Below are 72,089 nucleotides of genomic sequence, written 5' to 3'. Positions count from 1 at the left end.
GTCTGCCCCCTATTACAACCTCACTTAGCCAGCAATGGATTTCAGCACGGGGAGCATCATGCATCATCAGAGGGAAAATGAAAAAAAAAATGTGAAAATGTTCCTATATATAATGCACACAATGTATGGCTAGACTAGACTCTCTCTTGAAAGATGTGTCCCTCTTTCTCTGGGAAGGCAGCTGCGACCTGGCTGCATCAGGATTATGCCCACAATAGATAACTGCATTCCCACGCCCCTCTCTCCACACCTGCTATAATGCAGGGGGTTATATGAGGCCCACAAAATTCGATTGGGTTCCCTTTTAAAGGGAAAGGGCGAAAGCCTAGAGTATGTGTTTCTTCTCGCTTTCTCTGGAAGTTAACTCAGCTCTGTAGCCCTTCCCCAAAGAGGGGAGGGGGGATATAATAGATTATTGTGCCCGATTCTAGGAGGGAGCCGGCGTTTGGGTAAGGGAGTGGGGGGGGGGGGGGCGGGAATATAATATAATAGGTGATTGTGCTCCTATACTGCATGTGTTGTGGGATTCAGGGAGGAAGCGGGCGCACTACACTAGGTAATTGCGCTGCTATTGCCCCCCCCTCCCCTCCTATTCTGGGAAGGGGACTGGCGCACTGCAATAGGTAATTGCGCTGCTATTGCACCCCCCCCCTTTTTCGGTAGCAGGGTAGTGCGAGCCACGTAGGGGCACAATTATCTATTATATATAACTATAAATAGATAATTGTGGGCATACGTGGCACAATGGCACAAATCCAAGTCACCTATCCTTACAGTGCTACAAACTGTTACAGTGATGGGGTACAGTGGTATGGTCTCTGCTACATAAAGAAACAAATATAGTGCCCTAACGAGGGACGCTAGGGGTATTCTTTGTGTTGGTTATGTCCCGAGTGAACGCTAGTGGTATGGTGGGCAGGACAATGCTTTGCGGTTCAAGTTCATGTCAGAAAGGACAATTCTACTCACCTGCCATGTGGAACAGTTGAGCATCGTAATACCCTCCGCTTGTGTTTTGGTCACCCTCCCAAAAAACGCTGTACACTTCCGAGTGGTCACAGTCAAATACGTCGCTCGGGCGGAAGTTCTTTACATTCCGCGACGTTGTCACTTTCTTGATGTTGTCATCCAAGAACTTCACGTAAATGTAGTACATTTTGTTTTTTGTTTTTTTAGCGTGACACAACACAGGAGAAAAGAACTGCGGTGAGGCCAGATGCAAGCGAAAAAGCAATCTACAAAAGCTAAAGTCCTAGCTAGGGAAAAAGTATCCTATCGCAGTCCACGCCTGCTTCAATAGCTCGTACTTCAGCTTCCAGGAGTGGCGCTGCATGCTATTTATATATAACAACTAACTGCAACGCTAAGCTACCGTTAAGTTTTCGTTCAGCCGCAGCAACAGCAACCGCTTGCTTATTACAGTGCCACATTTTTTTCCTCCATGCAGTGCCATCTGTTTGAAGTTCGGGTGGTGCAGTCTTTTTTTCGAAAAGTTTGCCGCAAGGGGTAAGTTGAGATAGGGGGAATGGGATGCAGGAGATAGAAAGTTAAAAGAAGGAGTGAAGTCCAGTTGCGCTTATGTATTCGCAGAGGTTGGCAGTGTAGCGATGGTCTATTGTCCACTTCTCATAATCACAATCGCGATTCCACCGCAGGCCCACCGGGTGGTGCAGTTGGGGGGTCATGTACTTGCTTTATTTGATCAGAATCAATTCCATATCTGCGTAGTCTGCAGCCCCGCGGCCACCCAAAAGAAACCGATGTAACAGCTATAGACTACGCGGATTTGGAATTATTTCTGACCGAATCGGGAAGTACATCACACAAACAAATATTTAACGCGATAAATTGTTGTTTGTGTGTTGCACGTGCGTGCGCCATATTTCAGCGCGAATAAGCGAGCAGCTCATTTGATGGCGCGCGCGTTTATAGTTGCAGCAGTTGTTGAAGTGCACTCCAGTCAAAATATTTTCAAACTGCTAATCGCGTCCAACTGTCGCCCACGAATCGGCAATTGATTCGGTCTCATTCTGCATGACAAGTTAAATATGTTAGCTAACGTGACGAAGGTGCATAAGACATATATATGCTGCAATATTAACATTTATCAGTTGATTGCTTGCATAATTCAGGCAAATAATAATGCTATAGATGGCACCACCTATATGAAAAATCTGTGCAGTGGACAAATCTACGTTAATTTGCAAGATAATTAAATTTAAAAATGATAAGGTTTTAACGTGGTTAAGCGACCGCGCGTGTATACTTGCTTCCCACCAGGAATTCCTGGGTTTGAATTCCCTTGCGCATCTGACGGTAACTTTTATGCTTTTATGCGAGTTCAGCATGCATATATATCGTTCAGACAACAAGGCATCGCCAAAAGGAGTATGTATACGCGTGATTCGTATAAACATTTCCGCGCACCTAGCTGTGCACAACTAGTGCTGAGGGCGTCATAGTTTGCAAGTCCCGGCACTCTGCTATATTCAAGCACGTTAGAGGATATATATGCGTTATCTAGTTCACTATAATTTGCGTACACCACACCCGAAACGACAATCGGCATACTTGCCTCTAGCTATGTGGTAATAATGTTACTATAGGTTTGGCTTGGTTTATGGAGTTTATTGTGCGTCCCAAAGCGGTCGACTCAGGCTATGATCGAGAGACACGCCGTATGGAGGGCTCCAGAAATTTCGACCACATGGGGTTTTTTAACGTGCTCTGGCATCGCACAACACACGTGGCGGGTTATGTGCAGGTGTTAAGCGAGAAGTGCGACATACGATGTTGCAACGTCAATGGGCTCTCCTATCAAGAGCTCGAAATTCTGCGCAGGCCGAAGAGGTCACCAGGTCGCCTCGGACCTGAATTCTAGAGTAACCGTTACAGACTTATGACGACCCAGGTGTGAGCATTATTTGGCCGGCAATCTCACCGTTAGGCTACCACCATATAAACTGCAGGCTCGGGAATCGGATACCCGTCTCCAACACGCATCGTTTGTACTCCAACCTACCACTGCAGGATCTGATGACGCATCTGTAGACAACCGAGCCGATAGGCAACAACCCGTACGGTTTCACGAAATTCTTACAGATTATTGCGAGCGTCAGCTTACTCAGCAAAGGGACTAGCTAGTAGGGCGGGCGACGAACTAACCCTAGCTGACGCGCCTACAGATTTCGACCTACACTTTGTTGTGTAGCAATAAGGCTTTTTGACACTCTGGGAAGACTTCCGATGTCTACCACATGTTGTGAGCATGTCAAATAAAACCTACCCTTTCCGCTACTCCTCCCCCTCCCGAGGTGGAGAGGCGGCCAAATTCATTTTCGAACGGGCTCAGATTAAACGGGTCAAGGCCTGGTGGCGGCTTTGTCTGGCAGGGTTCCGGACTAAGATTCCACTCATGCAAATTCCCTTTTGGGCATGCATGCACTTTTTTGTTTTTTTTTATTGCGGTATCAATACGCTGTGTCAGGTTTCGAGCCGTCGCGTGGTCCCGGCGGAGGCCACGATTGACGTTGAACAGCCGAGGAGGAGGAGGAGCAGAAGCAGAAGACGAAGACTGGTAACTTATGCTCTCGCGTCATACTCTTAAAGGATGAGCTTAAATGTCCCCAATATTGTTGCACCTTACATTGATAGGGCGGGATAGGGGAATAATGCAGCAGACAAAAAAAAAGCTCCCACCGTTGCTATCGCAATTAAACTACGTTTGGTTTGGTTTGGTTTGGTTTTGGGTTTAACGTCCCAAAGCGACTCAGGCTATGAGAGACGCCGTAGTGGAGGACTCCGGAAATTTTGACCACCTGAGGTTCTTTAACATGCACTGACATCGCACAGCACACGGACGCCTAGCTTTTCGCTTCGCGTGCGTGCGTGTGATTTGGCATGCGCACGATGAATACTTCGCCATCTACTATATTCACAGCATTTACACGGGATTAAGCATTTGATTACTGTTTATGTCCAGCAGTAATTGCTTAGGTGGGTAGGCTGCGCAATATACCATTTTTGACAATCACTTTCCTTGCCACATACCTTGCGACGTAGAACACTAAGGCATTGTTGCTTTTATTTTCAGAGTACCCAGAGTGATCATTTTCAAGATTGGCCTCAATGATGTCTTCAACATCATAGATTTTCCCTTTATCAAGATATCATATACAGCATCTGAAAGGTGCTGCTTCTGCATGAACTCCGAAGTGTCAGCGGGGCTCAACAAAGCACTTAAGACGTGTGGTGAACAGTTTCCTTCCTTCGGTTATTGTGTTAGATTATAGAATTACAAGTTGACACTCACAAGGAACAGTGACACTGTGGAATGATCATCACTTCCTGAAGATTGCTGTATTATCCCAAACATATTTTCAAGTATATCTTGGCTGAGACGAGATGTCATTAGATATTTGAACCCTCGCAGGTAGCACAAAGTTGGCTATGAAGGGTGGGCTCCGGTGGGTATGATGTAGGCAATGCAGGACAGCCCCGGTGGGCTCAATGTGGGTACTGCAAGAGGGGCCGACGTAGGCCTGTAGGTGGCTGTCAACAAAACCCTGATGGGCCCCACTAGCGACCTATGCAGGCAGCCCTTGCGGGGCAGCCCACATTTCTACGGCATTGCCAAAAGGGCACATCCCGCCAACTCCCCCCGATGGTCCTACTTTGGACAGATTTGGGCAGCCGCTCTGGATGAACGTTTTTTTTTTATTTCTGTTAGCCCATCAAGTAATGACATAGGACCAACGCGGGTTCGATAGCGCAAGCCGCACTTGGGCTTGCCCACATTATTCTCATAGGGGTCCGACGCAGGAAATTGATGGAAAGCCCTAGTCCAGGTTTTCCCAACCAATATTTATGCACATAGTTATGTAATTATTTCATACATGTCTGCACTTTGTAAACAGCCACAATATTAAATTTTACACTAGTTCATAGCGTTCATCTTTCCTAAAAGACTTCATGTACATCTTGTAACGGCTACGGAGATGTGTGTTCTGAACAGTAATATTGTGGACAGTTGCAGGCTGTCCCGGGGCAACAGTTAGCAATCAGTTTGTTTTAGTATGTTTAGCGCAATTTTCATGAGCGCGAGAACTAAAGCCATGTAAATTTCTAACCGACTAAACATGGTAACAACTGTTATACAAATCATCTATAACAGTAATTTAGGGCAACATCTAATACAAATAGAGGTTGAAAACAATGATTACGCAATTGCACGCACGACTTCTAGCCCCATTGCGGCCTATGTGGGACCTACAGCGGTTTTGTGTGAGCAGCGCCAATTGGGCTGGGTGTTGGTTTTGAACCAAAAGCCAATTTGCTGTTGCACGTGCCTTGAAATTCTCCACAAGGAACCGATTTTGGTATCATGCGGGCCCTTCCGCCTTCCAGCCCCATTACGGCCCATGTGGGATATAAAGCAGTTTTACGTGGGCAGCCCCAATTGGGCTGGTAGTTGTTTTTGAAGGCCTAGAGCCCACCTGCTGTTGCACGTGCCTTCAAAGTCCCCACAAGGAACAGATTTTAGTACCATGCGGGCACGCCTGCCTTCCAGCCCCATTACCGCTTATGTGAGACCTAAAGCGGTTTAGCTAAGGCTGTCTCATTTGTGCTTCACGAGGGCAGGCCCAAATTGAGCTCTAATTCATATTTCACCTACCCTCAAGTAACCTACAAGGGGCCGATTGGGGCAGCATGTGGGTATGTCCGTTTTCTTGCCCCACTACGACCCATGTTGGTCCCACAAAGATTTATGGGGGCGGCCTCATTTCGGATCTATGAGGGCTTTTCCATAAAAAGCCCACATTTAGGTTGGATTGCCCTCAAATATTCGACAAGGGATCTTGTGGTCTGGATGCAGGAATGTGCTCTGCATTAGCCCGAGCAATGCCGCTATTAGACCCATGCAGGTGAAACAGGGGAAGGCCAAATGGGGCTTGCCCACTTTTGCCCCATCGGGGACAAATGCAGGTTTTATGATGGTTGACCCAGCCCCACTTGCCTACATCGGACCTACTGGGGCCCACATTCTGTACTATCTGGGCTAGAGTAGAACACAAGCATGAAAGCAAGTCAAGATTGCTCTTTACTGTAACCTCTGTAGAGGGCATCTGCTAAAGCAGATGTTTGCGGGTTTTGTGCGACACCACGGACACCGAGCACCCGCGCCTAGCCATGCGTGGCATCGCCGTGTCTGGGAAAAAGGGAATCCTGGTGGTTGAGCCAACGACGAGTCTTTGGACCTTTTATGCCCCTTGGCGGAGGCAACACACCACTTTGGCCATGCTTCCCATAGACGGCACCTCCGGCCTGACCCGACCGGGATAAATCGGCAGTCGCCTTTTCCTATCCTCCCCTCCATCTTTTGTTTTCTTGTCTTCTTTCTCACAACTGTCCTGTCTCCTCTTTTCTTGGATTTTTCTTTTTCCAGGCGGCAAGGGGTGACCTTGTTTGGCTAACCACCCTGTGTTATGCAATATTTGGTTATAGTCAGGGTGTAAGGCTGGCGTGGACTGGACTTTCTTGGAAGCTCCTGTCCCGTCCCCTTGTTGGGCTCGGTGGTGGGTGGCCGCTACCCTGGCCGAACAACAACACCATTTTTATCGCTTCTTTACTCTCACATGATCGAACCCGAAAATGGGTCGCACCGACAAAACTTCCAAATTCTTCCTGGAAAACCCAAACAGGTCCCCACGATTTCATGTAGTGCACAGTGACAACGCTCAGAAAACGGCTAGACAAATCTCACCTTTAATACTGACCAAGACACTGATAGAAGTAATAGCTCCGGGTTACAACGTGAAGAAACTTCCGAACGGAGACCTTCTATTGGTAATCTTGTATAATCATCACCACGAAAAACTGTCCGCATTGAAGTCTTTTGGCGACATCCCAGTGACCATTAGTCCATACCATGTCTGCGGAGTTATCTTTGACGACGACTTAAGATATTTGACTGAAGAGGAACTGCTTGAGGACCTCAAAGATCAAAGCGTAACAGATGTGTATAGGACAAAAATGAGGCATGATGAAAAAGAGATTTCAACCAAGCACCTAGTCCTGACATTTGCACAAAGCATCCTCCCCAAATCAGTCAAAATAGGCTATGTGAAACTTCAACTCAGGAAATGTATACCAAATCCTCGCCGCTGCTTCAAATGCGGTGTCACGGCGCTTAGACCTCCCGCAGCCAGCAGAGATGTGCAATATGTGCTTCCCGTGAACACAATTGCCAGAAATGTGAGCTTCAGCCACATTTGTGTGCCAACTGTGAGGGTAGTCATCCTGCCTATTCACGCACATGTCCAATGCGGAAACAAGAAAAGGAAATCATTGCCATCAAGGTCAAAGAGATCATAACTTTTTGGGACGCTCGAAATTGTGTTCTGTAAAACAAACTTGCCTATTCTGTTGTGGCGCAACAGGGCAATGAGCCACAACAGATCCTGGCACCTGCCCAGGCTTCACACAGTAAACCGGGAGCAGGGCCATCCATGCCCTTGGTGGCTGCGGCCAGCGCTGCGCCACCACCAGAAAAACAGGCTGCGCAGGTCCCCAGGTCACAAACTTCACACAAACTTACCTGTGCGGTCTGAACGGGCGTCCAGCATGTCAGAAGACGCCATGAACACAAACCAAGGCAGTCCTGTGCCGTCGAAGTCGGACGGCCGGCGTAGCTCCTTGGACCGACAAAATAGAGATCAGCCCCGAATCAGAGGGCCCGAAAACAAAACTTAGCCTTCTCTATTCATTTAAGACAAAATGGCGTTTATACAATGGAACAGCAGAGGATTTTTAACTAATATGAATGACATAAAATACTTGTTGGCCACTCACTCACCACTAGCCTTGTGTTTGCAAGAACCAAATTTAGGTCCCAAACATAAGAACATACTCAAAAACTATACAGTCTTGCGTCGCGACCGAGAGGAGGCTCTCAGGCTGTCAAGTGGCATTGCCATCATAGTAAACAATGGAGTAGCAGTTAGAGAACACAAACTTAAAACTAAGTTTGAAGCTTATGCGGTGACCTTACGGGCTTTTAAAACAATAACTGTGAGCTGCATAAACTTAGAGCCACACCTTAACTTTAGTATTCAAGAATTAGAAGATCTTTTAAAGCAGCTTCCAGAGCCATTTTGAATAGTAGGAGATTTTATTCCACATTCCGTCCTTTGGGGCAGTAGAAAAACAGATACAAGAGGCGATGCCATAGAGGATATTATACTGTGCAATAATATATGTCTCCTTAACACCGGGAAACCAACCTACTGTTCTCTAGTTCAGGGAGAAGGAGCTGTATTGATTTATCTCTCAGCTCACCTTCTATTTTACAGATCTTAAATGGGACGTTTTAGATATTCATACGGAAGTGATCACTTACCTGTACTAATCAGCTTAACATCTTCACCACAAATCATCCCATCCAAGCCGCGCCGCTGGAAGCTGCATTTAGCCCATTGGGCACTGTTCCGAGAGAAGGCCAGATGAGAAAAAAAGTTACTTCAGATAAATATAATATAGACGAATTAAATGATGCTTACGCAAATTGCCTCCTTACTGCAGCACACAAACATTTCCGCAGTCCTCTGGAGTGGTGAAACAAAATCACAAAGTCTGGTATTTAAAAGAATGTAAAGAAGCAAAAAAGGACCAAACCATGGCATGGGGAATTTTTCGCAGGTACCCAACACAGGGCAATTTCTTAAAGTTGTAAAAAGGAAGAGCCAAAGCCCGATACACCCGCCGCCGCGCCAAAAAAACCTCCTGGCAGACTTATGTAACATCAATAAACAGCTCAAGAACATCAAAACAAATGTGGGAACAGGTTCGAAAGCTAAATGGCAGCTACTCTCCATTCACCATTCCCCTTCTAACAGCTTCCGGAGTACAGACAACTATACAAGAAGAGGCCAACATTTTAGGTGAATATTTTTCTGCAGTTTCCAGTTCATCACACCACACTCAAATATTCCTAAAATACAAAAACGGCAGAGAAACAAAAACTCCCAACAACTGGTGGTACAAAAGAATCATATAATAGCTTAATTACACTACAAGAGATAAAAAATATCCTAGCGCCCGGTAAACAGACTGCACCTGGTCCTGACCAATATCACTACGAAATGCTCGCCCAATTACCCGAACCTGCTATAGGGGCACTATTAAAATTTTTTAACAAAATCTGGGTCGTAGGAAAATTGCCAGAGGCGGGAAAAAAGCTGTTGTCATACCATTTTTGAAACCTGGAAAGGAGCCGACATCTCCTGGTAGTTATAAGCCCATTGTCTCAGCAAAATCATTTGAAAGTATTTTAAACATCAGACTGACTTTTGTTTTAGAATCTCACCAACTTTTAAATATTCCCCAGTGTGGTTTTAAAAAAGGATGTTCGGCAACTGACCATCTCATTCTTCTCGAAAACACTATCGGAGAGGCTTTTATGCAACGACAGCATTGTCTTGCCATTTTCTTTGACCTTGAGAAGGCATATGACACAACTTGGAGGTTTGGGATATTGCGCGACCTGGCAAAGTTAGGCATACCTGGCAAAATGCTAAAGGTTTTAGGCGACTTTCTGTCACATCGTTCCAAGTACATCTTGGGACCACTTTGTCAACAACCTTTCTGTAGGAGAATGGTGTACATCAAGGGTGCATTTTAAGCACAACACTTTTCGTTGTAAAAATGAATACTATTAGCAAAATAATGCCAACTTCCATAATGTATTCACTCTATGTGGACGACCTGCAAATAGCCTACACATCGTACAACATGTCCACATGTGACAGACAAGTCGAAATAACAATAAATAAGCTAACGAAATGGGCCAGTGATAATGCGTTTAAATTTTCTCCGCAGAAGACAGTGGCAGTTATGTTCTCGCTCAAACAAGGCAATCCAGCCCACCCCTACCTTACACCTAAAGGAAATCGAATTACCCATAAACAATAACCAAAAATTCTTAGGGCATCACTTTTACCAAAACAAATCACTTTTCTCCACCCCATACAAGCACTAAAGTAGAAATCCCCCAAATTTCTAAATATCGCGAAGGCCCTTTCAAGTAAACATTGGGGATCTGATAGGGTATGCCTTTTGCATATATATCGCTCTGTTGTGCGCTCCTGCTTGGGCTATGGAAGCATATTTTATGGATCAGCTAGGGAATCATATTTAAAGAAATTAGACCCAGTGCTTGACTCGGGCCTTCGCCTTGCTTGTGGTGCGTACAGAACGTCTCCTGTGGATAGCCTCTGCGTGGAAACTAACCAGCCTTCACTGAAAGATAGACGAGCTTTACTGACATGCGCATATGTCCTCAAAATAAAGTCACAAAAAAAACACCTGTGCTATTCAATAGTCACAACTTTCCCCTATAGAGTCATTTTCACAAATAGACCTCCGTCAACGAGGCCATTGATAATGCGGTTCGAAGTGATTGGTTGCAAACTCATATTCTGGACACATTAACGGATATCGCTCAAAACAGCAGCCCTCTAACGCCATGGTACAATTTTCCCATAATATGTGACCTCACTCTGACACAGTTTCCAAGCACTAAAACCCCACAAGAGCATATTATTCAAGAATTCCTTAAACTTCAGGAAGAATACGGAAGCTTCCCAGAGTTGTATACCGATGGATCGAACACAGCTATGGACACGGGAAGTGCAGTTGTGCGAGGTGACTGCGAGTAAATAATAAGACTTCCACACTTTGCATCTATATTCACCGCCAAATCCCATGTCATATTGGTTGCCGTAGAGAAAAGAATAAAGAGAATGTTACAAACAGCAATATTTACACAAACTCCCTAGCCGTCCTCACAGCTCTAAATCCAAGAAATACAGCCGCTCCTTTACTCGGAGACATAATATACAGTATAACAACAGCTATTGCTCGAGGATATAACAAATTTCTGCTGGATCTCGAGCCACGTGGGCATTAGAGGCAACGAGAGAGCAGACACATGTGCTGCTAAAGCCCGTGACAAGCCAAGCCAATCAAGAGTATAAACATACCCTACAAAGACTGTATGAAACTTGTACATCGCTAACTAAAAGAAAAATGGCAGTCTTCTGGCAGAGTGGATAACAAACTACATTTAGTAAAGCCCATTTTGAAATAATGAATGTCGTGCCGGCATCAGGAACGTTTCATAGAAGTATGCTATGCCGCTTCCGCAATTGACACACACAGGACACATAATTTTCTTCTGACAAAAAATACAAACCACAATGCGAAAAATGTTGAAAACAACTATTAACCACGTATTATTCTCATGCGTAGGTCTCGAAACACTAAGAAAAAATATTTTACCGTATTTTACAAAAAACACATTCATGTAAACCCAAAACTGATTTTAGGCGAAGATGGACTTGTCGATTTGTCGTGTGTGTTCAGTTTTCTAAGGGAAGCAAATCTCGTACACAAACTGTAGAATAAATCAAGTGTGCATCAGTAAACAAATTAAAACCTCATATTTTCCACATCATTGCGCTAGCACCTTAAACCCCATAAAAGCGAACAAAACCCGTTTCCTAAAAGAAGACTTTCTAAAAAACTGTAGTTTAAACACACCCAGTTTCCCAATTTTCACAAAATAAATTAACCTTGCTCTTGGCGCATGATAGCCTTAGTTGCTATGCGCCACAAAAACCCCACTCAACACAACACACAACTCTTTACTGTAAACCTTAATCCAGCAGCCGTGTTTTCAGCTAAGATACCCGCTCCCGTTGGTGCTGTATGTTCTTCTTATTCATTTAGAAATTCTAGGAACTGCTTCGAAAATTCTGCATTCGCATTACCAAGCTTTAGCCCTTGCTTAATTGTCCTAGAAGTCATTATGCGAATTAGTTTGTTGAATTTTCCAATGAAATTATGGGCTAAAAATTCTTGCATATAGCCACTTCTTGATCCCTGTAAAGAAACAGCCCTTTTACTACGTCATCACCAAAAATCTGAAACTTGAGGTCCACTCAATTGTTCGAAGGAAATTGGTTTCTTGTGTGCTCTCATAACTTTATGCATTGTTTAAGTGTGACATTCTCACAGTCGATATCCCAAGCAGCTTCGACAACGCCAGAATGTACATGCCCAGAGGGAGTTAGGAAACCTTATGAGATAAATCCATTCCTCACATTTTCATCAAGTCGGGAAAATCAGACGCAAAAAACAGTTGCCTCCTGTTTCTTACTTTGCAGGAAGAACCCAACGAAAACAAAAAAGCATTGGAAGAATTAGATTCATATGTTTATTCAGAAATGATTACAAGTTCATGTTTGTTTCCTTCTCAGAAATACAATTCACTTAAAAAACAAAAAGTTTGTCGTGTATTTCAACATGTCGCCCCATGCTCCGGTTCCAACTTCCATCAAAACAGTTATTATGTCCACAAATAAGCCGGCTTGTTCGGCAAGAACAACAGTCTCCACAACAATTTTGGGCAATAAGGTATCTCCCTTAACATAGCCTTATAAAACAAATACTTCCATTTCCCAGAAAAAGGCAAGTATTGTGCGGCGAATATGTATAGTTTGAATATTAAACCAGCATATTGTCACATGGTCGAGACAAGGTCGATGGCAGAAATGAAGAGTTGGAGTGCAGGGAAGAAACTCTTTATCGGGCTGACTTGCGCCCGCAACACAACTAAGCAACTCGACGGCGGCGATAGCAACAAACGTGCTCGTCGATCGTCAAAATAAGAATGCCCGTCGCACTCGTCAACGCTCAATATAAAGGCTGCTCAGAACAATCTAGATAAACTTGCAAGCTGCTACTAGCACAACCTGGAACAATGTAGAAACATATGCTAGTGATCAGAATCTTCGAGACAGATCTCGGCGCATCGTTCGCGATAAAGAAAATGATAACGAGTTGTATCGCAACAACGAGCATGAACAAACTCGGAATACAAAATTGATAAGCACGCCAGAATCACAATAATAAGGCCGCATGCCAGCGGCTGGAGAACAAGAACAAATACATATTTAAACAGTTCACGGTAATATATTGGCAGAGAGCAGCATACCGGTGCATTGTTGAAAGAGAACAACCATTCCATAGTCTGCTGCACGCCTTTCTGCTCAACAGATGTGTGACTGCAGAGGTCGACAAAGACTTCAGTGCCTCTTGAAGGAAAAAACAATATGGCAGACACTTCAATCTTTACTAAAATTCTGACGCTAGTCGAGGACTAACAAGTCTATATGAGGAATTATTACCACAGAATTTTCTAGTTTATTACCTGGACGAATAATTTTAGCAGAAATATTTTTGGAATCTACGAGACAGTGCCGTATAACAAATCGTAATTTCCCAGATACAGTACTGCAACTCACCCGCTGATTTTTCATTAAGGTGTTACGACAATTTGATCGCATCTAGAACTAGTCCTCCGTAGCAGCTGTATTTATCCATGGTTTTCGTCTTCTCTTGCAAAGCAGCGAATACCTTTAGATTCAGCCCAAAACTGCCTTTGAACATTTGCAGGCACCTCTACAAACAGATTCTTCCATGTAGAGTCATAATGTTTTGTCTCCTGAGAAACTGATTCAACTTCGGGCTTCGATTGCGCATCAGCAGCCATTCAGCAACCCATTCAACTTTATAAGTTATACCTTTCACTGAGTTTCTTCTGGCAGCAAGAAAACAGTTTCTTACTGTCAGTTGTTGTTTTTTGGAAAGTGGCTTAATCGTTTCGTCTAAGGCTGCTCAGTGAGAGGTCGATTAGCTCCTTTCATTTCAGTAACTTGCGCCTGTGTATTGGCAAGCTGTTTTCTTGTTCTTGCTAATGAACGGGAGATATTACGCTTTGGTTTCTTACTTGTTGTGGTCTTCTAGTCCCTAATTTGTTTGTTTTGTGGCAGCCTTCTTGGCAGATGCACTTAACGCAGGACTGCTTTCCTATCTGTTACCAAAGAAGATTTTTCTGCGAAAAACATTTCTCTGTAAGACCTGTAGTTTCTTGCAGCGGGCTTCATCCCTACAAGTTCTCAGTTTCAACAATCAACAGCTCTGCCTACCTTCGAGTTTTAAGTACTCGTTTGTATCTCTCGTTTCCCTGTGCATATACGGCCGCTACGACGGAGCCCCGCTCAAGAATGGTTTTCCAAACCTTGCCATTTTTTCAACGAAAAGTTCGGCAAAGTTATTTGCTTCCCTTCCAGAGAAACCGAAGGTCAGATCGTCAACTGATAACGCGGGCACTTTCATCCATATGTCGCCAGAATTATGATACCCTCAAATGGGTGCCAATATTCGCAGTTAGAAGCAGCAGCGTCTGGAGGCTTGAAAAATGATGTGTGCTGATCCTCCAGTCCAGAACATGCTCTATCTGCAGTATGAATAGGAAATTGGGTATCCACCTGGTTTTCACATCCGCCGTCATCGATCGCGCTCTCGATGCTCGCATACCAACTTTTTTCTCCTTTTCGTTGCTCTGGGAAGCACAAGGTTCTTAGAGAATCATCAAATATTTTAGGCACCGTGTCATGCTTCCGGCGAGTTCTCTCGCGGGGAATCTCGTTAAGGACGCCATTCATGGTTACATGGAATGTGCTCTCAATGCAGCTACTTTCGAAATCTTTTTCGTAGACTACCGCCTTCAATGACCGCTTTCTATCTGTTCTCTTGATGCTTGTGGAGGATTCGCCGGCGCCGAGAACAGAGACATGTTTTCGTTGCTAGAGCGATATCCACAGCCAGACATCGGCACAAAGCATGTTCGTTCTTTAGAAGGCCGCTCTACCGTGGAGATTCTTACTCTTGAACATTACCATGAAGAACGACCATTTCGATGCACGCATCAAAGAACACGCACCAAAAAGTTACTCGCACCCAATCAGACGGTAACGGCGGCTGCGCTTAGCGCGGTCATCTGCAAAGTCAAATCGTCTGCTAGCGTGTGCTGGATGATGATGATGTGTGTGCTTACGCACACCTACTTTGCGAGCGCCCCTAAGTGGCGACTGGCGGCAGACATTGCAAACGGCGCCATCCTTTCCTAGGAAAACTGCCGGTGCACGGCACACGTTCCACGCACTGTACCACTACCTCGATCAGCTTCAACACATTCCCGTTCTTGCACATTGCACATTGCAAGGCCCATTTAACGAAGTACGAATCTAATTTTCAACCTTGGGACCGAAATTTATCAACCATATATGTATTGAAAACATGAATCGTTCAGGAAATTCAAAAATAAACAAATACAGCTTCAATTCAACCACCAAATAAATATGGCCATCAGTTTTGTTTTGGTTTCGGTGAAAACCCTATGCGACAGATTGCTTCTCCCAGCTGATGCGCGGAATACTTGAAGCCCACATTCCGCACAGAATCGGTGTTTGGCCGGCAGTATTTTTAATACCAAATTTTTTTTAAGTACTTGCCTGAATCGATCTTAAGAAGATAGATGTTTCTATCGTATGCGGCAGACGTGGAAAGACAAAAAGGCTTGTGCCCGCTCGATGCACTGGTGGCGCCATCTTGTGCAGTTTGCAATGATCTTCCTCCAAAAAAAGTTCGCATATCTTCTCCTGTGAAAGAGTGGTTGCAAACAGGACAAGATGACGCCACCAGTGCCTTTGTTGTGCAGCGGCTCGTCTTGCTTCCCTGCCGCCGCATACGATAGAAACCAAACTCCGACCTCTTCTGATCGAATCACGCAAATAATTCAAACAAGTTAAGTATTAAAAATACTGCCAACCAAATACGATTTCTGTCAGAAATTACGACACGCATGTAATTACACAACGTGGTGTATTTAAAACGTTTCTTCGCCGAGCTTCATGCGTGTACTGCATTTGAAGTTGTCATTGGCTCATGCGGATGAACAAAACGGTGAAGACAGCAAAACCCACCTTTTAAGACCACTTGGACTGTATTGTACCTTTGCAGTTCAGGGACTCTAATGCAATGCTCTAAATGAAAATGATCGGCTCTGAAGGTGAATCTGATTGCTATAATGTAAATGCAAGCCTCAGAAATTTGTAATTAATGTAAAATATCGGTGATTACTTTTTGACTGTGCCCTTAGTGAAATAAGCACCTCTTATGCCAGCAAAACGCTGTGTGCCATCTGGTGCGTATTAGAACAGTACCAGATACTATGTCACTTTCTGTGCGTAAAATACTTGTCATTGCTTTAGTGTACAGCATAGTGCGCTGAGGCATTTCTGTTTAGAGAATTTGCCCGGTTCACTAGCAGGTGAGGATCAATGCCATTCTGCACTCATTTTAAAATGTAGATTATGATCTAAACCTAGGTTCCACTTCCGATATTTTCAAAGCACTTACATCACCAGATTTTGCTCAGCTTCTGAAGAAAACTGTCTTACTTAAACAATTTTGTAATTTTGGGAATAATAAATACCCTTTATCCGACACGGCTCATTGGACCTAAGCAACTGCATATCTAAACGGTCTGCAAGATATGGGTATCGTTCTATTTTTCTTTAACAAGTAGACACCTATAATTCTTCGGGCTAAAACAAAATACACACTGAAAAAGATGTTGAAATACGCCATTTTGTACAATTTATAAGTTTCCCACATGTGTTGGCGGCTCATGTGTTTTACAGCGATGCGAATGCGAGCAAATGCAATTAAAGCACAAGTTGACGTGTGATAAGTTAAAGAAGTTTTGTTGTGTTGGAAGATACGTTTTATGTTCCATTTATATGCACGTAATATGACTGCACATAAACTAAATAAGACTTGAGAGAGCATTGTTTGACAGGCTTTTGCTTGGCGGTTTAGCATAGAGAATGCAGCAAAGTGATGTCACCACACGTAAACGTCCGTATAGGTGGGGAAAATTACTATTCTATAGCCCTCTACTACAGTACCTCTTTCACTCCGACCTTTGCAGTAGAGTAAAACATTTATTTGAGGAAAATGATCTAAGGGCTTGTGGTGGGGTTGGTCAGGTCCTCAGCCTAGGATTCTATTGGCTAAAGCCACTGTTCAAGCTCTCACAACCAAGGTCCTTTGTGCCGTTAAGTCGTAAGTGGACAGGGCCACCTCCGATCTACCCACGTTTGGTTTCCTTGGCAAGCCCATTATATGAAACTTCTGCACTGCAAAATGTGCATTGAGCGTAGAAGGGATTCGGGCTAATAGCGTGCAGTCTACCTTCTTCCTTTCCCATATGTCGTGGCTAGCGAAAGTGTGAAAGATACAGTGGCTTTCCCTTCCTATAAACCTCCAATTTATACAGGGTCTGCAAGGGGCCCACGAACTGGGCAGTTTGTGCACATTGAAGAACCCCAGGTAATTAAAATTTCCGCAACCCTCCATGAAAACAATGCTGCTATGCAACGAGGCTTGAAAAACGCATGCAGTGTCACTGCCAAGTACTGCACACATCTTTGCTTATGAGTGGGATAGTACTACGCTGTGGCAGATGATGGCAAACTGTTTCGGCACTGCTTCCTTGCGCAGCTTGACGCAGCTGAGGCAGTGTGCGCTCGTGACGAACGTGCCGTTCTTGGGTGTGCTGATAACTTTCACAGACCACATAAATTAGTGTGGGGCCATATAGCTGGCTCAGAAACAGGACAAAACGTTTAATGCGCCCTCTGTGCATTTGACGACACTGCATGCGAGGAGCTTCTATTGGTATCATGCCACACTGCAAGAAAGGCCGCAGAGGCTCTTGCCATTCTGGAACACTCGTATGGAGATTCCCAACAGAAATATAAAATATTGCTAGCACACAGAGTTCAAGTAACAAGTATTAGACTATTTCTCTGCTTTTCTCTAAATAAATTGGCAGAGAGGTTTTGCAGTGTAGTTTAGGGGTTATTCAATAATTCGAACATTTTTCTGGCCCCTTGAATTCCGAATATTAGCGCAATTCAGCCCTACAACTAAAGAGGTTCCTACGGACAACTGAAAGCTCTAACTTGACCCATGGTGGTGACAGTTCTATAGGTGAAAAACAAGAACAGCATGGTACTGAAATGGATTCTTCATTGGACTGACTTGCACCCACAAATTGAACTCCGCAATAACCGCAACAAGCTCACACTGTGGTCACTAAACAAAATGGGCGTCGTTCTTAGCTATGAGCAACTTAAAGCAAACAAACTTTTTAAATTGGTACTGCAATCATCCTACACACTCTCTAGCAAACGTTTTCACATACCCATAAATATTCCACATAAACTCATAGTATATCCCACTCAAAAATAAAGTAATACAAGCATGACGGTACTAATCAATGAAAGAACTACACCTTTGCAACAATATCCTATTCCCACACAGGAACAGCCACTTTAAAATAATCAGACAGCGCAATGAAGTACCAAACATCTATTTCCTTGAAGTACATATAACGACAACATGCCGTAAATCACCCATGGCTTTCTTCCAATGAGTTGGCAGCTTGACATGCATGATCACATATATATCACAGATTGCACCCTCCACAGAATGGGGGCTAAAACAGCACTTTGCTAAGCAGCCCACAACCTCCGATTGCGAGGGCACAGATTGTCTCATGACTCAGGCAGCCAAAAAACTGAAGTTTCTTTATAGATGTCTGGAATATTTGACCTTCGTGCTAGTGTTTGACTCATTTAAGAGTAAATTTCACTGTAAAATAATTGCACACCACCACTTCACCATAATGCATAAATGCAACAAAGTACTGCCTACACAAATCTTGCCTGTGAGGACAATCCAACATAACATAACATGAACTAGATCACTGTGCCAAAGCACACAAGTTAGTGAATATACTGCCGCAGATCAAACTTGTTCTTTAGAACCATCAAAAGCGGCACATACACTACGTACACCTCCGAGCTCATTCTGGAGGCGTAAGATTCTTTATTAGCGACAAACTGCCATGTCAACAAATCATATAGCAGTGTACAATCGTACTTCTGGAATGCCCATGTATGTGTGGGCACTACGTCATGTTTCCAAATAAAAACTCGAAAACCTTCGAAAAGTCCTCAACCCTAGCTCTCACGACGAAGCGAGGCCAGTGAGTCGTGAACTTACACAGCTGTTGACATACATTTCACTTTACCGAAGAGCCTGCGCATTCCGTATGGTAAGGTCCTTGCCTTACTGTACGTTTTAAAGGGCCGCTGTCCAGGGTATTAGATTTTATGCAAAGGAGCCCAATGCTTCGATCAGGTACCGGAGATAGTCTGTGCAAAATTCTACGGCGATACGCGCAACGCAAAGCAGCAAAAATGCAAATTAAAGCTCTCTCAGCCTCCCCTTCAGGATACTAGCTTCCCCATCTCTATGCTGGCCCGCCGAGCCGCAAGGCTGATGTCAGAGTAGAGACGTTCATTGGTCCGTCTCGCTGACTGACGGGTGAAGGATGGGCGTACACCAATAATTGTGTCCACAACTCGCTGCTGCACGCTTTTCCCTCGCCACGGCCGGACTAAACGCAATAAATGCAGTGGCGCGCACTCCCTCGCCCGTTTCGTTTTCGCACAAGCAGAGTGCTACGCCCTACCTCCCACCAAACACGGAGGTGGAATGGGATTTTGGCTTGCAGAGGCTAGATAACCGGGCAGGAGAGTGAAAAACCTTTGTGAAGGAGCCGAAGGAGGGGAACACTACAGAATCGGGTGATTGCAGTGGCTGTAACGGCCTTATTAGTTACTCTTTCCAAAAACATTTTTTTTTGGCATTGCGTTCTGGGTTCGAAGCCTCAAAGTCATGGGGAAGAAAATATTTTCGACAAGAGGGTGGACACAAGGGGGAGAAACCCACCGCTCTGGGCCGCGATATTGTGAAAACGAGCCGCCTTCGGGCGCCTGAACCGGTTTCCAGGGCGCCCCTCGGGGGTTAGGGATTTTTGTCGGTTGGCTTAAAACCACCCCTTGTAGGAGCGGTGTCCGCTGCCTTTTCTTCGCTCTCCTGGCAACTTCGTAGGTTGCACTCCGTGGGAATTGTGCGTTGTAGTAGCTGTTTGTTTTGCGGTGGGGTATTCCTTTGCTGTGACAGACCTTATTGTGACGTGCCAAGAAACATTCTTTTTCGTTTTCACTGGCTGAGGAGTACACATTATGTCGATCGGTTCCAGCAGATGTCAGTTTTGGTTTCGCGACAGTTCGGTTTTGCAGTTGACAGAGTTATTAAGCAACTTTTGGAGCCGCCATGGCGCAGAAGTAGGCAGAAACATAGAATTTGTAGCAGCATGTAGCAGGTTTTGATCTGGCCCAATTTGGCGCAAATGGCGCAGCAGTTTCACCACTGCCTGTACAGCAAAAGCAGCTGCCCTTGTCCAACACTGTCAAGTTAAGACCGACGAAATTTTATGATGAAAAAATTTATGATGAAAAGAAAGAAAAAAAAAACGGAAGCAAACGAGAAAATAAAAACACAATTAAGACTAGAACAGTATAAAGCACAATGGAAAAAATGTGGCATGGTTGCATGCAGCTCAGAGGCCCATGAAGGAGTAGCGGCACACAGAGGTGGTGGCTCTTCTGGGGCTGTAGTCTCCATTGCCGACGTCCTGCATTCAGCGCTTTTCTGTAGTTAAGGGGAGGAGGGAAGAGACCAAAAAGGTTATTTGAAAGTTCACTTCCCATCTCAGTTAAACGCATTTCGTCTGGGCACTTTCACATCTTGCATTACTAAACTGGATGATACCACGTGTGCGATATGTCTGTGCGCTACCTTTGTGTGGCAAATGACCAGTCGCCCCTGCCAATGCCCTATGCAACATTTGAAATGAACTGCAGTGGTCTGCAAGCATAAAAAGCATCAAAGTACTAGTAAGGAACTGTGCAGGCTTTCCGTGCAACGCCAGTATGTCTTTTTTTGGACTTCCCGATTTGGGGGGGTCGACTTACATTCGAGTCAACTTACAACCTTGTAAATCTGTAGATAGGTTTAAAATCAATTTTTAGAATTATTCTTCTAAACAGCATCCAGGTCTGTCAACCAATGGCCGCTGGCGTCACGACGAGATATCATCCCCATGTCGTCTGCTATTCACGGTGTCGGCTGCACTCTTGCATGCACGCGGTTCTTTTTTTCTTCAGCAAAAATATTTTATTCCATATTCTCTTTCTTTCTTGGAGAAGCCTTCACCATAATAAGTGACCTTAGTGATCTTCGGACTTGTTTTGGGCTTCGTCTAGAGATCGTAGAGGAGGCCGAAATTGATGCGCTCAGACTGTATTATTTGAGCATACAATCAGGAGTATATTTTTATGTTATGAGAGTTACCTAGTTTAGCAGCAATCGGCCCCGCTTATAAAAAGGTACATGTCCAAAGTATCCTTCCGCCTTCTGCGCAACGAAAGGGGGATGGGTTGGCATTGTGCTGCTGATTTCGAGCTATTACCCGTCGATTTTGTTGTACAAAAACTAACAGGAAATCCTAAACAAGCATATATTTTACGCGAGAGCACACCTTGCGACATCAGAGGAGCAGACAAAACTTTTGTATGAAGCGGTACCTCTGGACTTGCTATTATATGCGCGTGTCAGTCAAACTTAAATATTTTCAGCTGGTAAAGCATTGGTAAAGAATGCGCCGCTTTAGTCCCGTCATCGCAATACCCACCAGGATTTGAATGCGATTTACTGCCTGCACCGAAAAAGGGCCTCCCATCTGCCGTCGTCTCCATCTCGCCTGTCCCGCAGCCGCGCGCGACTGCGACAGACTTCCGAGCGTAACCTTGCGTTTTTCTGGTGCTTGTCCAGCACGTTACTTGTGACTGCTTCAACGTAAATATCCACCATTTGGCATTTAAAGTGGGAGCCCGAAACTCCCGCAGATATTTGCCGATTCGCGAATTACGTCTGCACCCACAGCGTGTTTGTTTACATAGCTTTTGTTATGACTGGATATATGCTGCTCATTTGCACGGCGTAAAATGTGGGCTGAGCTAGCACAACCAAACAAACCATTTCTTTTTGCACCGGTTGCACCCTTGTTTGATCACAAATTACAACTGCGCTGAAGGAAGCCTCATGGATGCTGCATACCCTACATGCGCCGGGTACTCAAAGGTGGCGCCAACAGTTGCCGGCTTGCGCTTGTCAGACAGAGTCACATAAACTCTTCCTGCTTAATGTGCACGCGCTTTGTGATGTTAGCAGTCGCAAATTTGGGGTTGCTATTGCCAGACCTGCACTCGACGCCTACAACCGTTAAAGTTGTGAATGTGTGCTCCGTAATCGCCAAAACACTAGACCCGAACACCGCTACTACCGGTATTCCTAGTCTCACACGCTGACAGTTCGGCGCCGGCTCAAAAATCTGGCTAAGGTCCTGGCTGATAAACACTGTTAAGCTACAGACAAGCGCAGCTGTTCAGGCCGTTAACTAATCGGGTGAAGTTCTAACTCTGCCTCAGATTCAACCAAAACAGATCGGGCGACCATCCGTTGTTCAGTTCTATCTGCATCGCGGGGCCAAAAACATCACACTATGGTGATAGGCGACTATTGGTTGTGCTGGTGTCGTCGCAGGAGTAATGCATCAATAAGGTAAAGAACATAACAACCTAACCATGCAGCCCACTGACTGTGATAGTGCCTTATGCTGAAGAAAATATTCCTTGCTCCATATCGCCTTTGTGCGGTAACATCTCCATCAAGCACTTCTGCATGAGGGATGAGCACTGTCAATTGTCAAGAACAGAAAAAGAGCTATGTCCTTTGATATCGCAGCCTGAATTGCAGACAACGCTCCCCCGCGTATTTTCTTTCGACGCCACATGAGCATTTCAAAATGTCGGTCTCTCTTGGAGGGAGGAGTTTCCAGATTCCGATTTCTATCGCATTATTGTAATATGCGCCACATGCTAGGCACTAAATATTTGCAATTAGAATCACAGACCTGCATATACTTCACAGAAGTATAAAACTGCAATACCTCGAACGACCCTGTCATCATCCTTTTAAGTCAATAGATATTAATGGACTCTAAAAGAAGGCAAATTGGAGCAGACAAGTCGGGTGGACAGATAAGAACAAATAAAGATAGATAGGAACAGATAAAGGCAGACAGACAGACATTACTACTGTCTTCAACTACAGTCTGGTTCTGGGGTAAAATTAAGAGGTCGGTTTCAGCGGGACATTCGGATAATGAAATAGATAAGATGAATAAATAGAGAGCACATGTGGAAACCTGCCGTCTATGAACTGGACGGATGTTTACTGCGGAAGTGTAGTGACAGTGGACTGTGGCCACTTACTGCGCGTGGTGGTGGACTTCATGTGGCTGAGCACCAGGGCCGCAATCTCGTTAAAAGTCAGCTGCGAGAACCCACCCCGTAGGCGGCGCACAACGTCCACATGCCTGCGGATCTCATGCCTGCACGCGCACAGAAACACAGCACTGGCATTGAGCAGCAGCTAGGAGCTGACAGTGCGCGCTACTTTACACTGCGGTAATTTCCATGCTTGAGAACATCACACAACACCAGTAAACACGACACCGAATATATGCAGTCTCTTGCCAAAATATAAAGTCTAAAAGTGTACTTGGACTTCCTCTACTGCTCCAAGCCTTTAGACAGAGGCAAACTAAAAACAAAACCACATAAGCATGCAAAGCCCACAGGCAAGTTCAAAACAAAAGCCTACTTCACAAATTCGACTTGAAACCATAAGACACATCATCTGTTATCGACCGAATTCTCCCACGTGTGGAGACATTTTCGAGAACAGCTGTGGTGGCGATACCTGTATTTCAGTACTCTTTTTTACCTTGCAAAACCATTATCTTGTCTTAAAAGTGGTCTCAATGAAGGAGGTAATCTATTTACACAAGCCAACTTATTTTTTTTTTCTGTGTTCACATAATAAAAACTTCAGAGATTGTTGAACAAGCACACAAGCCGATTTAGCCGCAGATGAATCGGTGAGCCGAACATTGATACTTTAGCACCTTGCAGGAACTATGGAGGCAAAAAACCTAATCACACCCCATAACTCAGTAACCATCTCTCTGCGCAATTTTCAATGCTTGTTCACATCTTCTGGATATATTTCTTAATCATGAATGCAGTGTGGCTACGGATATAATTGAGTGATTTCATGTGAATACCAGAGTCTTGGAGGAACATGGGGCCGTTCTGTCTTTCTGTGATCGAAGAGGCAGGAGATCAACAGATGAGAACTGAGCGAGACAGTCAAGAGGGCCAAAACACATGCCGCATCTCCACTTTTTGCCATTTCTGCCTCCTACTTCGCACTGCAAAGTGCTGAGGTTGTTTGTCCGTTTCTTCCCATGCATTCTTTTCACCGCAATTTTACTCTCGTTTACTTTCTCCACGAACCACGCAGCCTTCTTTCCACGTCCGTAGCCAGCTTTAGTTTTTTACCCTAAGCGACGCATGATTTTCATTACGTTGCTAAGGCATAGGTAACGTTGGCTCCTCCTCAGAGCTGGCGAACCTGGTGGTAAAGGTAAATAAAATACACGCAGTGCGATTGTTTTATTTAAAAAAATATGCCTCTAGATTCTAGGTAGCGGGCATGCGATGATGCCCTTTAGTAGGAAGTACATTACCGCGACCAGACACACTTTACTATAAAGGGGTGACAAACACACTGCCGTCTATGGAAGACGAATTGGGACTTCAGTTACACTTTCCTACTATATTTGAGATTTTACTATATCCGTGTTCACTGTAGTGGGATTCTACTGTAATATGCTATGGCAATGACTAATCTGGCTTGATTCAAGTCATTTCAGCCGATAAACCACACCGCCAAGAAGAGCTACAGAACAGAAGAAACCAAAAAAAACTCACACTGTATAGTTGGGCTGCTGTTCCTTCACCATGTGTACTATTTTCTCTATCTGCCTCTCCGACTGTAAAAAGAAATGAAACGTGGTAGAAATATTTCAATACAACACACAAGCTTGCTCAAAATGCACAAATGAATGCAATTAGCCCACGCTCGCTTTAACTACACCACCCCGAATGAAAATTTGGATCAACAGCTGCGTGTTTTGAGTGGTCATTTTGTTTGACCGAAAGCGCTACCGAAAGAGCAGAGCTGTTTAAGTGCAGAGTGGTGATTAAATGGCCTAATTTCTAGCCTACGCCTGGTCTACAGCCCACTAGCACGGCCGCTCAATGGAGGCGCACTTGGTGCGGGCCGTCGCGTCGCGCCTCAATGGCTGCGGAAGTGCGTATTGGGATAATTTGCAGTTTCCGCCGTCATTCTCCGTGAGGGCGCCACCAGTCATGACGAGGCTCCGCCGCCACGAACGAGCAGACGACGCGGAAGGAGCGCGCTGGATGTGTTGGCGCTTGTTTTCTTTTTGACTACTCAGCATAACCGCGTGGTTCTGATAGTTCTGCATGCGTGCCATCGGTGCCTGTGTCAACAGCGTCCTAAGCGCATGTAGCACCATGCCAGGCAACTGCTGTGTGCCGCTGTGCACCACGAATGCAAGAAAAGATCTGAAGATCGGTTACCATGAGTTCCCATGCGACTCACAACGTCGAGCAGCATGGCTGAAAAACATATCCCGGGGGGGCTAGGACGGAAAAGGGAGCCGTTGGGAGCCGGTGAAAAGTCACTGGTATACTCACTGTACTTCACAGATGAAGACTACAGGAACAACATAAAACTGAAGATCCCGCTTCCTTCAGCCGTCTCCTCCGTGTTCCCGAACTACCCACATTACAAGTTAAATTACTCACGTGGGCTTATGTTGAGCCAAACACCCTTGAAAAAATGAAAGCGCGCAGGCCAATAGATATATTTTCGCCACTTGTTATAGCTACACTTCAATTCCTCCTGGACAACTCCCAGTGTCATCCTAAATCATGTGAGTTTCAAGATGGCTCCGCTACGATCACTTTTGTGACAGTGATATCAAAATGGTATGCCTTGCACAACATCACATCAGTGAAGCCGTGGAAACACCAAGAAGAGTCGCTTTATTTGTCAGATGACGAGCGACTCTCTTGGTTAGGGTTGGACTTTGCCATATCGAAGACATTCAGGTCCAAGGTGGCACGTCTATGCAAAGGCTAACCAAGCAAACGTACGAAGCAACAATCATGACAACCAGATCAACAGTGGCGCTAATTCAGTACCTTTTTGATCACATCAAGTATCTTACAGCAATGTCTTCTGTGTGTAGTGCATTGCATTTAACCGAATCTTATTCTCAGTTTCCGATACGCCCTAAAGCATGCCCTCAACAGCGTGTTAGTAGTATCGCTTTTTAGCAGCCTAAGGCAATTGAATGGCGGGAACAACAGAGATGACGCAAAGGCTGCTGCTTTCACCTCTGAAAAAATACTGAAGGTACCACTAGCGAAAAAAGAATATCGACTGAGATTATACACATTTTGCCATACTTGGGCAGGTTGGCATCTTGCAAGCATCAAAGTCTGCAGATGCACCTATCATCATTTAGGCAACTATAAAACTTGGCATTCGTGATTATAGAAGTCGTACCTTGCCCACTGCCATCACGTCTGCTGCGAGACAGTTTCCGAGTCAGCTTACATTCATTCATTCATGTGTGGTGTGAACCAGCAGCTGACATAGGGTTAGCACCGATTGCTTTCTTGGCTGGTTACCTTGCACGTCCATGTGAAGAGAAGGTATACATATTTTTACAGAATCTCATGAAACATTTTTATTTATTCTGTTTTCAGTGTCTGCCCTTGTCTTCATTATTTATATATTACCAAAGTTTAAATATCTTCGAGTGCTTACTTTAGAGTCTCAATAATTTTATTTTAATAGTCCCCATCCGTTTATTAATTTTGTGCCTTGATTCCTGCAAACCCCTGGACTTATCAAAGTTCTTGATGATGGACGCCTAAGGTATCTGAAAATCACCATGCACCTTTGTTAGCAAGGTGATGAAGTGCCCGGAGGTCAGTAGAAGCAGCAAGCTGTGCAACATGTTGGTTTCAACCCTTCTTCCCTATTTCGTGCCATTTCCGGAGTTGATTTGCGAGAGAGAAGACCGCAGTCACACTAAGGACCTAACCAAACCAATGCGACCACTGCTCACCAACAGGACAGGCAACATAATTCTGACAGTGAAAACAATCACGCTTGCACATAAACTTTCGAAGAAAGTTCTTCGCTTGTCAAATAAGCCTGCGTGTCTTCTGTGCATCACGCGGCTTCATAATCAAACGAAAAAAAACTGCCTTAGCCTGCGGGCGTGTCGTTGTTTCTGTCTTTTTTTGTTTCTTTTGCAACAGTTTGTAACAGTTTGTGTTAGCTATCGTGTTTAGGTGGTGGTAGCCACTTGAATATTATTTCCAGTGAAAACGGAGGAACAGGCTTAACAATAATATTGAACGCTACATCCGGAATTGTAAGTTTCCAGAAAAGTGCACGCTGAATAAATGGCCCCAAACCTTGTCCCAATTACAAGATTGTAATATGTAATACGTTATTACAGTGGCTGAAACGCAACTAAATGGGTGCCCACTCAGCGAAGCGCACGACTGCCTCGATTCTCGTTGTAAACGGAAGTCCACGAATGACTTGGAAAATCCCAGCGATGATGACATGCTGCTATCCCCCTTATAAATAGCAAACTTGCACGTAGCATCACATAATGTGTGAAACGCCGCTCATAAATCCTAATCTGAGCAAGCGCCGACCGCGCGGACGCTGAAACGAAAGTACAGCCACGGCCGCTCCGCGCCGCTCTCCGCCCGGACGACCCGGACTCGTCACGGAGCGGTAGCGCCGCCGCGGTGGCGATGAGAACTAGGCGCAATACGGTTCTTCCGGGCGACGCGACGGGCCGCACCAAAGTGCACCTCCATTGAGCGGCCGTGCCACTAGGGCTCGCTTTTCGCAACATTACTAAAGCACTAGCTCTAGGATTCATCACCGCTAAAAAGACTGACTGTATGACTGCCTCCCTGAAGTTGAAAGGAAATAATCATGGCTATGACAGATCTGATCACGCAGCAGCACTAATAGACCGGTTTCACTGGCCTCTGCACACACCATAAGAGCACTATGCTACTGCTGCAAGTAATAAATCATAGCTGGTCTTTATTTGCCACTCTAGCGTGTTGTGCGCTGGAGCCAATGGGCAGAGCGTATATTTTAGAGCGAGCTTACAGAACTTATTTCTAAAAACGTAACTGATGTATAGACAAAACAAGCTCTACCAAAAAAGACAGTTTATCCACACAAGCCAAACAAAACAGGCTAAATGCTCACCCTGCTCTTAGTCGGAGAGGATGGACAGCTGGAATACAAGGCTTCCTTCTCCAACATCCAATTTAGGTCCCAGAAATCAGAAACCCGCCGCCCCTCTGTTGCAATACAAAGCACGCGTAACGGGCAGCTTAGGAGGCCCGAAGCATACATTCCAAACATGGCATCTGCAGCATTGTTACAGGTAATACCAGCCATAGAATCACACATGCGAGACCACACATGCAAGAGGTCTCCTCCTTAAACGCAAACCCTAAAACCTACAGCGAGAGAGACCCAAGAAACAAGTTTTTGTTTGTGGCACAAAGCATAAACAATTGGCATCTAGTACCGCGTGGGATAGCTTACTGTCTGCCTGCAGTACCTTGTGGTTGCTGAAGTTCTATGCGACGGCATGATATCAAGCAAGCTTATATCCCTGTCACAACTACTAAATTTAACGTCGCTCGAACTGAATGCACACTCTGATACCCCACATGCTACAGAAACAAGCATTGCAGAGCCATCAAAGTTGAAAAGTCCATGTAGTTTTGCTACAAAAACGAGAATTTTTGTGTGGGACTATTTGCAGTGCAAGCTGTCATGTAAAGCTATTACAGTGCAGTCCACGTTAACGATACAAGATATAACGATACATCGCTTATAATGAATAAATTCTCCGGATTTACCAGTTTTCTCATTGGCTTATTGTAAAGTGATCCAGATATAACGATTATCGCCGGTACATTGGATACAATAGCTTTATCGCCACCCGGTAGAGGTTTATCACTAAAATTTCTCTATGTTTAATGAAATATAAAATGCTAAGACGGCGATGTGAAAACTTGACATACGCAGCAAAAACAAACTGTCGTAGAGAAATCCGCGAGCGGCATTGCATGCCGTTAGGAAGTGAGTACTACCATCATCATTACTGAGTGCGCGGTAGAAGTAGGCGGTAGGATAGTTAGAGAGGATACCGGTAAGCTGTCTAAGGAGACGAAAGATTTGATTAAGAAACGCCAGAGTATGAAAGCGTCCAATCCAACAGACCAGATCGAATTGGCCGAGATATCAAAGCTAATCAATAAGCGCAAGGTGGCCGATATAAGGAAGTATAACATGGAGAAAATTGACCATGCTGTAAAGAACGGGGGAAGCCTTAAAACGGTAAAGAAGAAATTGGGCATAGGCAAAAACCAGATGTATGCGATAAGGGACAACGCGGGCAACGTCGTCACTAATATGGAAAAGATAGTCAAAGTAGCCGAGGAGTTCTATACAGACCTCTACAGTAGCCAAAGTAGTCGGGACCGTAATAAGATTTGCGGTAGGGAAAAACAGTCAGACGTTCCACCAGTGACGAAGGACAACGTCAAGAAAGCACTAGAAACTATGAAAAGGGGGAAGTCAGCTGGAGAGGATCAGATAACTACAGATTTGCTGAAGGACGGTGGGGATATCGTGCTAGAAAAACTGGCCACCCTGTATACGCAGTGCCTGGTGCAATCGGCGGTACCGGAACCATGGAAGAATGCAAACATTATCCTCATTCACAAGAAATGGACTCTAAGGACCTTAAAAATTACAGACCAATCAGCTTACTGTCTGTTACGTATGAGGTATTTACTAAGATAATTGCTAATAGAATCACGACAACATTAGACAGCAATCAAGCAAAGGATCGAGCAGGGTTTCGGAAACGGTACTCTACTATCGATCATATCCATATCATCAATCAGGCGATAGAAAAATGCTCGGAATATAACCAGCCCTTATACATAGCATTCATTGATTACGAAAACGCATTTGACTCAGTTGAAACCTCGGCGGTGATGCAGGCATTGCGAAATCAGGGGGTAGACGAGCCGAACGTGAAAGTGCTGAAAGATATAGTGGCTGCACAGCAACCATAGTTCTGTATAAAGAAAGTAACAAAATTCCCATAAAGAAAGGTGTTAGGCAAGGAGACACAATCTCCCCAGTACTACTCATAGCTTGTTTAGAGGAAGTATTCAGAGACTTGGAATGGGAGCAGTTAGGGATAAGGGTAGATGGAGAATACCTCAGTAATCTGCGATATGCTGATGACATTGCCTTGCTAAGCAACTCGGGGGATGAACTGCAAATAATGATTGATGACCTAGACAGGAAAAGTAGAAAGGTAGGCCTGAAAGTCAATACGCAGAAGACTAAGTAATGTTCAACAGCCTCGGGAAGGAACAGCAGTTTACATTAGGTAGCGAAATACTGGAAGTAGTAGGCGAATATGTCTACTTAGGACAGGTAGTAACCGCTGATCCGGACCATGAAAAGGAATTAACAAGAAAAATAAGATTGGGGTGGAGTGCATTTGGCAAGCACTCGCAGATTATGACTAGCAGCTTACCGGTATCGCTCAAGAGGAAAGTATACAACAGTTGCATCTTACCGTACTCACCTATGGGGCTGAAACGTGGAGGCTAACCAAGAGAGTTCGACTTAAGTTGAGGACAACCCAGAGGGCTATGGAACGAAAAATGGTAGGGGTAGCATTAAGAGATAGAAAGTGTGCAGAGTGGGTCAGAGAAATAACTCAAGTTACCGACCTTCTAGTAGAAATTAAGAAGAAATGGACATGGGCAGGACATGTAGTGCGGAGAGAGGATAACCGATGGTCGATGAGGGTAACAAACTGCATTCCAAGGGAAGGAAAGCGTAGCAGGGGGCGGCAGAAAGTTAGGTGGGCGGATGAGATTTAGAAGTTCGCAGGGGTCAAGTGGATGCAGCTAGCACAGAACCGGGTTAAGTGAAGAAAAATGGGAGAGGCCTTCGCCCTGCAGTGGGTATAATCAGGCTGATGATGATGGTGATGCCTCCACTAGATGGCGCGCCCACCTGCTTACACGTAGGCTCCTCTATCTATAAAGAAGCCTTAGGTACTTATGGCTTGGGGCGCCACCTAGAAGCGGCAAATAAAAGCATCCACAATCGCGCTATTGCCTTCTCAAAATCACTTCTTTTCCTTTTTTTGTCTCCACTCTTAATATTTTCTACAGCTCTTCTAATAATTTTTGTAACTGCATCTAGACCGACTTTATTTTGCAGGTGATTATGCATTTACCAGCAATCTGAACGTTTGCAACTTAGACGCAGTTTAATGACCGTGCGTTTCGCTAGTATTCGTAAACACCCGAATTTTGAATAATCACAGCCGCTGTTTCTTTTTATACACGGCTCACGGAACGAAAGGGCGAACTGGCTCTCAAGAGGGCAAAAGAACCACTGTTGACGTTTATTAAACTACGACTCAATCGTTATTTGGTAAGAGCAATTGAAAAGACAGCCGAAGGCGAGGCTATAGTGTTGTAGCGAGAGAGTAGCTGCGACTCTTATGAGGAAGGGCGGAAAAGCAGTTGTTTTGTCGCACCACTAACACAGCCGCGGAAGATGCACCCAGCCACCCAGCTGCAATGGAACGGTTTGGGAGGCTGAGTGGACGCGGATCAATGAACGAGAAAGAGAGAGCCGGCTTTCTCCAATAGAACCACTGCTCTCTCCTTAGCGACCCAGATTTAAGTCAGACAGCGAGCCATTCAAATGAGGCGGGTAAATTCAGTGAGCTCAGCCGTACGCAGTTGCTCACTAAAGTGAGCCGCTTTGCCCATCTGTGTTTGCAAGCCTTCTTGTTGCTCACAATGCCCTTGAAGTGGTATAAGTTAAACGTAACATATATGTAATTAACTGTTTTGCCTTTTTTGATAACTAAATATTGGACTCACTTCAACATAACTTTTAGAGATTTGAGTCTGTGTCTGATGAGAAACTATGCGGATGAATCGTCGAGCGCAAGTGTTCCATCTAAATGACAATACTCTAGAGTCCGACCGGTCCGACTACTGGCGTACGAAGTGACTGGCATTGCGGAAGCTGGATCGAAAATCCAAGCAAACGTAAATTCAACTAAAACATCAGTGCAGGAGTGCAAATGACACTATAGAAGCAGAATGACGGAAATTTCGGAGCAGTGAGACAATAGTAGCAACCATGCGAGGTGCGAAATCCTCCTGCCGAACAGCATGTAATGAAATCGAGCCAAGGTTATGAGATGTGAAGAACATGCGAGTTAGTACGAAGTCGGCCACGTCGTGCGAGTGTGTCTGGGTTATGCGTTTTCTAAAGAGTTACGAATTTATTCTAGGTGCCCAGAATATTTGTATTTAGTAAGCCAAGTGTCTCTAGTAATCACGTCTCTTGTATGCGATGTTACCATGGCAAACATAAGAAAACCAACCAAAGCATTTTTAAGTATGTCTCATAACCGAGTGTCTCTTGTAATCATGTCTCTTGTAACAAGATTATACTGTAGCAGGAAGAGAGCAAAATCCTGACGGTACAAATCCGGTAAATATGAGTTCATAAAATTTGCCAGCCGGCTGGCACTGTTTACAATCGCTTATATAAATCTGTGAGCTGCGACCGCAAACCTAAAGGTTTCTATATCACCAAGACATACGTACAGCTATTGTTTGATACACATGCAGATAATGTTGACATCAAGGCAACATGTTGCATACCATCACTCTGGGTGTCATTAAGCCTAGCCATTTCAATATAGAGTCATTCCATAACAACTGATCCAGACTGCACATTATGGTCTTTTCTGTCACCATGACAAATGCTATCCCACGTTCTTTTAAAATGTTTTCCAAGCCGTGGTGGTTGCCATTTTAAGTTTACAAGCGGTAACAAAACATAGTTGCACAAAACAGTGTTAAAAATATTTTTTTAACCATAACTGTAAACTTCTTTTATTAAAAAAATTTCATCTTTATTTAGACAGAGTGTTTTCTTCCGGGTAGAAGAAACTTTTGCGACTTTTTCGCCCTGACCTCGTTCCTAAAAATTTTTTTCCTCCCAATTTCTGAAAATACTATGCCTACAGAACTATTATAAATTCAGAGACCAGTGTCATAGAGGACGTGTAAAAAGCATGCAGGGTATATCCAGATCCTCTGCCACGCTACCATTTTATATTTTGTATAAATAACCTTAGCAAACTTCTTTGTTGCTGAAGCTGGCAGTGCCCAAACCTAGCGCACCAATTTATTTAATTAGAGGAGTGCTGGTTCTGCGCAAATTTGAAGCCGACAGCAAGTGGGCTGCAATCAAAAGCTAGCACGGAGCAACGCCATGGTTGACTGCAAGGACACAAGTTTCAAAATTATTTTCCTAAACAGAACTTTTCTGATTTAAACTTTCAGAAATAAACGTCCTCGAATTGTACTATGCAGACTTACCATCTCACATTTTTACTACAACACCCTCAACAACTTGACCAAATAACTGAAATTACTGCAAGAATATATAAAAGTTGAAACTGCATTCTTTTCTGCACCTTATAATGTATCAACAAAAATAAGAAAAACGTTCTATTCATTACACATGAAAGCACAATGTGCTCTACTTGAGAGGAAAATGATTCATCTCATAATTGTGCCTAATATGTAATTTTTACAAATTATGGTTGCATTCGGCTACTGCTTGCAAAGTTAACAGACGTAAAAATATTTTTTCGCCAAAAAGAAACTGGAATAATCGGTCACAGTTACACAATAGGCCATGATTTTTAAAGAAGAAATTGAAAATGGCAAAGCCCAAAGTGTGGATCACCTAGCATGGAATGATCCTTAGTTGAACTGCATGCCACGTTCCTGGCAAGGAACTAGGTAACCGTAACACAAATGCCCCTAAAAGATGTGCAAAGATGTTAGGTACGTTCAAATATATGTTACTGTGCGCAAATATCTAAATTTCCAAACACAAATGAAATACGAATACGGAAGAAAACATTCAGTGAAAAATGAAAAAAAAAAACGAATATTGTCACTTTTTTTTCTAAATCGCTCATGTACACTTTACTAAATTATCCAGGAATACTTTTACATAGGATTTGGCATACCGGCTCATTTTACAACATGGACCTGCAGAAAAAGAGTGGAGCTGTCATATCTCTGCCATATACGTAAATCCTCGTTAATTCTTTCCTCAAGTTAGAAGGAAAAAAAACGTTGTTTACAGTAGGGAACTGCTCGCATCCCAGTATTTCCCCTCGAAGTGCTTCGCATTGTGCACACTGTCGGGAACACTCAGAGGCTTCCGCTACCCACATTGCAGTGCATCACAATAATAGTGGTCTCCTCTCCCCAAAAGGACCCGGTTATCTTATGGGGGTGCTTCCCCGAAAAAAATAAAAGAAGCAACTAACAAGAACCGTGTTTGCATTGCGGTAAATTACACCGTATTTACTCGCGTAGCGAGCGTCTTGCATAATGAACCCACCCCCACTTTAGCCACTGAGAACTTTAAAAAAAAGCAAGCGTTCGTTAGCGTGCCCGTTTTGTACTGTCACCGTCTCATTCCACCGCACATTACTTGGCAGTTCACTAAGATGCTGCACAGCGATAACATCATGGGGTGTTTATCTTTTCACACCAGCTCTATCGGGAAAGAGGAAGCGAAGGGGTGGGGGGAGGCAACTTGGCAGGGCAGAATGCCAGTGCTCGTCCGGTTGTACAGGCTTCGTTTTCACTTCATCGTGTGGCGTCTGAAGCTGGCAACCTCCACTGCCAAACAGCCATTGGAATGCGTGACAGTGCAAACGACTTTTGAAGCGAACGGAGCCTAAAGCCAGGGTCATGAGTGTGACTGACCGCGTGCTTTTGTTAGTGACTTATGGGTGGAAGAATGACTTACAAAAAAAAAGAATGTTTTTCCTGCGTAGTGACTTGGTTTTTCATTTGAAATCCTGTGGCGCCCATCCGATGCCATAACCATTCATGGGCGTCCGGCTGGGACCGCACAAACAAATACTTATTCGTGCTTCTGAATTAACATGGGTCAAATTAACGAGTATTTAGTTGCAAGCTTCGGCACTTGCGCGGAAGAAAAGAGCAGGCAGATGCAGCCGCTGACACCAACCCCTACACTCCGGCGCCGCCAGCTGGCGCACCAGTCATGGTGCTATTTCGAATTGAGCTTTCAATTTAGTTGTAATTATCAAATGTTTCACCCCTATGTCCCTAAGAAACCGCAAAAGAAGCCGCCGCGTTTCTCCGCATAAACTCTTGTTTCCACGGGAACGGGTGCCTCATATGTTGGCTCGCTGAAGTTGCACCTAGGCACTGCAGGAAAGAAACTGGAAAGGGTGATCGCCGCTGACCAGTTTTGCAACGTTGTGAGCGCTCTTTTGCATATGTCTGGTTGATCACAAAACTTATTGCCACGTGCCTAGCACTGCGTGGCTACCACGCTTAGGGATAACAACAACGAAGCGGCTGTTGGCTCGAGAGGCGATATGGGTTGGACTGTGATATCAATGCTGGAAGCCGACCTGATTCTCGGGTTCTCGCCTATGTGTACTTTCACGGCTCCTTGGGCTTGAGAAATGACATATCATACATAACCACAGTTTGTCGAAATGTCGAACATAGCAACCAGGGAATCGTGTATTTTAATTGCTACATTCGTATTCGAAAATTTCGGCACCTGCAAAACCCTCAAATTTATACCCTGTGGGCAAGCCGATTTTCACAACCTTCCCAAGGCAGCTACGTTTATTCGAAGCTACTAGACTGAAGCCTGAATGCCACTTCACAACACTGTCACAATAGAGACTGGAGCCCACCTGGCCTCCCGACGTTGTTTTCCGAGCGGGGCTTCAGGTTGGGCCAGACGGACACAACTTCCTTCTTCAAATTTTCGGGTTCAGCACGAACTGGAGGAGATTTCCCACGCAGCAGCGGCGATGGGGCTGACGGTCGACCGGGTGGCAGCTGGCAATGGCCTTCCCCCCCATCTCCAGAGTCTTCTGCTTCCTTAATACTTTGCTGTCCGCGGGAAAAATGGTGGTTTTGGGGTGGTGTCATTAATATTTTTTCCTTAACAAAAATGCTAGGTACAGGAGCGTTTAGTATCAAATTGTAGAGGAGAAATTATTCTTTACAATGGGTTATTAGTGACAATCATTATACTTATTGAATAAGTGATTAAAAAAAACTATCCGCGAAAATCGTAGTAAAAGCAAACACACAAAACGATCAGTTTCTTGATACAAATAAAACGAAGATATATGTTTTTTTACAACAGGGACCAATGCAAAATTGCAGCAAATACTAGCTTTCTGTGTACAGTATTTGCTGTGTTGGGAAAGAAAACAGTAGTGTCGATTTCAACCACTGGCTGTCCTCTAGCGGACAACACGACTCCCTGCGCTACTGGCTCCAAGTAATACAACTCAAAAGACGTCACTGTGCAGATAACAGTTCTGACCTTCAGAACATTGATCTCTTCTTATCAGTGCTCAACAAAAGCGGGCATTTTTGGAGAGCGAACTCAAAACTTGTCGAGGTCTGGCTGTCGATGTTCCGGGTAGTTCTGACGTAGTTTCACTGCCTGTCCTATAGTCTGAAAAGCTGAATTCATCTTCTGAGTCATCACTGCTGCTGTTAACGTTGTGCGCTCCTGCTGCGCGCAAACGGGCGTTTCCGCGAAAGGCGTCAACGTCGCGGAAACACCCGTTTCCATTCAGCAGGAGCGCACGACGTCGACGCCATGATGAAAACAAGGAGCGCTGATCACCCGACCCCGGAGATCATCTGAACGTGCGCGGCTCGATGGAAAAACTGAAAGAGTTCCTGTACTTCCCATAGGAGGACGGTACTTGTCAAGGAGCGCTTCTAAAACGGGAAAATTCGAATCGTGAAACCATCGATAGGGGGATATTGATGGAAGTAGGCGCGGACAGGGACATTTTACTGATAGCGACAGCTCCCCTATGCATCTCGTCTTCATCCGCTCCTTCCTCTTCATCCATGAAGTGGTTATTCACCTTCTGGTCGGCCTGTGAAAAATGAACCAGCTCCTACGGCACGTAGCTCGGCACGAAGTTTTAACCTTCAGTCCTTTTGGTGTTTTGGATTTTATTTCCAGCTCGTCAAACGAGAACGGCAGTTCATTTTCGGTTCGCTTAAGACACGAGGTCACATAGACAACTGCAAGTGAGCATGTTAGTGTCCCCTACATGCTGGGTAATAAACAGCGGCAACATACGAACGCACACAAAAAGAGCACTGTTCTCAGTGCTTCTTGACAGAGTGGTAGGTAGAGCTTGAAAACAAAGGGGTCAGACACAAACTTCTGTCACTTTAAGCGGCCTATACTGTATTTAAACAATTGTAAGGCGACACTTTTTTAAAGTTCGTAAATTCGAAGCTGGGGAGTCGACTTACAATCGAAACCAAATAGTGGCACAGTTAGCCAAAGCAAGTGCAACATTCAGTTACTGTGCGTGCTTATCCGGTTGTCGGGAAGAATATTTCTTTAACTTTAATTACACAGCACAAACTGCAGCTGCGGGAGTGTCGATAGTTTACGGAAGAGCCACTGTTAGAATCGCGGCGAAGCTCCCTTTTTGCACGTCAGTCACGTCTGGTCACGTGACACGGCGGCACTTCCAGGGAGTGTTGATGGTTGATGGAGCAGCAGACATGGATCATTCGTTGAGTTCGCGCTCATTCCATGTTCACACGTTTGACTTTACGACTGGCTACATGCTTAGTCACGAGTTCTCCAGTCCAAAAAGCATTCGGCGCTTGTTCAGCACAGCGTTCAAGGAGGCAGCACATCATTTATGCAGAGGCAACAACTGCGCTGTGGGCCTCAAGATCAAAGCTTCGAAACTGGTTATGTGGGAGTGACGGTGGTAGTGAGACAAAATTTTTATGTTATCTACAGACCAAGCTTGCCACGTATATCGCCGAAATACGCAATTTGAAGTGGAGACCAACTAGATTTTACGTAGCATCCATAGTGAGGAAATGATAAACCTAAGTTACAACTGATAACCGAACAACACTCGTAGATGCTTGGCCAAAAAATTACAACCACTTTCGAAAGCTGCACAAGTTCGAAGCTAGCGCAGAGAAATCTAGAACAATATGTTCACCGTGTTTTTTAATGCAGAGCGGAGAACAAAAAAGGGGGTGCCAATGACAAAGAAAGAGTTAAGGCGCATATAAAATCACTAAAAACTTCAAAAAATAAAATTTCAAGAAATAGATTTGAAATCTATCAGGAACTTCTCAATTGCATACCAAAAAATTATCCCCAACAACAGCCTCAAATGTACCCTAAACAGTATTGGCGACCGCGAGTAGCAAACAACTGGCTTACATCTACACGAAAATTGTATCTACATTTTTGAACCACTTTCTCACACCTTCACTCTGTCACTAATTTTACTACAATTAAGACATTATGCAAGCATAAACACGACATCCTGCGGAGATAAAAAAATTAGGCTGAAGAAAATTTGTGCGGTAAGATCCAGAACCAGAATAAGTCAATATTTTCCACCTTGTCTCCCAATACTAGTGTCCTTTAAAATGATATTATGTTCATGATAATACCGTGATATTGCTACACCAATTTTAAAAGTTGCGGTGCAAGAGAAAAAGCATAGCTGTCTCAAAAAATAGAATTATTGCCAGCCTTTTGTTCACTGTCTCGGCACACGGTACAGTATAGCGGCAACTTACGCCTGCCTCAAGACGCACAAGCTTTTCGGCATTGACGTGTGAGTGTTCTGACGGGACTGGGGCTCTGACCACGTCGGCGATAGGGAAGAACGAAACACCTAGGCACAGCCAGTGGGCCAAGCTGTTTACTGGGAGTGCCCAATTTTTGTCCTCAGTCATAGCAGCATTCGTGCGCTCCGGCGTCGTCTCTCCGGATGCAGATGCCGTCTGCCGAGATGGGAGGTAAGAGGGAACAAGGAGCCGTCTGATGCGCTACGCCAGTCCTCTCACTCCCCCCGTCTCCGCCACAGCTCCGGGGGAAGTAGGCCATCAGGGGAAACATGAGGCGTCCCCGTGAAAGAGAGATAGATAAGGTGGGGGATTGCCGCGTCATGCGGGCGAGGGAATGTTGAATTCTCGCACCATTCCTCTCTTAATTGTTATCTCCACCTGGGCGCTGTTTCTCCCCCTTTGAAGACGTACGGCAGTGGTCCTTCAACAGGTCCATCCCGCCGTACGGGAGTCGGCACTCGGGTTGGTAAGCTCTGTCTCTGGCGCCGCGTCCAAATCGAGGATGGCAGCCATCACATCGCCGCTGCAGTCACGGGGATGAAGAGGGGGCGAAGTCCACTGGCATACCATACTGTCACGTGCCGCTGGTACGTCCGCAGTGCGCTGGTCTCCCCCTGCCGCGCCGACACCCCGCAGGTCGTAAATAAGGGCAGCACGCTTCCTCCCTCAATGCACCAGGCATCTTGAAAAGCTCCGTGTACAGGAACCCCGCCGGCTTCTTATCTACACGGGCCGCATTCTTCCGGGTTCTCCTGCAGCCAAGGTTGAACTGGCGTTCTGGAGTCCGGGTATTCGTTCGAGCTCGAATGCGAGCAGCTCCAAGAATCTTTGTATTCTGGCGCAGCCACGAGGCGCACTGTTTAAACATCGCCTTTCCCGCTCTCGTCACCTGAACTCAAACGGCATGGCCTTTACCTGCGCCCGCAAAGCCTTTGGCGTAAATAAGGCCAATCGGCAGGCTCGGTCATTCTGGATGCGCTCGGCACAAGCTTCGCGTAAAGGAGCGTGCGCCGAAATATGAATACAAAGCCGCTCTAGGAAGTGCGCTCAGATGGGTGCGACCGTTAGAGGTTGCTGATATTGTTGCGTGGCTGCAAGCTGAAAATCCCAAGCTCAGGCGGAATCAGTGGACCCATGCCAACAGCATCTTACACTTAAAGTGACTGTTCAAGTGGAAACTGCACGCGCTGAATGGAGCGTCAGCTAGCAAACCCCAGAGAAGTCTCTACGGGCATCGCTGCAACTCCCGAAGCCAGCGCACTCGCTGCGACCGCCGGAAAATGGCGCACACGTGCAATCACGCAAGCCGCGGCTCTGTAGCAGCCACAGCCAGCGAAATCACTGAAGGATTGTCAAATGCTGTGCATGTGAGACCCAGCGCACAGCTACTCTGTGGGCATGATTAAAACACCCTCAGTAAGCGCGATCGCTGAAAGAAAGCAGAATGCTTATAGCGTGAGATCACGCACAGAACAGCACCGGTGCCGTCAGCTGCTTGTGCAACTTGAGCTCGCCACAGACAAGCACCAGACCCTCGAGTTCGTGCGCTAGCGGATATAAGGAAAAAGTCCTTTCCGCGAGGTTGCAGTGCTGAAGGTAGGCGGAGTAGCCGAATATCAACCGGAAGGGCACGGGAGGTCTTACTTAAAGTTACCCGGCAGGTGTCGATTTTCAAGCCGCCGACGTTCCTTCACGCGAAGCCTGTGCTGAGCATGTTCATACGAACCGTGCGCGCCCACTGGCCTTATTTATGACACCGGCACTCCGGGCGCACGTACGGGCCACACCGTTTGAGTTCGGACGGCGATGGCGATGTTTAGACGGCGCGCCCCGTGGCTGCGCAAGCGTACAAACGTTCTTGGAGCAGCTTGCATTCGAGCTCGAACAAATAATTCACGAACGGGAGGGCTGTGGAGATGCCAGTGCACAATGACCTCTCCCTCTGCCGTCTGGGATTTGGAGCATGCCCGTTAAACCCTGGCTGGAGAAGAACTCAACCCGTGTAGATACGCAGGCCGGCGTGATTCCTGTACACGGAGCTCTGCAAGGCGCCTGGTGGATGGATGGAACGGAGCCTGCTGCCCTAATTTGGCGTGACCGTGTGCGAGCAGCGCACTGTGGGCATACCGACGGCCCGACAGATGGTGGGTCAGGGTACTTTGCCCCTTGTCTCCCGCCGTAACAGCGGCGGCGGAGATTTCAGCAGAACTAGTCGAATGTGCGGTATGCACGCAGAACCAGCCCAACGGGAGGGTGGTTGTCCTCGCTTTTGCCGCGGTGCCAGAGACAGAGCTTACCAACCCGAGTCCCAACTCCTGTCCTGCGACATGGATCTGCTGAGGGATCAGCCGTGCAGCTTCAAAGGGGAAAACAGCGCCCAGGTAGAGGTCACCATTAAGAGAGGAAGGGTGTGGGAATTCAACACTCCCCTCGCCTGCACCAGAGCGGGGAACACCCTCTATTTCTCAGGGACCCCTCATCTTTTCCCTTCTGGCCTCCTTCCCCCAGGGCTGTGGTGGAGAGGGCGGGAATGAGAGAACTGGCGTAGCGTGCCAGGCGGCCCCTTCTTCCCCTTCCCATCGCATCTCGGCGGACAGCGTCTGCGCCAGAGACAACGCCGCATCGCCGGAGTGCACGGATGCTGCTGTGACCGACGATGGAAACTGGGCACTCCCAATAAATGGCTTGGCCGACTGGCTGTGCCTCGGCGTGCCGTTCTTCACGACAACGACTGTGGTCTGAGCTAGCGGCCTGGCTCTCGGCTCTGAGAGGAGTGTCCGAGCCAAGTCAGAACCCTCACACTCTATGACCTCAGATAGCAAGCACATTTTAAACGTAAGCACCACTGCCAGCAAATGACCTAGTTAAAGGACGCCTGGCAGAACAGATGACACACAGATTGCCTACTCCCAAGATGACAAAAAGATTAGAATGAAAGAGAGAAGAAACAAGACTGACCTCATTCTGTAGTGATGGTGACTGTGTTACTAGTGGCTTGTTTTTTAGCTCTTTAAGCTGGAGATGAAGCTTCTTCAACTCGCGGCTGCAAAGGAAAAAACAATATTCATCAATGACGACCTGGAAGCCAAGTCAAATTCCTTGCCGTGTCCCATCGGTGGTTAATGAGCATTTTCAAACAACCGGAAGCTGCTTATGTTGCCGCAGCGACAGATATCACTTTCATGCTAAATAAATACTGGCAAAGTACCAAACGAAACATTTTAGCATATGTTTACTAACCAAACTGTTCAGCACATATTTACATTTCTTTGGCAGTTCACTTTTCAAACCCACTTATGTACCCACTCCTCGACCCATCCTTCGATTAGTTATCCAGGCTATCAACATACTTGGCCAATATTTAATAATTTATGGCCAAATAAATGTATTCTAATGTTACTACTACTATTCCTACTACAGCTTGATGGTTCAGTTTGATTTATGGTGCTTAATGCCCTAAAGCCACTCAGGCTATGAGAGATGCCACAGTGCAGGCCTCCAGAAATTTCGACCATCCGGGGTTCCTAAACATGCACCCACATCGCACAGCAGTTGTCACGGTCGAGATTCGATACCGCATCCTTGGACACTGCAGTCCTTAACCACTGCGGCACCACGGCGGGTACTATAGCTGGAAGAATTTGTGGAAATTCGTACGAAGACCACAGTGGCATCCGTTTAGGTGGCATTTCATACCACTTTCAATAGGTTATGAAAGCTGCTACTCTATACTACTACAGGTATCGTACTGAAGGGTTTTGGTAGTGAAAACAACAACACCATACTATTCAAGCAGAGGTGAGAAAATTGCTCTGCAATGGAACTATTCAGCACGCTCAATGGACACTCACGCATGATCTTCCTGCAGAACCGCCAGCCTGTCTTGGAGCTCAGAGATTTCATCGTTTTGGACCTTCAGTATCAGCTCCAGCTGCACGAGAAGAAACGTTGGCAAAACATCCCAGTTAATGGCCAAAAATGTTATTTAGGATACCAGAGGAGGATTTTCCCCAATTGAACAGCTTTGGATCATGATATAGTACTAAAAGATATTTCACTGGGAGCTGCGCTATGTCACAGCCAGTGAAATGCATTCTGGTAATCGTGGCAATGTCGGCGCAGTGTAGAGTCCTGCATTGCCACGTGATGCTTCTTTCCACAAATGATGAATTTGTAGTACAAGTTGCGTCACGTGTTTCGACACTTGCACGTCAGGACCCTGAACATTTTGTTTTCTCACGAAAAACAGAGGCCCCCAAAAAAAGAACTTAGAAGGTGGTCCGGAAGGCTGATAAGAAAATTAACACATTTAGCTGTTTTGTCCCCAGAGAGTATGGTAAACCAGCAAGGTCTTAAGGCCCGACACATCCTTTCTGCACCATTATGCTTAGAGGGAAGTGCTTAAACCGCTACCAAAGAGGCAGTCGAACTCAACTTTGCGCCGCTTTTTTAGGCTGCATTTATGGTGATATCTGGTCGTGTAAAGTGTTGGGTAAATGCTGGCATATTTAAGAGCTCACATCGGTACGTGTGCTTGGCATACCTATTCGCTCCTCGTCCATCAATGCTGCCACAGTAGCATAGTAGGATCAGTAGCCGTAGTATTTAAGGGAGAAAATGTGGCTGTAAATAACCCTGAATATGTGCAAGCACAACTTCAATAATGAGAAGTTCTGAACAGTTCGAAGAACATCTGCAATCTCGTAGGTAAATTTGACCAAGTGTCCAGTGCGCTAGCCTGGACCAGCCTAGTTAATACGAGAATTTGGGGTGTAGGTAACAATGACCGATCTCCGTTCTGCCACAGACCAATGAAGATATGATCTATTGTAGACTCAAAAAGTTTTGGTCATCCCCGGCTTGATATGCAGCAGCGCCCCAACCCCAAACTATCAGCACGAAGAGACTTGTGAACCGCCGAAGCGTGTCCCTGCAGAGAGCGGCTTCAGTGCAATGCAGCCATGGATGTCATTCTCTCGGCGCTTAGACAAGGCAGAGCCAGACCAGAGACACCAGTTCGCGCACTTTTCACACCTATCCAGCCCATCCATGGTCAAGAAGTATGTGGCGGAGGCACCGACATCGAAACGCCTCCAACCCAAAGCAGCGGCAGCGCTTGTCCTGCGGCACGACCATCCTTGGACGTACAAAAGCAATCGCACACCATCTTGCAAGCTATTGTGGGCTCATAAGGTAATCACATTTATCCCGCGAATTCTCTTAGCTTGCAAATCTAATTCTGGTCCTCCCGTTAGCATAGTACACTCAGCTGATCCGCCTTTTTAAGATTGAACTAACGTGACCACATGACCACCTTGAAATCCAAAAAGCACGGATCAATCTGTCCCCACCAAAATTAAACCAGTTTTAGTTAAAGGTTCATTACTTTGCGTTGGTTGCAAGTTTCATGTTTGAAGAAATTCAGCCACTGAAAATTAGCCTTAGGTAAAGATTTAACGCTTCTAAATGTCTGAAACATAAGCCAGGATACAAACCAATATACAAACCAAAACAAAACAAGTTTTCCAAAAATGAACCAACTCGCCCAAAAAGAAGTGTTAATGGAAAAAGCTAAAGCACATCGCACTTGTCCGGAAGAAAGCTCGCCTAGTCTGCAGAAAAGCCTCGCTGTACAATATTAATATGAGCATACTTTTTCTTCGCTGATGTAGTTACCTGGGCAGGGTCCGCAATGTGGGTCTGGGTCGCGGCATCGCATGTCAGCTGCACAGCCTGCATGGCTCGCGACAGGCAGCGAGGTTGGTATGGCGTCTGGCTGCAGCTATCCTTGACACAGACTTCCTTTTCCTTGACGCCATCCTCCTCAGCAAACTCGTACGAGGTGCGGCCGCACGGACTGGCCCGCGCACCTTGATATCCGCCATCACCTGCCTCCACGGGCTGCTTCAGCTCCTGGTCAATCTTTCCGGCACACCAGTGCACTACCGTCAGACTGCACCCGAACTACGAAGCCTCCAACCACTACCATAATGGTTTGGTTTGGTTTAGGGGCGTCAACATTCCAATATGACTCGAGTTATGAGAGACTCGACGTAGTGGAGGGCTCAAGAATTTTGACCATCTGGCGCTCTTTAACGTGCACTGACATCGCACAGAAACGGGCACCTCGCCTCCATCGAAAAGCGGTCACCATGGCCAGGATTCGATCCGGCATCCTAGGGCACAGCAGTTGAGCGCCCTAACCATTGCGGCGAGGTTCATCACAATACGCAGCAGACATTATGCGCACATGAAACAGCTTTTTTGTGTGAGTGTGTGTGTGACACCAATGTTTTCTAAATTTGGAGTGTGGCCCTTACGTAAGGACGACATTTGTTTTCCATGACTTGTCACGTCTCATAGCCAGGTGTACGTATTTGTCACAGTTATCTCCTGCGGATCAATTCCTCCCTGCCAAAATTAACCCAGTTTTCGTTACAGGTCCATTATTTTGCTTTGGTTACATAAACCTTCCTGAGAAATTTAGTGTTAATCCAGTAAATGTGGCCTATTTATTGAATTTATACGGCAAAGTTGACAGCAATTTCCCAGTGGTGTGGATGGAAGGATGGATAAAAGTTGAAAATACTGTTCTCAAATGCATGTCATTCTGTTCAGGTAAAAGATTACCGACAAGAAAATGACATCGAAATGACACTGCCAAAAGCTTAGCTCCACTCTAGCCACTACCTCGTAGTGATTAGTGTGCAGTCACTACTGAGTTGTCTGCGTCCAACCACTCACAGTGTGTCCCACACTGAACAGAAACTGAACATATTCTGGCATGCTAAGTCGGCTGCAGGTTCTGCCCAGATCTTCTTTGCAAAATTCGTTTCCATGTAGACAGAAAGAATTTTCGAACCAAGGTCCTCATGTGCCTATCCCTTAGCACTAATTTATGACATCCCGACAACTCCATCACCAAGACCCAGCAAGAACACATGCACACATACCTTGCGCGCATACAATTGCAGCCCGTTGTGGGCGCCCCCTGGAGCAACAGTGGGGAGGGTGCAGTCATCGTTCTCGTCCTCATGGTCTTGGTAGTAGAGGAAGGAGAGGGGTTCCTCGTGCACCTGTCGGAATCCCGGATATCGGACCACAAAGTTGGCCAGCGTGCTGTACTCTGACAGCACCTGCCGCGCCTCTTGGGGGCTCAGGACCTTCAGCAAGTCATCCTCCTGGGACGGCCCGGTTTCCTGCAGGAAGTCCCGTAGCCGCCTGCAGCAGCAATGTGAAGCCGCATACGGTCAGGTTGCATACTTGTAATGCGCTCGTATACTACACAGCAAGCCCTTGCCAACTCGTATTTGAGTGACATAGCTGCCGTGTGCTCACACCTAAAGACTATAAATCAACGATCGGCAGTTTTCAATGTCCGTTGGTCAAAACAACATACAATGAGTAAATCTAGATGAACACGCTGCAATACATGACCCCCGTTACAGCTCCAATTCATGCAACTCTATATGCTACCACTGTTGCCAGTCACGAAACTTGCAAACTCCCCAGTAAAGACATGGCAGAATTCATGCAGTTGCAGAAGGGACTTGTGAAACGCATAGTGAATGTCTTTGGCCAAAGCACCCTCCATGGTCGTTTATTTATTTTGGTTGTTTCTTTGTTCCTTCCCAGAACGCATTAACAGGTAAAAGAGCATGACCACGTTTTAAATTGCTATCAAGAGAAGCCACAGAACCTGATTAATCTTGCCAAGGTTCCTGCGATGAAAGCACAAGCCGATTGAGCGGAAGATCCAGTCTTACCTGACAATACCATCCACATCCGCATCGGTTAGAGCCTGGAACTTTGCCTCCTCATCTACTCCTGGTACATCTTCCACACTGTAAGAAAGACTGTGCCTTTTACACAACTCCAGGCACTTCAGCAACGGAACATCAAGAACAGAACTCGTTTTTATAACCTGCATTCTGGCCTGCATTGGAAAAACTATACTAGACGCCCCACTGTGCTGTTTTACGACAATACGTGCGAGCTGTTCATGAATATTCCAGTACCATTCTGAAGAGCACAATTTTCAATGTTCGCAAGGCGCACACCGAGAACAAGCGACAACGTTAACTCAATGTGTACAGATATTCCACCCTATGCAATTTCACATCAATAATGAGCCACTGAATAAAAATCAGCCTATTCAATAAACAGCCACAACCAATTCTTGGAGCTTGAACCGTACTATTATGGGTGCGAATATTGAATATTTCAAATACCAATCAAATATGTTTGTTGTTCGATTCATACTTGCAGTCAAAAAACTGATACTCGTGATCTTCGAATTAAGACACTGTATCGCTCACAGTACGAAGCCTTACTGCAATACCTGACCGCGTTGACTGCTGCTAAGCATCCTCAACATGCGACAATGCAGTTTTGTGAAGAGGGACCTTACGAAGGCCTCCCAAAAAATGCATGCAAAACAAAGCCATCCATGACACCAAGAAAAAACATTGTTCTTACTGAAATTTCACCTCAAGCGCAAAACCTATTCATCACACAAAGTTACTGTTATGCACCTCAAGCTGTTCTTTTTTAGGCCCATTTGATAATTCGAATTTTCGGTTAATTAGGGCATTGTTTCTGGTCCCGTGGTAGCAGTAATGAGAGTTCACTGCATCCAGCAGCAATATGAAAACTCGACCCGGCTTCATGCTGGTTCATACTATACTAAAAGAAACTGAATAAGAAGTCCTCTAAAACTCGGATGCAAGATTTTTCAGTGCGCCATATGCTTCTGTAGGAATCTAGTTTAATTTTATTTTGGATACAAATGTCAACTATGATATAAAGAGGACTAGCAATGCTTGCTATTTTGATTTTTTTTTCATTCATCAGATATTCGATTCGATAATCGAGGGAATTTTTTCGCCCCATATCTGTACTCAATTCGTATCTGAGAATTTTAATATTCGCACGCCCCTACTCTCTGCCTACACCAAAACTTAGTAAATGTCCTGGTGTTCAGGACTACGAGCAACAGTAGAAAGCCTGAAATCAAGCATGTCATCCTTTTTTTCATCAACACACTGCTCATACACAGTATTGAATTGCAGTTTGTCAAACACATGCCAACAAACCTGTACATGCCAACACAGTTCACCGAATCTAACCATATTTTCAAATAAGCTGGGAATAGAAAGCAGTAAAAATTGATAGAGTTTCATGGATTGAATATGAGAGGTGCCATTGTGGAGGGCTCGATATTGACCTATGTGATAATGCAGCACGACGGCTAAAACACTGCGTCGCTGGGTCCGACTAATGTGACTTCACACATGAGTATATGGATGCCAGCACTGCATAAAGCAGTTCATTCACTGGCATGACTCGCTGTTGACGTTATAACAACTGGCGACGAGGTTGGGACAAGCAGACGGCGGATGGAGCGAGCAAGCGAGTAACCGAGCGGTGCCTTCGTTCAGTGTTTCAGGAGGAGAGCATCGCCTTGGCTTTCGTTCTGCGTTACAGGAAAAAGGAACGAAGTAGTGGTGCTCTCGGGGTACGACTATCGCCTTGTGGAAAACCAGTTGTGTCCCTCTCCGCCGTGGCCAATCACCACCACCACAACGAGCGTCGTGGCAGCGCCGGCTGGAAGAGAAGGTAAATACCTCCCCTTGGGGGAGGAGACCATCGTTGGGTGCACCACCAAGAAGTGTACGCGAGAAGCCCACAGAGAGCTTCTGGATCTAGCCGGCAACGCGAGCAGTTTTCTCTCGCTTGGAGAGGATAGCGGGCACGGAGTATGCAGCACACACGCGATGACCCGTCGTGCACGACCGCCCGTCTTCTGGTTTCCAACCGCGAAGCGACGAGTAAATACCGCGCGCTCTCGCCGCCTCCCGCGGCAGACGCCGTGGTATGGCTTTGTCCGAAGAACACGGCGCGGATGGGAGATCCCGGCCGCCATATTTACGGCGCATGCAAATGTCCGCAGCCAAAGTCGCACCCCCATTCCCCAGCCGGTGAGTCAGAAGTCCTTGTTTCTTACGTAGCCTTGCCCTTCCAAGGAAATCCTTGTTGATGTATAGCTAGCCGTCATGCTCTGTATGTTTTTTATGTGCAATAAATGGGACTGGAGTTAACGCTGTGTCGTACCCTTCCTTGTCCTTTTGTTCCCTCCGCGGTTCGCTAGCGAGAACGCTGCTCCCGCGCAGTGGCGGCGGGGTGGAAGACCGTCTCCCTCATGCTACCCCGCAGCCTGCAGACGCTCACGGATTCAAGCATCGTCTTGACCTTCGTTCAGCGTTCAGAGGGCAGCATCGCCCATGGCATCCCAACGAACTTTGGGGCTTCTTTAAACATGCCGTCAGTGGGGAAGATGTCAGAATACGACCCCAACACGCAAAACTTCGAGTCGTACTTAAAGCGCTCAAAGCATTTTTTAACGGCAATTGAGATAACCAACGAAAAGTGTCTCCCCGTCTTCTTGACAGTAGTCGATCACTTAGCCAGGAAGTGCGACTACGGCGACTTCTTACAAGATGCCCTCCGAGACAGGCTGGTTGACGGCACACGGGATGAAGAGACTCGGCGTGCTCTGTACTCGGAGCGAAACATGGCATTTCAAAGCGCATGCCCAATCGCCCTTGACAGAGAACTAGCGGTGCGAGACAGTGGGCAAATGCGGTCAAGAGAACACGAGGCATTAGTGCTCGTAGTGAAAGTTCTACAGCATCCCTAGCCGAGGCAACCTAAGCCCAAGAGAAGGCGAGGCGGCAAGAGCGGGAGGTGTGATAGGTGCGGCAGGGCACAGTCATCGGACGTTTTCTGTTACAAAAACTCGGTTGTCATGAGTATTCAAAAGTAGGCCACTTGAAGAAAAAGGTGCCGCATAGTTAGGGTAAAATTTAAAAGCACCCACTTGCTCAAATATTTCGACGAAGACTCTGAGCATGAACTGTATCATTTGGTTAACTCAACCCGATCATGTTATGAAGGGGGCATTAACATTGAGGGGCATGCCCGTAATATGCAGGTTGACACGGGATCAGCCATCACAATCGTTCCAGAGCTAGTGTACCAGTCCCACTTTTCGCGCGTAAGAGGCGAACCATGCAAAATGTCGCTTCGCACATATACTAGGGAACAGATACAACTTAAAGGGCAGTGTGACGTAGCTGTTCAGTACAAGGATAATAGCATGGCGCTACCTGTCGTTGTTGTTCAGGGCAACAAAAAGAGGTTACCAGCACTACCTGGCCGAAATTGCCTGGAACATCTCAGACTTGACTGCCTGGAAATTGGACAGGTGGCACTTAAACAAAAGTACCCTTCGGTGTTCTCTGAGAAATTAGGAACAACATACAAGTTGCAACCAAAAATTGTTCTGAAACGTGGTACAGTTCCTGTATTTTGCCGCGCTAGACCTGTACCCTTTCCATTGCAGAAAAGGTTTAGAAAATTGTTGGAGCAAGTGGAAACAGGCATGATGCAGCCAGTAATGCGCCGCGGTTGGGCTACACTGTTAGTCATTCTTAAAAGAAGATAACAGTACCAGGTTATATGGAGACTATAAGATAACCTTAAACACTTCATTGAAAACAGACCGTTACCCACTACTCAGGCCCGAGGATATGTACACTGCTTTGAAAGGAGGAAAATTATTCTGTTTACTAGACATTTCTTTGGCGTACCAGCAATAGCCGCTTACTCCAGAGTCCAGATCATTTTTGATGTAAACACTAGCCTGGGGTTGTTTGAATGTCAGCGCCTACCTTACAGTGTGGCTAGTGCCCTGGTAGTATTCCAGTCCATGATGGACAAAGTGCTTCACGGCATCCCGCATGTCAGATGTTACATCGATGACATGATCGTGACTGGGCAAGATATAGCAGGCTGCCAAATAACACTGGAGCGTGTCTAATACCCGTGTCACACGAGCAAGCGAAAACTCTTACCTAAGCGCTCTTTTAGTGAGTTGAGACTTTTATTCAAAAGGAGTTGCATAGCAGACACACGGCGCTGGCGATCTCTTTTTAGAGTTTCCTTCGGAGGACGCTATGAAAAGCGCGGCGCTACATCTTGAAACAAAACCGGACAAAATAAAACCCATTAAACCGACGTAAAGCAGCATATAAATCAAATACGCCTGTTATTATATGCGGTTTATAGTAAATTTAGCTACAGTATGTTCACAAACGGTAAATTTAAAAAAAAAAAAAATTGCGCATCCGCATCGGTGGTTAGCGTCATCACGTGATATCTTAAACTGCACACCAGAGTGCCGTACAAAAAGTGCATTTTGCCCCTTGTTAATCTACGAATTATAAATATATTTGTTGAACTGCGCAAACCGTGGCACAAAATTAAACCGCTGCTTTCTTTCATTACTAGATGATAATCGCTGGGGACCACTACGAAGTTCGTCCGTGTGCTGTGCGATGTCAGCGCACGTTAAAGATCCCCAGGTGGTCAAAATTACTCTGTAGCCCTCGACTACGGCTCCCCTTTCTTTCTTTCTACTTTCACTCCCACTTTCCTCTTTTTCCATACGGCGCGGTTCAGGTGTCCACAGAGCAATTGTGACTGATACTGCGCCTTTCCCTTCCTGTGAACGAATTCAAATTTATTATTATTATTATTATTATTATTATTATTATTATTATTATTATTATTATTATTATTATTATTATTATTATTATTATTATTATACCAATCAAATATTGCCAAGCAGGATAAGGCGCATTCTTGCAATTTAAATCCTGTAAAGAACAATTCATGAAAATGAGTTAGACCATTCATACAAGCAGAAGCAAGCATTCTGCACGAACGCTCCTCTTCCATATCTAATAATATCAGAGATCAGAAACAACCACTACATACAGCTAGACTATCTCTTTTACTCTGAAGCTTCTCGAACGATCCAGCAGTTTTCACTGTTCTCAAAGGTGGAGAGACAGCAGTAACAGCATCGCTCTGTTCAAGTGACAGAATATGCAGCATTTAGATCAAATCTGTGAATGCCAATGCCAAATATTCGCTTTCTACTTATACAACCGTTTTTCATGGTTTCTTTAGCTTTATTACGGAATTTTTGTTATGGTTGGCTCAGGCATCAATATGGCCCCTATAGTTTTAATGAACTAACTTCAGCAATATTGACACATGCCATTCAAAGACGACGGAGAATTGTACGGGCGATTGGGAAACGACGACAAAAAGAGAGTGCTCAGTCCCGTGCTGACCTAACTGGTAGTCGGTGTTTCTGTTTCTCGGTGCCTTCTGTGTAATGCTCTGTTACAAGTCAGGTGGAGGCTTTGCCGGCTATCGATCCAGTCCTGCGTAAACAACCTATCACTACGGAGCTTACACCGGTATATCACCGCATCGGCCGCCACCTAAGTGGAGAGCCCCCTGCATTCGGGACCTTTCCGGCCACTACCAGGACGACGCAGCCTCAGACGGCTGTACAACATGCTGCAATGACATCTGAGAGGAGGCTTCCCAAGCACATCCTATCAGCCGCGAACACCTCCGTCTTTTCATGGCGATGTGTTCGAGCACGCCGAGGACTGGCTTGAGACCTACGAGCCAGTCGCTCGTTACAACGGGTGGACCGATAAGCGTATGCTCCAGAACGTGTACTTCACTCTTTAAGCGTCTGCGCGGACAAGGTTTGAAAACCATGAGGCTTTATTTTCTATCTTGGGAAGCCTTCTGTCGTGACTTGAAGGCCACTTTTTCTAGTGCCGACCGCCGGGAGCGAGCAGAAGATGCGCTACACTCCCGCAGTCAGCGCCAGAATGAGAGCGTGCGTATGTTCTTTGAGGACATGACACGCATCTTCAAGCGCGCAGATCCGCAAATACCGGAAGAGAAGAAGCTGCGCCACCTGATACGGGACGTTAAGCAAGACCTTTTCGCGGGACCGGTGCGCAGCCCATCGCGCACTGTAGCGGAGTTGCTCAGCGAGGCTACCACCATGGAGACAACGCTGCCACACCGAGTCCGTCAATACCACCGCGACGTCAAAAGCACTGCATCCGACGCACTCCCTATGCATTTTGGCAGAGACATGGGCTCATTACGCAACCTCACCCGTTTTGTCGTGCGAGAGGAACTTGAAGCCTTCCGGATACCTGCCAACACATCTTTTCCTTCACTGGCGGAAGTCGTCCGAGACGAGGTTCACATGGCAACTGAGCAAGTGCCTGACGTTCCCCATCAGTTAGACGTGAGACCTATATACGCGTCCGTCCTACATAAGTCTCCTCCCCCGCCGGACCATGGTGTCAATGCCGCAACTCCAGCAATAGAGCCGCAGGGTCCTCGCATAGGAGACCTTGCATGAAGCCGAATGGGGCCTCGCTATTCCCCTCTGCCATCCTACCAGCGACCGCGTAAAAATCGAGCATAGCGGACCCGGAACCATCGGCCCCTCCGCTATCATTGTGATGAAGCAGGTCACCTCCACCGGACGTGCCCGTACCTCCTTGTCGACATGCGGGGTTTTGCACCGAACGATCCCTGCCCTCGGAATCACAAACGGCTTGCTGAGATCGCTAGCAAACTTACAGCGCCACAGTATCCCAGCACGTCCGGTTACCAAAAGCGTCGGTCTACGTCCCCGACAAGCTACCGATCACCAAGCCCCAACCATTCCAGACGTCGCTCTCCAAGCCCGCGCCGGGAAAACTAATACCAGCAGCCTTCGTAGGCAGGGTCGCTAATGTCGGGAAATGTGAAGATCCTCCGTCATCGTCAGACCGATCGGACGAGAGTTTTCTGTTGGCAGGTAGCGACAGCATCCGACGTGCTACCTTCGATCGGTACAACAACATTTCACTTGGGACATGTTGCGACAGCATCCGAGATACTACCTCCGATTTGTGCATAACAAAGGAGTTCATGCCACCGCGTTACTCGACACTGGTGCCAATTATTCAGTAATGAGTCATGGTCTCCCTCGACAATATGGTAAAGTTTTGACGCATTGGTCCGGCCCGAAAAATCACACAGCGGGAAGTCACTTGATTGCCCCTGCAGGCAAGTGCACAGCGCGGGTCAGCATCCGTGTTTTTTTTGTATGTCGAAGAATTCGTCGTACTTCCTGAGGGTTTGAAAGACTTGATTCTTGGCCTAGACTTTCTGCAGACCCACGGCACTGTCATTGACTTGAAAGAAGCGTGTGTGACATTTTCGACCAAATGGGCCGTGGCGCGGATTCAGCACGAGGATCCGGGACTGAACGCCTTGCTTTTAGTTGACGATGACGTGAGGGTATCGGCACCGTCTAGTGTCCTGGCTTTTATGAGGCATTACTCATTTCACGATTACGAGGGCATCGCGGATGGGCAACCTCCCGCTTCTACTCGAGAAGGAATTGGCCATTGCTCGAAGACTAGTGCAACTCCAGAGCGGTTCTGCTACTGTCCTCTTGACTAATTTTGGCTAAGGAGATGCGGCACCTCGCCAAGGAGAGGGCCGTTCCCTTCCTTCATGACGTTACTGCCTTGCCTCATTTATGTACCACCGGGGCCAACCCTCAAGAAGAAGCCGCATCTTGTCAGGCTCTTCAAACCGTTAAAATTAGCCCGGACTTGACGCCTGATCAGAGGAATCTTTCCTCGGCTCTTCAGACCGATTTCGCAGACTGGTTAGCCACGGGCTCCAAGGTCGGCTGTACTCCTGTCGCCAAGCACCGCATCATCACCGATGAGTCCACGTTGCCGGTATGCCAGCGCCCGTACCGGGTAGGAACGTGAAGCCGATAAAAAGGCAAGTGGATGAAATGCTTGCGGATTTTGTGATCCAGCCTTCGACGAGCCCATGGGCGTCGCCAGTGGTCCTTGTCAAAAAGAAAGGTCGCATGTTGAGATTCTGCGCCGATTGCCGAAAGCTAAATACGTGACCAAATAGGACGTCTATCCGCTCCCCAGGATCGATGAAGCCCTCGACCGACTACGCAACGCCAGGTACTTCTCCTCATTAGACCTCAAAAAAGTGGATACTGGCCGATCGAGGTGGATCACAAAGACAGAGAGAAGACTGCATTTGTGACGCCCGATGGTGTATACGAGTTTAAGGTGCTTCCGTTTGGTCTTTGCACTGCGCCGGCCACGTTCCAACGTGTGATGGACACGGTTTTGTCAGGAATGAAGTGGCAGTCGTGCTTGGTGTACTTAGGTGATGTTATTTTCTCGCCTACTTTCGAGCAACACCTGAACCGGTTGCGCATTGTGCTTCAAGCACTCAAAAGCGCCCAACTAACGATCAAGCCTGAGAAATGCCACTTCACTTTCAAGGAACTACGTTTTCTCGGCCATGTTGTTACTGCACAGAGCGTCCTCCCTGATCCGGGCAAGACTACCACAGTGTCAAGTTTTCCACACCCCATCAACAAAAAGATACTTCAGCGATTTCTGGGTCTTTGTTCTTACTACCGACGCTTCGTTCGCGATTTTTCCTTGATAGCTGAACCGCTGACAGCGCTAACCAGAGAAGACAAAACCTTTCTGTGGGGAGGCGATCAAGACCAAGCCTTCCAGGAGCTTCGAAGTCGTTTACACAGACCCCCAATACTGACCCATTTCAATGAAGATGCCGCAACCGACGTACATACTGATGCAAGCAACGTGGCCTCTGGGTGGTGCTCATCCAGTGCCAAGACGGAATAGAACAGGTTATCGAGTATGCGATCCGAACACTCTGACGATCGGAGGCGAAGTGTTCGACCACAGAAGTATTCGTCTTGCGGTAATCTGGTCCATCAGCAGGGTTTGCTCGTACAGCTTGAAGCAAAATTTAATATAATTCTGCGATCGATACCCAACATGCGAACGTAATATCTTATTGTACATCAACCCCAACAACCTTAATGCTGAGGAACCAACACTGAGCTGAAAGCCAGTGCATTATTTCTCTTTACCACTGCTTGCTCAGACATGCAGTTCCAAAGCAACATACCATGCAAGCCACTCAAACTTTTCAGTTTATCGATCAAACAGCTGTTCCCAATAAGTTATTGTTTGGTTGGTTGGTTGGTTTTGTGGGGTTTAACGTCCCAAAGCGACTCAGGCTATGAGAGACGCCGTAGTGGAGGACTCCGGAAATTTCGACCACCTGGGGTTCTTTAACGTGCACTGACATCGCACAGCACACGGGCGCCTTGCTTTTCGCCTCCACGGAAAAGCGGCCGCCGAGGCCGGGATTCGATCCCGCGCCCTTGGGAACAGTAGTCGAGCGCCGTAACCACTGCGCCACCCCGGCGGGGTTATTGTTTGAGCCTTAGCATTTTTAATTGAATTAAAGTCTGTTTATACGTCACTCAAGGCCGGAATTGCAGTTCAAATAGTTCAGACCATCTGAGTCACGGTGCAAAGTGGGCTTATGTTCTTGCGGCAGTCCACTATATATACAGTCTCAACTCCTTTGCATGTTTTAGGCTCGTGTTATCGACAATGCTCAAGATACGAAGTCCATAAGTGCCGCTCTTAATCAAGCCAATGGCAGAGCTGTACAACCACCATTAGGTGTGCGTTAGCTAGCAAATGACTCCTGTCGTGTACTGAAATTACACGAAAAGTCTGCAGTAAGGGTTTTTTCATGCAAAGGAAGTAACGACAGTTGTGGCGTAGTCGACGAACCTAGGGGCGGAATCTTGAAGACAGAGCGCAAAAAAGTCGGGGACAACTAACACAGATGTAGACAGGACAGGCGCTAACTGACAACTTTTCGGAAGCTTGCGCATTTTTATCAAACGAGTTTACGACAGCGACAAGCTGCATGCTGAAATCGAGTCCAATTATAGACGGTATGCACGTGACGTCATCCGCCAGAGGCGCTAGCAGCCGGCGCAGCATTCGCCGTATGCGTGGTCGTGTGTGCGGAAGCCGCACCCATCCGCAGTATTCAACTCGTGATCCGTGGGGTAGACCTTTCGCGTCTAGACGGAATTTCTGCTTGCACCAGCGAAAACCACGTGAGAGAGTGGATACACCCGAGGACTTCGTGGAACAAGAAAAAAGACAGTCTCGACGAAATTTCTGACTTTTTGAAAACAACGGCTCATACGACCGCGGTAACTTCGTCGAGGTGCGCCGCGTACTAGAAGACCACTTATTCGCGTTGCATTCTCCGACATCGGTGCCTGCCTTCTGAAATGCGGTCTTAAGCTCTGCGACAGGTGAAGAAATTAAAACAGACTAAGCCATGAAAGTTTTAATTTTTGGCAAGTGAGCGAGGCCAGGAGCCACACGTACATGAGGATGTCGATGCCTGGCGTGCTATTTTTAGAGGTGAGCAAATTGCGATGTGTCTGTTCGCTTAGCTAACGCTGCCACCTCCTCTGATTTGACATGTTACAACTGTATCAAGCGTTGTCGCTGCACATAGCGTGGTTACAAACCTAGGTTTCGTGAGTTATGTGCATTTCAAGCAGAGCAACGTTGCCGATACTGAATTTGTTGAACATGCTGTCTGGGTGTGCCGTTTCTGCTGCGAGCGCGTGAATAAATTTTTTTTGCTCTACCTTCTGTAATCTAAATTAAGCTATTGAATTGATTGGCTTCACTATTGGAACAATGGCTGTGCAAGCTTCCATCAGCAGTTTGCAAACCTCCGCCACTAGAAATGTGCGTTTCGCGGCAATGCCAGTTTTGGAATTGGGGCATTTAATGTGCTCGCTGTCTATTCAAGATTTGTTCTGCCTTAGTAACAGCTAACAACGGGTTTAATGAGCTGCAAGTCGATTTGCGTGCAATGGGTAGCCGGCCACTTTTGCTGTCAAGCTGTTGCACGGGTGAATGCCTAGTTGCAACACCGAAAATGTAGTGCTATGTCCCGGAGCAATAAAATACCTCAGCAGACTTCATCCGCATAAGGGGCTCCACAACGATAAGTGGATGTGGACGTATTTAACAGCTTGATAAAACTTTACGGGCCACTTCCAATATATGCGGGGCACCTGACAGCGAACCTGATACTGCGCGAGACGATGCGTGTCGATGCCACCGGCGACCTTCGATATGGAGGACGAGGCGGGACGAAGCTCACGCAATCAGGTAGTACGGCCTCGGTGAATATCTCCTATAAGCGGATTTGTCACCTCTTTCCCCAGCTTTTCAAACGACGGCAGCATGTCTTTTGGAGAACAGGGTGAACGAAAAATTGGCAAGCAGTATAAAATCCACACGCTATCTCGCATGCTCTCTGTAAACAAATGACAGCATGCGAAGTAACGGAATGTCCTAACTGGAGTGTAGTGACAAACGTAAGAGAAAACTGCCAGAACGCTCGGCCGGCCATACTCACGAGGGCAGGTTACTGGGGGCACCGCTGGATGAGCCGAACGACAATCTGGGCTTCATCTTCTTTCTTTTTCCCCGCTTCGCCGCAGCAGTAGACATGGCGTGCTGCATTCGCCACTGCAACGTCAGCTCACAGCAAATCGAAACAATGAGTTCAATACTTTTTCTGCGATTCTACGCGGCAGCAAGGACAAAAATAAGAGCTTGAGGCGCTCATGCATGGCTCTCGTCCAATGAAATATGTGTCAGACGACCAAAGCAGCCACGGCCGAGAACAGCAAGGAAGCAGGCCCCTGACTAAGCGCCAAAGCAGTGTTCTTTACTTTTCGATTGCGCCGCTCAGCGTGACCACGTTTCATAACATTCCGGAGGAGAAGCACAAGCGTGGGGGATGAATGGGAAATAACTCACCCGGTCCTAGCAGGGCTTCGACGGCAGAAATCGGGCTTTCTCGAGCTAGACGAACGCTGACTAGATTCTGAAAGCCTACGTGGAACAAGGTCTCGAGAGGCGCGGTCACGTGGTCAACAAAGCGGGTACTATCCGCATCGCACGCGTCTCATCAAGCGCCGCTAAGCAGCAGCCGACCAATCATATGACGCCGCGTTGAAGCGGAGAACGCTGTAGGCTCTTCTTCTTCTGCCTTGATATTTGGCACACACCCACAAGGTGGATTGGCCAGGGCTCAGTGTGGACTGCCAAATGTCCTACACAAATTGAATTAGTGTAATAAAGTAATTAACAACTAACCAAAAACATAAGATTTAAGATCACAAAAGTTATTGAAAGAAAAAATATGAAGCAAAAATTTGGAATTTTGTAAATTTGGAATATAATTAGCAAGGGAATCTGTCCGTACTGTGATGTAGTTATGTAAGTACTGACAAGTTTCAGGCAACGCCAATCCTTTCGCACTCGCACCGAAGGAGACTAGAAGCGGGACCGACAACCTAAATCCCAAGCGTGCTATTGGAGTTTCTAAATGCACCCTCCTCTGATGTGAAAACCTTCGGCAAGCGAGAGGGAAGTGACCAATGGTTTCAATCTCACCGTAAGCCTCACAAAGGTTTGTGGGGCTGATCCTGCATTTAATAAATAAAGATTTAGGCGAGGAAGGCTGCATCTCAGGAGAGTCATCGTTACCTCACACTGCCGTGATTTACATGCTCGAACTTTCCATGAGTATATGAGATGTTGGTATTCGGCTGTAGGTAGCAAAGGATCATTGCATGAAGTGGCTAGGTATTGATATCGCTGGAAACGGGACATTCCAAAAACGGTGATATTAGGGATGGTACATGAAACAGATGCATCAAGAGCTGATTTATCCAGGAAATCTGCCGCTTCGTTCTGGAAAATACCGCTGTGACCAAGGATCTAGATGAAGCGTATTTCTTTCACCCACCCCGGTATGAAATACTTTAGTGAGCGGCTCAACAGAGCATCCCGTGCTGGCTCCACTGACAACAAAACAGAAAGAGACTCTGATGGAAAAATTATTTTTGATTGACTGCAGGGAATTTTTAGTAGTGCTAGCCCAATTGCCATAAACTCTGCTAGAAACTTCGGTGTGTAATCCGGGACACACACCGAAAAACTCCAGGAAAGAGACTGAAAAAATTCTAATCGCTGCTTTGTGCGCAATCACAGACGCATTAGTGGATATTACAGTGTGATCAGGGAACTTTTCAAGGTGTTCACATAGGAGACTGGATATTAGACTTGAGGGTAATTGCTTCACATTAGATGTAAATATAGAACCATAATTTATATCCACAAAAGACCTTGAGCAACCAATAGGAGATATAGAAGCCAGGCCCATACCAATGTTTGCTAAAATGCTCTGCGTGAAAATAACCTGGGGCATGCAGACCCTTGGCCACTGGTGAGTGAGGCTCGCGTCGCGCCCTCCCTTACGCCTTTGTTTTCCTTTCTTCGCCGCCGTTTGCTATCCAACGTGGATGGTAGCATATCTTGAGCTCATTTAGAAGCTTATAAGCTTTTGCGCTTCCCTGCCTCGCAAAAATGCATTCACAAAGCCGCTCGACATATCATACCTCAATCCAGGCAGGAGCTTAACCTACCAGTCACTGCAAGTCTGGAAGGCCTAGCTTTTAGAAGCCCATCTTGATCCTTTTCTGAGCTTTTAATGTGGTTATCTTTTAACAACGAGAAACAGCTTGAAGAACCGTAAAGAAGTGATAAGCTACACTCCCACCCCTCCTAATTCCCAATTACCCAAACCGCGGCCGAGAGTCATCCCTTCAATCAAATAAAGGCTTTATTCATTCATTATCATTTATCTCTGTCATGTCAGCTGCCGCATCTCGCTGCACTTTCTACATCGCATGCTTATATTTATTTTGAAGATATTTTAATTTTTGTCATCATCTTACTCTTCGTATGTCTCTGCAGTTCTTATGTCTATTCTATTCGCATTAGCTCTGAGTTGAAAGCGTCGTGCGCAATGACATGCTTGGCCAAGTCGGCTAAGAATAGACACTGTTCAACACCAAGAGTTGCCTTAAATTGGCTGTCAAATTTTCTGCTAAACTAAATTTCCTTAACAGTTTCAGGGCCGATTTTTCTTTCGCCGACTTGGCCGAGTATCGTTCAGTCTTCGTCGTCTTGGACCTTGTCTTTCGTGTCTACGAGAAGAAAAGAAAATCGAAATACGCGCCAAGCATGCGTCAAAGTGACGTCATGCTTTTTGTTTGATTTTTTATAATATTTAGAACCATTCGCAGAGGGCGTGGCGGTGAAAAAAAAACTCATGTCTCCCTCAGTTTGTCCTCATGAGGTCTACGGAAGTTTCGCAACCATGGGATCTACCTTGGTAAGAAAATGGTCAGCAGTAATACCAACTCTAGATATTTATCCTTAGATCTTGGTCTTTTTTTTCAGGGATTTGCATCTTTTTGTGAAACCCAGCAAATTTGAAATGCCGTGGAATCGCCAAGGCCCATCGCATGGTCGCGCAACTTGAACAAAACGGGGACAGAAACCCATTGCCAGCGACATCAATCGCTTTGAAGGACTTCGAATGAGGTTGTAAAAATTTTAACTGCTGAGTAACAAACCAAATAACATTTTTACGTTCATATTTTAATAAACTTTAGCTGCTAGATATCTTTAAAAGGACGCGGCATTGTTATTGTGGACAAATTTTAGTGCATCACATTTTTTAGCGGCCTTTCTTGCTCTTGTAAACCCGGTGGAAATCTTACAGAACATGATGGGCTGGCGTAAGGGAAGAAAGCGGTTCAACGGTGTCTTCATTGTATCGTCACACGGATGGAGGAAACGTATCGTCACGTCGTCTTCTTGCCATTTGAAAGCAGCACACAAAATGAACGTAATTTCTACTGTGTCAGACGTAGGCACGCGTCATTGTGTTGGCTGCGGTAAAGCTTATATCATGCAAAGCTTCTCGGACGGTGTTGCGTGAGCGTTTTTCAGGAGAGACGTTCCGTCGCTGCAAGTGGCGGCATGCTCTGCTCGAATGGCCTGGCTTCGATGGGGGGGGGGGGGAGTGAAAGGAGGTGAAAGGGGCTGATCCTGGCCCTGATGGGGCTGGGACAGGTAGGTCACCGCCTCTTGCGGCGGGGGCTAGCCTGCCTCCGAATTTGATCTCTTGTAGGCCGTCATTGCACTCGCCACTGCACGAATAGAACTTTAAATAAAGTGCATGAGTTCTAAGTGAATTGTCAACATCGAATAGTAATAGAAGTGTTCAATAGTGTTTTTTAATGTTCACTTTCCTATTATTGCTCTTATTCATGAGCTTACAAGGTTGATTATTACCGGCCTGAAAAATGCGTACTATGCATGCGATATACGGGTAGCGGAGAGGTTCAGTGAATGTATTCATGCAAAACGAGCATGAAAGAACAAACACGGAGAAGAAAACAGTACAACGCAAATATTTGTGTTGGGCTGTCTTCTCTTTCGTGTTTATTCTTTCGCGCTCGTTCAGCATGAAAACCTACCATCTCGCCCAACTTCTCACGTTATCGGTCATTGTGTCTACTCGGTTTTCACCTCAGATGTTATGCAGTCTGGCACGTATTTCTTTCACTTGCTTCTAATGCATATTGCAGCTTCCTGTACTGGCCCCCGTTCTGCCACGAGGAACATCTCCAGCCTCGAAAGAAGTGCCAGCTGCTTCAAGAGCGCCTCCAGAAACTTCAGCATTGCGCACAACGTCGTCACCAGAGGACCTTGACCAAGATAGTAAATGATATAAGCACGTATATAACGTCATGTAGTTGCTGCATTGGTTGAAGCTCAGCTGCGTTAAACGCTGTGGTTGCGTTTGCAGCAGCTGCAACAAAGCATTTACCAGGGAACTTCACTATCATTCTAAAAGGGCAATAGATAATTTGATTTCATGAGAACATAAGTCAGGACACTGCAACTCTGGTTGAAGGTGTGTTCTCTTGAAAATAAGTTTTTCCTTAATTATTTGAACTAGTATAAGCAAAGAGCTGCGTTTTCGGCACCCAGGCGTGCATGCACTCTAATGTTTGACGAGATGTACACTCAGAAAAAGTCCTGAAACACACCTTTCGATACGTTTCAAGGCCTGGTGGAATACTCTACCATGCAAGGGTGGTATCTTTGCGATAAGGCACTGGTGTTCATGGTTAGAGGCATTGGAACGTAATGGGAACATGTTTTTGCTTTTTTTTCCTGTGAATGCCTTTCTACAGCTTTTTTGAGAGACGTGTCTATAAACAATATCGGTCGAGCCCTTTCTTTCTTTGATCATCTTTGATGAAAAAGTAGAACATTCTTGGCATTGTGCCACGGTGCTGTATATGATGAATCGTTTTCCTTCCTTCTCCATATGAGTTCGGCTTCATTGGTTTGCCAGGCAGAGGAAGGCTAAGTTTCTATGGAAGTTTCGCTACCATAAGATCTACCTTGGAATCGCTACTTTAATCGGCTTCATGGTAGGCTTATGTGATAGTATTGCGTTTCGAACACAATGCTACTTGAAAAAAAGCTATACTGCCCCTTTTTTTGGTGCCCTGCAGGGCTGAGGGGGTTTTGAAAAAAAAAGGAACATGCACACAATTGAGCGCATTTTTTTGTTGTCCACGCATATATGCTAGAAGGCTTTCAGCGTGCTATCCAACCAAAAAAAAATTACGGCCGATTTGCATAGTTCTTCAAATGCGAAGTAGGTGCGCGTAGCACTGCTTAGCCGTTGTACTTCAGCACGTCAAGCACGGCGAACCCGCGCCGCAGTGCCTGATGGCCCGGCATCATTCATTGCGACGCGAGGCAAACGCGCTACGCAGCCGCGTTTTCAGCTTGTCTTAAACCATCTTCAGAAATGAACGATAACAGGCACAATGCACCTCTTTACAATGCACTTTTCTCTGCGGCCGGAAGGTATGGGGTAGGATTATAGGGGGAGAGAAAGAGAGAGCTAAACGTGCTTGAAAGCGAGCGCCAGCTAAGACGCGGAGGTGAGCACAAGCACCTTCACGATGTGGCGAACAGCTCGGAGCCGAGATTCAGGAAGCACCGCGCGTGAACGTCTGCTGTCCGTGAAGGCTGGCTGAGAAGAGTGACTCATGCGAGGGGAGAGATTCCGAAGTTGAGGACGCGCGAGCGACACGCGACTGCTTACCCCGGAATAACACACACTGGTGAAACGCTGCCCATTGGCAGCTGCCATACCCGCAACAGACACGCCTCTCTCTCACTGGCTTAAGGCCGCTGTACGGTTGCTTTTTAGACCCGCTCCTCACGCATGCGGCCGCACCGAGACGACCGGTTCGGTGGGGCATACAATAGCGCACACCTTCGTCCGCAGAAAAGTTGACTCAATCTCAACTTTTTGCCCGCACGTGCTGATCAGCAAGGCGACCGGATTGCAGCTATTGGTTGCGCTGTAGGCGACGTCTCTGGCTCCTCCTCCTCGATCTTGCCATGCAACATGGCCGCCAGCGGTGTGAAGCGAAGCGAAGAGCGAAGCGTAGATGGTAGTTGTTGCTCTGCCGCAAAAACCAATATACTCAGCGCGCATTGCTAATACTAGTGTTCATATCGACTGTGATTTCCCCTCAAGTCGGATCATATGCGCCACTGTTATCTGCGCTGAGCTGAAGGCAGTGATCTTCCAACCGGCGAAGTGTACTAGGTCGCACCGGTGTCACGATGTTTTTGTAATTATCGCTAGCCACGAGGATCTTCACGGCCGACAGCCAGCAACAGTAGTTCACGGTGATTTTCATGCGCACGAATCGGCTCCTCAGCGCATCGAAAAGTGCCCGTGCATTTGTTGCGAAAGTGCTTACGACTTGAGCGACTGCCACCTATCAAGGAAGAGGACTGTCCATGTTTGCAAAGTTCGTCACACACTGTGTTTTCCTAATGCTGAAATTAACTTGCTGACAGCTAGTCTGGCACCCGTTCCGCTGGTCGCAGTGACCGCAACAGAAACGAGCACACGACGTTGTTTCCGCGATGTGTCGATCGCCCGTGTTGATCGCGGTCCGTGTATGTGCTGTGCTTGCCGAGCCCTGCCCATGCGAGCGCCGAACCCTTCGACGACGTTAGCTGCACGGCTTTCGGGCTACTAATATGCCACTATTCCGCGGTTTGCGCTTTGTGCTGATATGGGTGCTTGACGGCACTGTGCAAACTGTGAAAATATCGTGCACTTTCACGGCAGCTGTCACTTTGAGAGTACCTTCCTGTTTATTTTTATTTCCTGCTAGCTATGTGCACCTGTCTGCACTAAGTATCTGTGCGATGAATCGGTTGACTGAACACTTCTGTATGTGATGGGCTAAACACTTTATCACCACATCAGGTATTAAAAAAAACATTTAGACGCAATGCCAAAAAAGTACAGTACGGCGGGAGGTTATGCTTATGAAAAAAAGGCACACCATATGCAACTGTGCCTCATGATATGGACACTTTGGTGTACCTAAGGCATGTTGAGCATGAAAACATATTTGGTTAAAAAGAAAGAAAACAATTGAAGAAATTATTGTGATTACAGTCTTTCTTCCTGCATAATTTGGGTGAGTTAAGTTCATTGACCAACTGCTTAGACAAATGATGTATATAGGGTTTATACTGACATGATGCTGTATGGGGTTGCACAGATTACATCCCATACTTGTTGCTTTGACAGCTCTACTCGCGCCAGACCGCATGCCAACTCAGTTTCATTGGTATTAAATATCTATTCAGCTGCATTTCTTTGCTAAGGGGTACCAATTGTGATATTTCCGATGGCATCAAAATCAGATGTCGTCGATTCTCATGCCCGTGACTATTTGCTGCTTACATTTTGCTGTGAAGCCCATGATTACTTTCCTACTGAATGATATCAATGATGTACGTGTGTGAACCTAACAACAATGTAGGATGCATTACAGATTTTTTTAGTCCTTGTTACATTTGTTGCTCGCCTAAACTTTTTTGCAATTTGCAAAGTGATCAACTGGGTTTTCTCACATATAAGTTTACATTTGCTGTATGGCCACCACTGTGCATGGTCTCATACCACATTTGCAAAGAATAATTACCTTATATTTTCATCGTGTGTTAAGCATTATCACATGGGTATTGGTTCTATGACGCAGATGTTGATCTACCATGAAAGCTCTGAGGCATGGATGTAACACCTGACTTGTTGACACTGAGGTCACATGTAACTTAATCTGAATTCATTCCTTTTCTGCTTGGATTGGATTTGCTGTTTGCATTCACAGATTCACTACTCTGCTTTGCATCTACGCAGAGTGTTACCTTAGCTTTGCAGGATAAGGTCATAACAGAACGGTTACAATCTAAGTGGGCAGCTTAATTCATTTTGTGCGATGACTAGCAAATGAGCTGCCAAGCCCTGCAGTGGTGACTAAATGCTAACTATTTCAACATAAGAAAGAGTGATTTGGGAAGCAGAGTGTGTGAGCTGAAGGTCTCAGTGTGCTTCACAATTCATGAATTCACGAAAATATTGTACACAGTGCAATGAACCGTATGATGGCAGTTTCACAGAGTAACAGCCATGTAATTCAGACTGTTTTGCTTTCTTACGTAAATACGAAGAGCCTTAAAAGCCCTCACACACTATAATATAAACCTCGGTACCACAGTGGCAGTTTTGTTTGCAAGCATTTCTGTGCTTATTAATAAAAAATACATGGGTCACAAAAATACATTTTAACGAGCTGTAGCTGTATATGTGAACTTATTTCTTTTTTAGTTACAGTAATGACACAAACAGCCAGGCTGTGTGTGTTTAAACTGTGGGACTAAAGAAGGACATTTCTCTTTAGAAAGTGTGCAAGATAGTTACAACACTGTGTTTCATAGAACAAAAATTTGTTCAGCGGAAAATATGTCGGCTTAACTTGCTTTTAAAACTTTTACACAGCACACTGAAATGGGTCTTGTGGAGCTGGCAAAAACACTGCTAAAGGACAAGAACAGTAGGAAAGGATAAATGCAATTGTACTATGTAGCAATTCTTGTTCTCCTTGTTTCTTCATGCAGTTTCCTCTTTTCTTTTCCCACAAGCTATCCCCACAGTGCACTGGGATCAAGCCCTTTAGAATTTACTCAAAGTCGCGACAGGAGAAAGTACAGGAAGCAGTGTGTATGTGTACTTGTAATGCACATTCTACTTAGCCATCTCATATACATTGTCCTCAAAGTCCCCGCTGGGGTGGCTTTGTGGTTACGGCGCTGGACTGCTGTTCCCAAGGATGTGGGATCGAATCCCGGCTTTGGCAGCCGCTTTTGGAAGGAGGCGAAAAGAAAGGCACCCGTGTGCTGTGCGATACCAGTGCACGTTACAGAACCCCAGGTGGTCTCAATTTCTGGAGTCCTCCTCTACGGCATCTCTCATAGCCCAAATTGCTTTGGGATGTCAAACCCCACAAACCAAATCAAACCATGGGCCTCAAAGTGCTGCTTATTCTCATCATGATCCCAGAAGCATGCACCCCCTTAAAATACAAAGCATCTGATAAGAGACTACAAGACAGCTTCCGCCATATCAGTTAAAACCACAGCTGCGTCACGACTGTTTCATTCGAAGATGACCACAAGAGATGCCAGCAAACCATGCATACCAAGTATCCCGGCTAAATTTAATCAAACCTTAAATTAGGTAGAGTGGTCTAGGCTAGTGAAACAAACCGAGAACTATTCAGAGTTGATTGCCCTTGTCTCCAGTGGCTTTCCATTTGCCATGGTTTTTCTTCAAGTAGTAAAAACTAATTAGTGACATTTATTAGCCCCAGGAGCAAAGCATCAGTTCTAAAGTTGTAGATAGGGCTGAAAAAGAGCTACCCGCAATGTTTGCTTCATGGTATGATTTCCATAGCTGGCTTCCAAATCGAGCTACCATATGACAAAAGCCGATTATGTTGTCTTTACCACGTTTCGGGACTTTGTAGAGGAATTGCTGTCATGCAGATACTTCATTTATTGTGGTTTTGCCGTTCAAGACAGAGAAAAAAAAATATGCAAAATAGAAGGCACCTTGGTGCAAACTTTTCTGTCAGCTGTTTTGGACGACAGTTTACTGCTTGCTTATTGATACTAATTGTTCTTGAAGCCAATAATTTAAATATTATCTATATAGCCTTAATCATTATAAGATTAAGTAATGAAACATCAGCCTAGGCCAGGCAACACTGTGTTTCATGGAACAAAAATTTTTTCAGCGGAAAATATGTCGGCTTAACTTGCTCTTAAAACTTTTACACAACACTTTGAAAAAGGTCTTGTGCAGCTGGCAAAAACTATGCTGAAGGACAAAGACAGTAGGAAAGAATAAATGCCATTGTACTAAGTAGCAATTCTTGTTCTTGTTTCTTCATGCAGGTTCCTCTTTTCTTTTTCCACAAGCTATCCCTACAGTGCACTCGGATCAAGCTTTTTAGAGTTTACGCAAAATGGCAACAGGACAAAGTACGGGAAGCATGCGTATGTGTACTTGTTAAGCACACTGTAGTTACCCACCTCATATACATTGCCCTCAAAGTGCTGCTTATTCTCACTCATGACCTCAAAAGCATGCACCCCCTTCCAATACAAAGCATCTGATAAGAGACTACACGACTATTTGAGCATTGCATATGACACACACGTCATTTATACTGACTCTGCTTATGTAGTCTCAATGCATTACCAACCTGCATAAAGAATAGATTAGATTGGCAGTTAAGGATGACACTTCATTTCATATTGAGCACAATGTATAGTCTCAATGCATTCCCAACCTGTATAAAGAAAGTGTTACATTGGCAATGAAAGATGGCACTGTTTCATATTGGGCACAATGTATGTTGTACAGTAGATTTCTAGAGATAGCTTGAATCCATGTAACAGCAATGACAAATGCAATATACATTCTTCACATCACTGAAGAGGCATATTGAACAAAATTCTAAACAGTAATGTTGATGAAGGCAGTTTTTGAGGCCTCTCTCTAGAGTGGAAGCAGATGCTGGAAGCAAAGGTTCTGTCGTAAATGAAAAGGTTGCAGAATTTCTGCTAGTTTGTTCAAGAGAACATTGTTACATGTTGTTGTATGTGTTTCTAATGTTCAATGTGATCAAAGTGGACATCTGTTTTCTTTGCATAGTAACCTTAAAACTACACCTAAAGTAAATATGACCTGGCAGAGCATGACATGGTCCATGACATGCAGAACATGTTAATACAATATGTGCAGAGTAATCAATCTTTTGCATATCACGTGGTGGTAGCCCCAGGGTTTGGTTCTAGGGGGAGCAAAAGGCTTCCTTTTAACCAAAAAAGAATAGCAACAATTTCCTTGTTTACTTTTTATTTGTCAAACAATACCATGATCTTTGTTGTTGAGCAATAAATGGCAAACAAAGTAAATGTTTTAACCTTACTCATGCTTTGCATACAACAGTTCTGTGGGCAATATTCATATATAATCATTTTTATATTTAGCTTAGAATATTATAGCTTGAATAATAGTGTTCTGCTTCCAAGGTCTTTATATCTTGATTTAAAAAATGACCAGTGGAATATTTTACTTGCTAGAAGGCTTCAGGGGGGGGGGAATCTCATTTAGCTTCCACGGCCGCATCACGACTGTTTCACTTGAAGCTGGCCCCAAGAGGAAAGCTTACCAGTCTTTATGCCAGCAAATCATGCATACCAGTATCCCTGCTGAATTTAATCAAACTTTAAATTAGGTAGAGTGGTCTAAGCTAGTGAAACCAACAAAGAACTACTATTCAGTTTTTTTTTAAGTCGATATTTATTGCCTCAGGGCATCAGTAGGTTATGAGATGAAGGATGAATAAATGATTAAATGAATGGAAAAATGTTGGCTGATTTTATGAAGTCCAGAAGTGAGCGATGATGAGGTCCCTGCGTCCAAGTGACGTATGAGGCAGGATTGGTTGCTGAAAGGCCAGCTATTCTCAGGTGCCGGATTCGTGTTGGCTTGAGTGCTGGGCAGTCCCACAGCAAGTGGTGGATGTCGGCCTCGACATCTTCGTTGTTACAGATCGGGCATCCTGGGCGAGGATATAAGTGTTGGAAGTATGACCACGTCCTAGTTACAGCTGGTGTAAGGGCAACACCGACCCGGATCCTCCTAAGCGCAACCTCCTCTGCACGGGTGAGACCGCGGGGAAGGGATATCGCACACGGAGGGATAAGTGCACGTGTGCGGCGCCGGAAGTGCTCCTTTCTTGACAAAAGGAGGGTAGCGTCGTCGACTTCGAGAAGCCGTGGGATTGATGCGTCTTGGTTCACCAGGCGGGTTGCAAAATCAGCTTGACTTTGGGAAGGCAGCAGATCCCGTGGGACCCACTCAATGCGTATTGATTGTGGGATGCGCGCTGCAAGCTGGTGGATGTCCTGGCAAATTTTAGGGCAGCGGCTGACACGTCGGAGCAGACGTACTGCTTGAAGTGCGTCAGTGCGGATGACAATATGGGCTGTAGGGAGCATGGTTATAGAAGTCCCGGAGCAGAGTGCCTCCTGAACTGCCACAAGCTCAGCGCAGAAAGATGTAAGTGGTTCCGAAAGCTGAAACGTAGATGTCTGATTCAGGCTAGGTCTCCGTGGACAGTGGATTGCCGTTTTGGCTTCACAGCCTTGCAGGCTTCCATCTACGTAAACTACTATGGAATCTTGAGGCAGGTTAGTATCTTGCTCTTCAAATCTCTGGCGTAGCAACGATGCAGAGTTGGCAGACGTCGGTCTGCGGATGTCAGTTGGCTTGTTGTCTCCTAACTGTATAAATTTCCAGGGCGGGAGAACTGGCGCAGGTGGCTGAAGAATAATGTGTGACGTTGCATACTCCCTCAGTGCTTGCGTGGAATGTGACAAAGTGGCCTTGAGTCTGCGAGCATCTCGGCGCTGCTGCACCAGTTCATCGATGGTATTGAGCTGCGCATTCTCCTGTAACGCTACGACCGGTGTGATTCGTGGAAGGCATGTTATGGTCCTCATAGCTTCTCGATTTACGGCTTTAAGGCGATCCCATTGCGCCCTTGTAAGATGCTGGAACTGGGCCTGATAAACAATACGGGGCTGCAGAACCGCCCTCACTAACTGGCGTGCAACAGACGAGCCAGCGCCACCAGTTTTAGGGGCAATTCGTCTTATTAAACTTATAGTTTGAAGTGCTTGCTTTTTTGCCTGAGAGAGCCAAGCAGTCGCTGATCCTGACTGGTGAATTGTTAAGCCCAGAATTTTCAGGCTCGAACTTTCTTGTATTGGGGTGCCTGATAGAGAGAGACGAATTGGACTTGAGGCAAGTTTACGGCGTCCCCAGCGGTTGGCGACTGGCGTGTATGAAGTTTTACACACAGAAAGTTGAAGGCCAATGGAGGATGCGTAATCAGAGGTTACGTCTAATGCTGACTGGAGGGCGGCCTCTTGAGTGAGAAGATCATGGTGAGTGCTCCATAGCGTGATATCAACTGCGTACTGCAAAAACTTGATTTCAGGGATATCATGTAAGCGCCACGCCAATGGCATGAAAGTAATATTGAATAACGTCGGAGACAATACTGATCCCTGGGGCACGCCACGTAGTGAAACGAATGAACCAACAGTGTCACCGCTGAGGCGTATTGCAAATTTTTTTCCGTCCAAAAACGATGCGACAAAAGTGCGTACTCTCGGAGAGAGATGAAGCATGTCAATGGCATTCAGGATTGCAGCATGACTGATGTTGTCATATGCCTTTTCAACATCCATTGCTAATATGGTACGTACATTGGGGCTGCGGGTAGATGACAGAACTGCTGATGCCAAGACAGCCAACCCATCTTCTGTACCTATGTATGGACGAAATCCAATTTGAGCAGGGTGATAAAAACCGTGCTGTTCAAGCCACCATGAAAGTCGTGTGGCTAGCATTTTCTCTGCGAGCTTGCAAAGCGTTGATGTTAAGGAGATTGGTCGTAAGTTGGCGAGGTCCGTTGGAGGCTTCCCAGGTTTGGGAATAGGGATCACGACAGCGGTTTTCCAGCTCTCGGGTACGACACCATCAAGCCACACATTGTTTATGGAGTCTAGTAGTTGAGGAAGTGCAGCAGTACTGAGGTTCTTGTAAACCTCATATTGAATTTTGTCCAGGCCGGGCGCTGTTTTCCGTTTCGCATCGTCAATTGCAGCCAGCTGCTCGCACATCGAAAAGGGGCTCGCGTCGGCAGCAGATGGTAGTTTCCATGCGTCTGCAGGGATACCTGCCAAATTAAGGTTTACAGCTGAAGGAGGCAGTATATCGTATTTTGGGAAAAATTTTCGAGCAGCTTCTTTGGCGAAATCACCCGGCGACAGATTAGCCGCTAAGCATGCTGTTGCTGCTGCGTCAGTAGCACGACGACCATAGTTAACTTTCTCTCATATAATATATATAGATGATGTGATGTTCCAGATGGTCCGTTGATCCGGGGACACGTTGCAGGAAACGGACGGGACAACTTTTCGAGCGCTACGGGCACTTTATTGAACGGGTCAAAAACACATTTCGCTTTTG

General features: G+C 45.9%; 1 protein-coding gene across 1 annotated transcript; it reads right to left on the bottom strand.

Annotated features, from left to right (window-relative positions):
* Positions 1-23,090: 23,090 nt before the first annotated feature.
* LOC146172607 (uncharacterized) lies at positions 23,091-50,604 on the bottom strand. Its single transcript, XM_084585814.1, has 11 exons — positions 50,534-50,604; positions 46,568-46,645; positions 45,755-46,022; positions 44,478-44,723; positions 43,493-43,501; positions 42,653-42,732; positions 41,760-41,844; positions 36,970-37,054; positions 28,198-28,361; positions 24,783-24,844; positions 23,091-23,338 (listed from the first exon to the last, which is right to left on the bottom strand). Exons 1-11 carry the CDS (start codon positions 50,602-50,604, stop codon positions 23,179-23,181), a joined length of 1,308 nt encoding a protein of 435 aa, XP_084441940.1. The 3' UTR covers positions 23,091-23,178.
* Between the last annotated feature and the right edge of the window lie 21,485 nt (positions 50,605-72,089).

Source organism: Amblyomma maculatum, unplaced genomic scaffold (genome assembly GCF_055883805.1).
Source record: "Amblyomma maculatum isolate TAMU_Amacu unplaced genomic scaffold, ASM5588380v1 scaffold_13, whole genome shotgun sequence".
In the NCBI taxonomy this organism is placed as follows: Eukaryota; Metazoa; Arthropoda; class Arachnida; order Ixodida; family Ixodidae; genus Amblyomma; species Amblyomma maculatum.
The sequence above is the reverse complement of the archived record's forward strand: the minus strand, read 5'-3'. Positions and strand labels throughout refer to the sequence as shown.

Coding starts and splice junctions, on each gene's coding strand:
- LOC146172607 (XM_084585814.1), bottom strand. CDS start 50,604: ATGCGGGATGCCGTGAAGCACTTTGTCCATCATGGACTGGAATACTAC. Junction 46,023..46,567: donor GATGTGGATGGTATTGTCAG/GTAAGACTGGAT, acceptor TTGCTGCTGCAG/GCGGCTACGGGACTTCCTGC. Junction 44,724..45,754: donor TGCAATTGTATGCGCGCAAG/GTATGTGTGCAT, acceptor TGTGCCGGAAAG/ATTGACCAGGAGCTGAAGCA.